Source organism: Dermacentor albipictus, chromosome 2 (genome assembly GCF_038994185.2).
Source record: "Dermacentor albipictus isolate Rhodes 1998 colony chromosome 2, USDA_Dalb.pri_finalv2, whole genome shotgun sequence".
Lineage (NCBI taxonomy): Eukaryota > Metazoa > Arthropoda > Arachnida > Ixodida > Ixodidae > Dermacentor > Dermacentor albipictus.
This window is the reverse complement of record NC_091822.1, coordinates 64,797,867-64,869,955: the sequence shown is the minus strand read 5'-3', so window position 1 is coordinate 64,869,955 and position 72,089 is coordinate 64,797,867. Positions and strand designations below refer to the sequence as shown.

Below are 72,089 nucleotides of genomic sequence, written 5' to 3'. Positions count from 1 at the left end.
CAGAGTATGTGATGCCGTCGTGTCCTGGTGACGAAGATCGCCGGCACCCAGCAAGTGCGGCCTCCAGTTCTTCGATGGAGAAAGCAGCGTCCATACGAGGATCTCGGGAGCAAGGGGGCACTATGGGAATAGGTGCGCAAGGTGAATGCGTGAGCGCCGGACCCGCGATCCTTGCGCAGTAATCTTCGGCTACCTCGACTTCTCGGCGTCCTTGATGTAGGGCTAAAGACTTAAATGGACGATGCTGTTGAGGAGGTGATCGAAGTCCACGGATTGTTCTCCAGACAACCGACAGAGCTTTACGCGGGTCGAGAGACTCACAAAACGATTTCCAGCGTTGATTTTGCAGTGCAGCAAGGCGACGCCGAATTTTCTTTTGAATGCGTCTGGCCTCTCTAAGGTCGTATAATGATTTAGTCCGTCTGTACCGTCGCTCCGCTCGCCGGCGGATTGCACGGAGGCTCTGTATTTCCGAATCAAAATCTGTGTATTTCTCTAATGGCCGATATGAGCGCATAGCATCCTGCATAGCCTTGGCGATCTCAAATTCTAGTGTGGATGAAATGCCTTCGCGGCATGCGTCTTCCATAAGTGATTTAAACACGGGCCAATCTATTGTTTGTATAAAATTTGATGGAACGGATTTGGTGAGGCCTTTTATCTTCAGGTAGGTAGGAATGTGGTCGCTGTCGTGGGTTTCTATATCTGCGAACCAATGGACGCAGCGAGTGAGGCACCGCGAAACAAATGCTAAGTCTAAACAACTACTGTATGTCCGTCCGCGCAGAAACGTGGGACTGCCATCATTTAGACAACAAAGTTCATGGTCGCAAGCAAAGGACACGAGGTTTCTTCCTTTGGAATTGATCTTGTTGCTTCCCCAAAGTGAATGATGCGCGTTGAAGTCCCCAACAACAATCCATGGACCAGGTGTCGTATCTATAATGTCACTCAGTCTCTGCTTATCGAAACGACTTCATGGAGAAAGGTAAGCGCCCACTAAAGTAAACGCAAGTTTTTGTTTTTTCACGGTCAAACACACATACTGATTAGTGTCATGTGGCCGCACTGGATGAACAACATAAGTCAGTTCACACCGTATGTAGATGGTCACTTTGCTAATGTCAGTACAAGTCGATGACACATGAGGTTCGTAGCCTGTGATCCGGACGGGTTTCTGTAGCTTCGGTTCACAGATGACAACGATGGGGAATCGATTGGTGAAAACATAATGGCGAAAATCACTGCGGGATTTCAGGCCGCGGGCATTCCATTGCATAATCGATGCTTCCTTGACTTGTCTGAAGAACGGCTGACGCGGTAGAGCCATTGTACTTGCTACTCGAGGCTCGCAAGAACCGGATCCAGGCCGTCCAGCACTTGTAGTGCACCTCGAGCAGATGGCGTCTGCATGTCGTTTATCAACACGCGAATGACTTTCATTAGAGATTTTATTAAGGCGATAACTTGTTTGTCTTGACCGCGCACGTGATCGGAGCCCTCATTGGTTCGTCGGTAGTCCACCGTCGACCTTTGTTGGGCTGGAGGACTTAATGTCGGAAGTGCAGGCCAGTCGTTTGCAGTAGAGGTATTCACTGCGTCATCAGACACCGTGTTGTTAGTGTGGGTGAGCGCCTTGGGAGCACCAGCCTCAGGAAGTATCGTCTGTCTTGCGACGGTATCAGTATTTCTAGACGAAGATCGTCTACGGCGACGGCGGACACTACGCCGTCGTACTTTGGCGGCGGCCTCTCTGTGAGTTGAGTTGTCTCTCACCATTTGTTTTAGGACTTTCCGCTCTGTCTTGTGTCTCGGGCAGTCTTTCGACGACGCTTCATGGGGACCGGAGCAATTGGCACATTTGAAGTGAGTCGCACGGCAAGCATCTGCGCTGTGCTGCTCAGAGCATCTTGCGCACATGGTCGCATTTTTAATGCGATAGCGTTAAGGAGCTCGTGTCGCAGAAAAGCCGGTGTCGTCGGCGTCGGTGTCGGCGTTGGTGTCGTCGTCGGTGTCGGCGTCGGCGTTTGCGGCGTTGACCGTGAGCGATAAATCACGGCAGGCGCTTCATAAATAAAAAGCAACTTCCAAGATTGGCCCGGTGGGAATCGAACCAGGGTCTCCGGAGTGTGAGACGGAGACGCTACCACTCAGCCACGAGTTCGATGCTTCCAAGCGGTGCAAACGCGCCTCTAGTGAATGCGGTGTTGCCTTCGAAACGAGCCGTGGAAAGTTATACTGCGGTGTATATCGGTAATTATGAACATGTAACGTACAGAAGTCACAATTACGAAGTGCGTTTCCGCTGCATTTCTTCTGCGCTTTCCGCACACGCAGAGCCATCTTGCGGCAAACACAGAAGACCCCCTCCTCTCAATGTACGGCGCTGCCCCGACAGGAGGCGCGCCGCGCGCGCATTGGGACCGCTGCCAGGCGCGTCGCGGGACTCCCTCTCCCCTGACGACGCTTCGCCGTGCTCCCGGTCCTTTCTTTAGATTACTATCTATCTCTCTGCCCGTGCCGATCGCGACGTTTGGCTGGCGTAGATCGTTTCCCCTCCGAGACACCGAGTTCTTTGGTTCGTTCCGTTCGCTCAGGCGCTTGTTTAGTTGCCGCGCCGAACGCTGCGTTGCTCGACGCTCACCGCGTGATAGGTGGGCGCTAAGTCCGATGCGGGGCGCATCGTCAGTGATCGCTGTGCCGTAGCGCATTGTCTTATACCCCTTGGCGGGTCGACGGGAACGCTGTCGCGTCCCACTCTTGAAGGCGAAGCTTAAGCGTCCTCCAATTTTTGCATATGCCGCTGACATGCCCGATCTTCAAACAATTGCGACATTGAAGTGGTCTTGGAACGAACGGTCGCACTGGATGACGAAAAAATCCAACTTTCACATGGGACGGCAAGCTACCTCCCTTGAAAGTTATCCTCACACAGCGTGAATCTCCTAGGCGACGGATTTAAATAATAGGCACATCTGCTGTGGCGGCTTGACCAAAATAGGCAGATCGTTGTCGTCGATTGACTCATCGACATCATAAATCACACCTGATATAGTATTGCTGTCCTGTGGTATTATGGTGCGAACATTTATCTTGCCCAGCATTTTCACTGTATTGAAGATATCCAATGCTGCTCTGTTCTTTACGTCAACCGCGAGAATGTTCTTACGGGTGTTATTTCTCATATCCGTGATCTCATTTGGAACAAGAGCCTCTAGTGTTACAGATACGGCTTGCCTGTTTAGCCGATTCAGGTTGTCGGTCGGCGTCTCGGGTAAGAAGAGGATGGTATGAGCCGCGTCATGGGCGTTGGCTGCCGCCGTCGTCCTTGTTGAAGACGAGGAGGCAGTGACGATTCTCCTCTTTCCTTTTTTCCTGACAACGGTCAAGTAGTCGCCGTCATCCGACAGATCTTCTTCTGAAGCAGAGTAGTACATCAAGGTGTCCTCGCTGCCCGTGTCGGTCATCAGGTGATTGCGCTTCCTCGGAGCGCTCGACGCTGTGACGTCGGTCTCCTCCGGACGTCTAGCTGACTCCGCTTCCATCGCCGAAGGTCGCGGAAGCGGCGCCTCCCGAAAACACGCAAAAATACTCGCAAAATGAGAGCAGTAGAAAACGGGGTTCCACACAAGAGCCACTTCTTCGTCTTCCTCAACTGAAAGAGTAGATGGTGTGAGTGCATTGCGGGTAAGATAAAGTGGTGCCATTAGTGCTTTGTGCAGTGGGCATGCTTAAACTGACCAAACGGCTCCAGTTTCCAGTAAAATATATCTCTCTGCGATCAACTCCACTCTAAGTTCCTTATGCATCTTGCAGAATGTGTTTGATTAATACGTTAACACTTCCACTTCAACATAATTCCGATGTACAGCATATGCGCTCGAACTATATTCCGTAAAGGTGAATGACTGGGCCTGCAATAACAAACGTTGTAGTAGTACCGCAAAACGTTATGTCATGCGTATCTGCCACAACAAAACTGCTGCGTGTCCAACCTATACTTCCTCGGAGGCATTCCTACAAAGGCTCTTCGGGCCCTTCCCATTCTTTATGTAACAATCAGCCCTTCTCTCGACTTCTCTGTAACGTGCGCGACGTGTGTCTGGCAAAGATCGAGGCAACTACACGATGGCAGGAACAAGAAGCAGCGAAGGGTTTATTGGCAGGCACTTAAATAGTCAGACGCACGCGTGATATCAGTGCTGTCCTGATAAGGTAGCGCAGACAGCGCATGCCCGATACATTCTCCACATATGTCACCATCACTCTATCTAACGATCGTCGCATTCTTTGGTTTGTGTCCCGTGTCTGCCCTCCCTGCGGACCTGACATTTTCCGAGTACTCTACGCTTCTATCATTCTGCCACGGCTTGAGTACTGCTCATCAGTATAATCCCTGTACCAAACTCACGTCACTGCAAACTCGAGCGTGCTCAGCGCCTGGGAACACGCACCCTCTACTCCCGTCTTTTCGGTCGTCGCAAGCTCATGCCAGCCTACGAGGATCAGTTGCCTCAAAAATCTCAAGTGGCAAACCCTGCAATACCAGCGCAACATGGCACTAGTATGTGTATTCTGAAAGGTGCTTCGCGGCTCTCTGGACAGCACTCATCTTTCTTCTTCAGTCCGTCTGAACAAGCGGTCAGAATAGACTCAGCCCCATCACGCTTGCACGGCCCGACGCCGCTACTCCATGCTTATATATGGCACACAAAGCTTTCTCTGCACCCTCCTGGCCATTCGCAACCACCTTCTTTGCGACCGCACAGAACTGGCACTCCTGCGTGTTGTGCACACGTCCACTGTGTGCGTGTGTGCCATGCTCTGCAAGTGAGCAAGTATGTGTGTGTGTGTATGTGAAGGGGGGGATCTTCTGCACTCTACAAATAACTAATCTAGACGGCTGGCTATCAGGCGCTCTAGCGCGCAGGCATCGGCCTTTTTTAGTCTTGCGAGCTGTCTAGAGTGCCAAGTTACCACTAAGATTATTATTATTATTATTATTATTATTATTATTATTATTATTATTATTATTATTATTATTATTTGGCGCTAGGTGGCGCCACCCTGCTTAACTGGCCGCATATCGTGCTCCGTATTCCCCTGCCCCTGGCCCGGCCCAGGGCCGTGCCCGCCCCTGGACTTACTCTTCATGTTTTCGCGAAGACTTCCACGACAGGTGGACACCATTCGCATCCCGCTCGGATGCCAGGCTGGTCCTCAAGGCCCCTCCAAAACTCCAAAGCGGCGCGGCGCAGCGCTAACCCTAACACGGCGCGCCTGCACCTCTGAAATGCAGCGTCTCCACAAGAGCATGCAGACGACATCCATCAATGCCCCGCTGGCCTCCTCTTCTACCACCGTGCCTACTGTGTCATCGCTCAACGCTAATAATGATGTGAACAACTCTAAGCCGGCAACCCTGTCTCAACCGGTTGCGTTCTACCGCTCCGCGAACGCCACCGTGCATATTCGAAACACGTTTAATGCTTGAGCAGCGCTGAGGGCTCCGGCTCGAGAGCCTCGTCGCAGTCGGCGTTCGTCGCCGCAATGTCTCCCACTACGAAGCTCCACGCTATAAGCGGCGCCAAGAGCCTCGCACCCACATTGTCGCCTGTTGCAAAGAGCTGCAGCCAGACATCTACATCGCAGCCGACCGCGCTTGTTGCAGCCGCTTTCACCAGATCTACCACTTCTGCTGTGCTGCACATTGGAAACTCTATGCACGCCGACAACACTCCGAATGTTTTGCGCTGTGTTCCTGTCGCCCCTGCCTCCTTGGTCACCGCGTAACCGGCTGACGACTCGTCGGCGGAGATGGATTTCGCGCCGTCCCCGGAAAACTACCATAATATTCCTTCACCGGAAAGCGGCTGCAGCACAGTCAGTACAAGCCGTAAACCTGCCTCCGCCGCCCGCCTTCGCACCGAGCTCAACTCACTCAGAATCCAACTTCCTCCCGGTACCCACATGCACAAGCTTCCTCCCTCCGATTTGCTACCAGTGCAGAGATCACCCTTCAGGCAAAGCCAGCTCAGAGCCTCGTATTTCTTAAAACACACTCCCCTCTCACCACCCACTCCTACTCCCTCACATTTCTAAAGCTCCACGATAAGTCAATCGCCGTCGAAATTTATGCCCCCAATCCTCCCATTTCATACCTCTGCATCATTCATAACGTCGGCGGTTATTGTACTCCTACTTAGCTCATGCGTGACCTTGAATCATTCACGATCGATATTCTCGCTGCTCATATGGTGGGCAGCACTGAATCAGTGCTCATAACGTTCGCTGGTATACCGTCATACCCCACTTCGTACATTTTAAACGCGTTGCTTTCCGACGCCGCCCTCATAAGCCTAAGCCCCCCACATGCACCCGTTGTCTTGCTCTGGGACACCGTGCTCACCAATGCCCTCCGCACAGCATTCCGGCCAAGTGCTGCCGCTGTGCTACTCCTCCACCGGCAGATCCTACCGATGACGTGTGTGCCCAACCCTGGTGCCTTCATTGCCAAGTAAACACTCGTCCCTCTCCCTACCCCACCTGTCCCTTCCTCCTTGCTAAACAACGCGAGTGTGCCAAAGCCACGTTTCTCCGTCGCAAAGCTTAGCGCCGGGCCACGCAACCCACCCCTACCTCCGCCTCTTCTTACGCTAATCATGCATCCCCTTGACCTCCGGCCCCATCACCATCGGGCTCCTACGCCGCTAGAGTGAAAGGGCCCTCGGTGGCAGCGTTCTTTTGTTCCGCTACTATACCTTCGCCATCCCAGATTGACGAGAGCTACTGCTTGGATCTCCGGCTCACTATGCTAGAGCGGCACTAGCGCGAAGAGCGCATCTCCCGTGATTAACAACAGAAAATCCACGCATTGACACAAACCCTCCAGACAACCACCTCCTCTCTTACATCGCAGCTTAGCAAGCTAAATGAGCACCTTGCCACGTTCATCACCCCGACCTCTAACGCCCAGGTCGGCCCCATTGGCTGACCCGCTCGAAACCACCACCACCGCACACCACACTCACACTCACCACACTCACAACGGAGGATAACGCGGACAGCTTCAACAGCTGCTTTGCTGGTGTTTCTCCCACGTTTCCTGACGCCACCGTTTTCCAGCGGGAACAGCGAAACGACTTATGTTTAGACCCCCTGTTCGCCGATGTCTGCAGTCCCAAGGCTTTTGTCGCTTTTGTCTTCGCCAAGGACTGTTCTACAAGACAAATTACTCAGCAAGTGGTGCGTGGTATTTACTGGTTGTTCCCGAAAGCCTGCATTGTGACATTCTCCGTGTCACGGGGGGATGGGCGGGGAGGGTCATGGCGATCCGACGTCAGGCCATCTTGGATTCATTCGTACCTTACATGGAATACAGGAGCGGTTTTACTGGCCTAAGACGCGACATTCTATCATTACATGTCGAGCTGCTACAAGTGCCAGCGTCGCAAGCGATCTACAGGCTCTCAGCAAGGTCTTCTTAGTCCTGTGGCGCCGCCCACTAAACCTTTCGAACAAGTCGGTATTGACCTGCTAGGGCCATTTGCACGGTCGCCGAACAATAATCGCTGGGTCGCCGCTTGCGTCGCTGCCTTTTTGTTACGCTACGTAATTCTTCGCCACGGTCCGCCTCGTGTAATCATCAGCTCCGTGGCCGCCAGGTCCTCGCCGACGCCGTGGAAGAATTGCTTAGACTCTGCGCTTCGCAATTCAGCCAATTAACACCATATCATCCCCGGACGAATGGCCTTGTCGAACATAGAAACCGCACCCTGACCAACATGCTGGCTATGTATGTATCATGCAATCACAAGAACTGGGATGAAATCGTACCGTTTATCGCCGACACCTACAATACAGCGAAACACGTAACCACGGACTTCACACCTTTCAACCTGCTCTACGCTCGGAAACCGTGCAGCTGTCTCGATACTATTTCCCCTTTTACGCTCCATACAGAGGACTCAGTTGCCGGAACTTTGTGCCGTCCTGAAGAAGCCCGACGAATTGCTCGTCTGCGTACATTCGCCTTACAAGATCGCTCCAAAGAGCGGTAGGACCGCCGCCAGAACTCGGTTTCATTCAAAAAAGATAACTTGGTGTGGCTGTGGACCCCTTAGCGCACACGTGGGTTATGCCAAAAGTTCTTGACTCAGTACGCCGGTGCCTTCACTTTCATTGACCGCATTAGTGATTTACGTGGTCGCCCGTGTAATGTCTCCAGGATGCCGCTCTAGCGCTACTCGCGCACGATGGGCGCCTCAAGCGATATCACACTATCACTCAGCCTTAACTGCTATGGTGTGCTTCGTCTGCGAAACGGCAAATTGAACGCCTTCGTTGAGGCGCAAGGAAGAAGAAGAGGACGACGGATCTTTTGGGTGCGGAGCGTGGAACGAAACCGGCGCCGGACTGTTTTTCCTGGACTCATCCATCTCATCCATCATCTCTAAATCAACACGTCTCGTCCGTAACTATATATATATATATATATATATATATATATATATATATATATATATATATATATATATATATATATATATATATATATGTATATATATATATATAGTGAAAGCTCGTTAATTCGAACTTCAATAATTCGAATTTATGGATAATGCGAACTGTACGATTTGGTCCGGCCAAGCTCCACAGTAGTCTATGTATAAAAAAGTCCGTTAATTCGAACGCGAGAAGGTTCCCTCACGGATAATTCGAACTACGCTCGCCTGGCACATAGCCAGAGAAACGCGCCTACTGCCTACACACAAGGCTGTATTGCCTCCGAAACGGAGAGAACGGCGAGGGAAGGCAAAATCGGAAAAAAATCTACCCGACGCGGGGTCAGCCAGAAGGCAGCGGCGGCTGCCGCCTCTCCGTTCTACGTAACCTCCGAGACTTCTTGCCCGTTGCGAATCTCAGAGGCTTTGCAAATCTTGTACAGCTGATAATGTTGTGCGGAGATGGCATGGCAAGCTGCAAAACACAGCGAATCAAGTACGTCGCAGCTGCGCTTGCAATCAAGAGCCAACGAATCAGGGCCTTCGCCACCTTCACATGTTCAGCGTCTTTGTCTCGGCAGTCTTCATCGGTTGTGCACCTCTGTTTTCAGCTTAGGAGGTATCGGCCGTCGCGATTCATTGTGATGGTGTTAAGCCTCGGCTAACGTTCTTTTCGGTGGACATCGGTGGTTTGGCACAGTCGGATCCAGAGCTTCGACTTGAAGAGGGCGTGTGCCCGCGGCACACGCCATCACTTTCTGACACGCCAGATTTCTGACATTCCCTACTGCTTCCAAATCGCAGTGTAGTGTTGCCCTCCTTCACTTTCGTTAGTTCGAACTTTCGTTAATTCGAACTGACGCGGCTTCCCCTTGCGGTTCGAATTAACGAGCTTTTACTGTATATATATATATATATATATATATATATATATATATATATATATATATATATATATATATATAAACGAGAAGAAAGGGGGTTAACCGAGGGACCCGATAATTATTAGTCATATAATGAGAAGCCAACAAACACTGACACCAAGTACAACATAGTGGAAATTGCATGTGCTTAGTAAATGAAATAAAGTAATGATAAATTAATGGAAAATAAAGTGGATGAAGAAACAACTTGCCGCAGGTGGGAGCCGAACCCACAACCTTCGCATGTCGCGTGCGATGCTCTACCGATTGAGCTACCGCGGCGGCGTTTCCCCATCCAATTTCTTAGGTATTTATGTGTACTACTAGAACTCTGGGAGTGTTAGCCAGCGCCCCCACTCACAGACCTTGGCGGCGGACGTGGAACGTCTTTTTTGCCGCAGGCGTCACGAGAACGTGATCTTTTCGGGTGAAGGCAACTGGTCAATAAACCCACATATGCTACCTGAAGGCATCAATGTTGCCGGATTCGAGACCCTCGATATGTAATAAACGAGAAGAAAGGGGGTTAACCGAGGGACCCGATAATTATTAGTCATATAATGAGAAGCCAACAAACACTGACACCAAGTACAACATAGTGGAAATTGCATGTGCTTAGTAAATGAAATAAAGTAATGATAAATTAATGGAAAATAAAGTGGATGAAAATACAACTTGCCGCAGGTGGGAGCCGAACCCACAACCTTCGCATGTCGCGTGCGATGCTCTACCGATTGAGCTACCGCGGCGGCGTTTCCCCATCCACTTTCTTAGGTATTTATGTGTACTACTAGAACTCTGGCAGTGTTAGCCAGCGCCCCCACTCACAGACCTTGGCGGCGGACGTGGAACGTCTTTTTTGCCGCAGGCGTCACGAGAACGTGATCTTTTCGGGTGAAGGCAACTGGTCAATAAACCCACATATGCTACCTGAAGGCATCAATGTTGCCGGATTCGAGACCCTCGAGATGTAATAAACGAGAAGAAAGGGGGTTAACCGAGGGACCCGATAATTATTAGTCATATAATGAGAAGCCAACAAACACTGACACCAAGTACAACATAGTGGAAATTGCATGTGCTTAGTAAATGAAATAAAGTAATGATAAATTAATGGAAAATAAAGTGGATGAAAAAACAACTTGCCGCAGGTGGGAGCCGAGCCCACAACCTTCGCATGTCGCGTGCGATGCTCTACCGATTGAGCTACCGCGGCGGCGTTTCCCCATCCACTTTCTTAGGTATTTATGTGTACTACTAGAACTCTGGGAGTGTTAGCCAGCGCCCCCACTCACAGACCTTGGCGGCGGACGTGGAACGTCTTTTTTGCCGCAGGCGTCACGAGAACGTGATCTTTTCGGGTGAAGGCAACTGGTCAATAAACCCACATATGCTACCTGAAGGCATCAATGTTGCCGGATTCGAGACCCTCGTTATGTAATAAACGAGAAGAAAGGGGGTTAACCGAGGGACCCGATAATTATTAGTCATATAATGAGAAGCCAACAAACACTGACACCAAGTACAACATAGTGGAAATTGCATGTGCTTAGTAAATGAAATAAAGTAATGATAAATTAATGGAAAATAAAGTGGATGAAAAAACAACTTGCCGCAGGTGGGAGCCGAACCCACAACCTTCGCATGTCGCGTGCGATGCTCTACCGATTGAGCTACCGCGGCGGCGTTTCCCCATCCACTTTCTTAGGTATTTATGTGTACTACTAGAACTCTGGGAGGGTCTCGAATCCGGCAACATTGATGCCTTCAGGTAGCATATGTGGGTTTATTGACCAGTTGCCTTCACCCGAAAAGATCACGTTCTCGTGACGCCTGCGGCAAAAAAGACGTTCCACGTCCGCCGCCAAGGTCTGTGAGTGGGGGCGCTGGCTAACACTCCCAGAGTTCTAGTAGTACACATAAATACCTAAGAAAGTGGATGGGGAAACGCCGCCGCGGTAGCTCAATCGGTAGAGCATCGCACGCGACATGCGAAGGTTGTGGGTTCGGCTCCCACCTGCGGCAAGTTGTTTTTTCATCCACTTTATTTTCCATTAATTTATCATTACTTTATTTCATTTACTAAGCACATGCAATTTCCACTATGTTGTACTTGGTGTCAGTGTTTGTTGGCTTCTCATTATATGACTATATATATATATATATATATATATATATATATATATATATATATATATATATATATATATATATATATATATATATTCTGGTGGAGGTACTCTGTATGATTCGAAGCCCCACACACGCCAGGGAAGGTAGGTTGGAGCCAACGGAGTTAACGCCTGTCCACCAACGCGCGAGCCGCCGCATACGAGGCGAGGCCCCTGAGTTTGGTCCTCTCGCCGATTCACCAAGGGCAGCAGCGGCAGTCATAAGAGGTACCATAGCGATGGCTACTCAAGTAACCCCTCCTCACGTCATCGTTGACTCACTTCGGACGTCAGAATCTTTTCACGGAGTCACATTCGAGGATGCCGAGGACTGGCTCAAAAACTTCGAGCATGTCGCCAGGTGTAACGGTTGGGCAGAGACAAAGAAACTCCAGTATGTGTACTTGTATGCGACGTATTTCGTGACTATGAGGGACTTGCAGACGGAAGTATCGGGCTGCTTACTGGAAAAGCAAATATGCGTGGCAAGAGGCCTAGTTCACCTGCGTAATGGATGTGCGGAAGTCCTCTTGACTAACTTTGGCAATGAGGCACAACACGTGGCGAAGGGAACAGCCATAGCGTCTCTTCATATGCACAATTCACGGATGTGTCAACCCTCGATGCAGCATCACCAGCTTCTGTCACTTTAGACAGTGTCCGTACCTCTATCGACATTGACCGAGAGCTGTCATCAATGCAAAGCGATAAGATGTGAACTTGGTCACAGAGTTTGCAGAATGCTTTTCAACTTCATCGAAAGTCCATCGCACTCCCGTCGCAAAACACCGCATTGTGGTCGAAGAACCTGCAAGACCAGTGAGCCAACACCCGTACCGAGTGGCTCCAAGAGAATGAGAAGCGAAGAAGTCAAGTACAGGAAATTCTCAAGGACGATGTAATACAGCCATCCAACAGCCAATGGGCTTCTCCGGTAGTCCTGGTCAAAAGAAGGATAACACCCTACGGTTTTGTGTTGATTACAGGAAACTCAACCTCGTCACGAGGCGAAATGTTTATCTACTCCCACGCATCGATGACACCTTGGACAAACTACGCAACGCTTACTTCTTCTCCTCTCTGGATCTCAAAAGCGAATACCGGCAGATAGAAGTGGACGAGCGAAATCGCGAAAAAACGGCATTTGTGACACCGGATGGTCTGTACGAGTTTAAGGTGCTTCCATTTGGTCTGTGTTCTGCGCCCGCGACATTCCAGCGGGTGACGGACACTGTTCTCTCCGGACTGAAATGGCAGTCGTGCATCGTCTACCTTGATGATGTGGTGGTCTTCTCCACTACAATCGAGCAGCACGTGCAGTGATTGAGAGCACTTCTGGGTGCTATTCGCACGGCAGGATTGACCATAAAACCCGGAAAATTCCACTTCGGCTTTCACGAGCTCCGCTTTCTCGGACACATTGTCAGTGCTGAAGGCGTCCGCCCCGATCCTGAGAAGATCACTACAGTAGAAATGTTTCCGAAGCCAAGAGACAAAAAAGCTCTTAGACGTTTCCTATGAGTGTGTGCCTACTACAGGCGTTTCGTAAAAAAATTTTCTAAAATTCCCGAGCCACTCACGCGACTGATAAAAGAAGATGTCCCTTATGTGTGGGAGAAAGAAGAAGACGCCTTCTCTGAGCTACGATGGCGACTGGAGAGTCCTCCTGTACTTGCCTGTTTTGATGAAAATACCGAAGCAGACATCCACACCGACGCTAGTAACGTTGGTCTCGGTGCCATACTTATTCAGTGGCAGAATGGAGAAGAAAAAGTCATTGCGTACGCAAGCCGTACCTTATCGAAAGCCGATAAAAATTACTCAGCTACAGAAAAGGAATGCCTGGTGGTTATATGGGCCATCAGTAAGTTCCGGTCATACTTATATGACAGACCTTTTCGAGCCATCAGCGACCATCACTCATTGTGCTGGCTGGCGAACCTCAAGCACCATTCTGGAAGACTCGCTAGATGAAGTTTGCGTCTACAGGATTATGACATCACGGTCACTTACAAGTCCGGTCTCAAGCACAATCATGCTGGTTGCTTATCACGCGAACCAATAAAAGCTACGTCACCTGAATACGAACAAGATTTCCCATTTCTGGGGCTGTGAATACGACGGGACTGGCTCATCATCAGCGTACTGATCGGCAATTGCTCCTGCTCATCGAGTACCTGGAGGGTCGACAAGTGAAAGTGCCTCGAGTTTTCGTCCGCGGATTGTGTTCCTATATCCTCCGGAACAACGTCCTCTACAAACGAAACTTCGAGCACAGTGGTGAGACGCTTCTACTTCTTGTACCATCATCGCTGCGAGCTGAGATCTTAGAAGCTTGCCATGCTGACTCTGCAGCTGGCCACTCAGGCGTTAGTAGAACTCTGGCGAGAATCCGCCAGAAATATTACTGGCCGAAGTTGATGAATGCAGTGCAGCACTATATGAAATCGTGCCGAGATTGTCAAAGACGGGAAACACCGTTACTCAAACCAGCAGGTTTTCTGCAACCGATACAGCCACCAACAGCGCCATTAGAAGAAATAGGAGTGCATTTACTTGGACCGTTTGCCGTTTCAACCTCAGGAAAGCGGTAGATTGGGGTAGAAACCGCTTATCTGACCCGGTATGCGAAACATTTATATATATATATATATATATATATATATATATATATATATATATATATATATATATATGCGTGTGTGTGTGTGTTATGCAAATGAGCTGCATCCATACATTTGAATAAGTGCTTCAATAGTACGACTTGGCAAAGGGCAACATAAGACACCATTGAAACCCTCATGTTCGCAAGTTTGTTTTGTCTGACGGTATGTCATTTCATTATTGTCGAGAAAGACACAAGCTTGACATATTGAAGCCAGTTGCAATAGAACAAGGGCTTTACAGAGTGAAAATATTTCTAGCAATGCACTCAATGCCGCTCAATGTGAAGGCCTCCCGATGCGCTGTTGATGCTTCAAAACAACCTAGAAAAATACATGAGGTGCTCCATAGGCAAGATTAGACGGAAACGAGAACTGGGAGGAGACAAGTTACGAATTACGTAAATTTTAGCTGTTCTAGATGTTTTCTTTTTTTTTGCGTGTGAACGCTACAGGTGTTTCAATTCTCGCTGCCTTTCTCTGAACCCACCTTTTCACGTTACTTTAGTACACACCCAAACATAACTATATTGACGCACATACTTTTTTATCCGCATCCGGTGACCGTGTTTTGCCGGCTAACAAATGTTAAACATTATCGCTCGGCGCATGACGCGTCAGCACATGTCGGAAGTTTCGCGAATGTTATCGATGGTTCTATCGGTTGTCTGTTGTCGACGAACTTTGTATAACCTGAGTGCATAATCGACACGAATTGTGTATACTCCGTTCCACATATAGTAGTCGACGCTGTGGAAGCTACGCAGGAAGTTCGGTCAGGATAAGTTATCACTCCGCACGTTCCGTCCATGCTCCGCTGACAGAGTGTGATTGTGAAGAGGCGCTATGCGCCAGCAGCCTTCGCTCGAGGAAGCATGCACGAGAGGATCCTCGCCACGTGTTGCAAATAAAAAAAAACAAAAGAACAACACAAATAAAAGTGATCTAAAACAACGCCAGCTACTGTGTACTATATTGTGTTTGTAGTGTTAAAACTTGTTTCATTCAACCCTAAGCATATATAAAAACAGTTGCGCACAACTGCGGTAAAAAAACAACATCGAACTATATCCAAGTGCCAACGAACCCACTGCAAGAAGACTCTCCAGCTTCCACAGCGCTGACTGCTATGTATGGAACGGAGCGTAATAGTTTGTGGAAGGTGGGCGGGCACCGGCGATAACGCTGGAACTTTAGACCAGTGATGTATGAAAGCCGATGCGCTTGACCCGCTGATCAAATTTTAGAGGATCGACGACTCTGTTCGCCGCTTTCGTTGCGATCGAACGTTACTTGTTTTGCAGGGCATAAGTTCGCCCAATAAAGAGTTAAATTTGTAACTCCAGTTATGACTCTGCATCACACTTCACCATCGCTGCTACGTGATAATATTTTTGGGGGCGAAATGCGAAAACACCCGTGTGCTTAGATTTAGGTGCACGTTAAAGAACCCCAGGTGGTCAAAATTTCCGGAGTCCTCCATTACGGCGTGCCTCATAATCAGAAAGTGATTTTGGCACGTAAAACCCCAAATATTATTATTGATAATATTTCTGATGCAAATGTTTCAATGATACCGCGCAAGCCTAATTCTTAGATACGTTGGCTGCGCAGTGAGCTACCACAAATACAATCGTACGAGAGCTTTTGATATGATATGGCCTGGCAACGCGTTCGCTTGTCGGCGCGTGCCAAAGCGTACCAACGCATGCCAGTGGTTGGGTCTTAAGGCGGGCATTAACACGCCGACCGCGTCTAGAGGACATCTCGCATAACAGTTACTGTTAGGGTGCCGTGCTGAGTGCGCCTTGTGAGCGTGATTGCTAAGCCACAAATGCAAACATGGTATTTTTTTTAATGTGTCCATGTGTTTAAACTTCGTCGCTCAGTTATATATGCGTCCAAGCTCTGGTGCGACAATTTTGCTTTCCTCGTATGTCCTGTCAGTGTCGGAGTTGAACCGCCACTTTTATATGGCCTAAAGGTTTCTGTGTTTCCTGGAATTTTTCTTTAAATTTACCTGCGGCAGACAGCGTAATCGTCGTCCTTGAGCTCGATTATCCGAAGAGGCGGACATAAACTAGTACCAAAAAATGAAAACACATATTCAACTAATTAGGAAAAATTCGCTCTTTAACTTCTTAATTTACTATATTACGGTACATATTCTCATTTGCATATTGTAGCCGGTTATTTCGCGAGATGTATCCAGTTGAAGTAAATCTCCAGGGTTACACGAGTCTCAAGGTAGCATTTCATAATGTGTGGGACGAAATACATGGGCGTTGAAGTTACTTTCATGCTTCAATGCACAAAATAGCGTTTTGTCTAAAAAATGTACAGAAATCGTCGTCTTCACGCACGTCATGTTGACTTGTCTGAAGAGGGATGAGTGGTCAAGGACGACTGCGAGCACGGCAAGTGTCTCGTCGCTTTGATAACGACGCCTGGCCGGAGCCCGTTGCTTCCGCAATTAATCGTAACTCACACACGCTGTGAAAACTTCGGCCGCAGTGACAGGGAATTTCGCAAGAAGCACCTAAAAAACGTCCCCGTCGATACCCTTCATTATGTGCTGACTTTTAGCAGCTTCTTTCATTGAAGCCTCGAAACGCTTCCACAGGTCCAAGACGTCCTCTATATAACTCGCAAATGTCTCACCAGAATGTTGCACCTGAGCGCCTAAACGTTGTTGGGCGCGAAGCTTCCAGACCGCAGTGCGGCCGAAAACGTCCAAGAACGACTCTTTGTAAGCGGACCAAGTCTGAAAGTCCGTTTCATGGTTCTTGTACCACAAGTACACCGAGAAGTCAAAGATGGCGTTGTTCAACTTCCTGGTATCATCCCAACAATTGTGCGTGCTCACTCTCTCGCACCATGTGAGCCATTCCTCGACGTCGTGGCCATCTTTGCCACTGATCACAGCGGGGTCTCTCTGGCGGAGCGCGCCGGAACCGAGCACGGCCGGTGGTGGTGACGCCTGCTGTGCCGCACCGGCTGCATGGTCGACGGCAGCGTGCGGGATGGGACTTTCGGGGTGCAGGCGCTGTGGAGACCCCCGCCCCTCAACCACTTGCAAAGCGGTTTATGGGCCATGGGCCGTGAATCCAGAAACACTATTGCACAGGCTCGGAGTGGCTGTAATAAAAAGCACCGCGCATAGCTTGTGCTTGCACAGAAGTGGTAGTTTACAGTATCCCTTTACCATGCGGGAAATACGTACATTGGACCGACAGGCAGATCATCGCTTACGGAAACATTTCAACGCGAAGAACACTGGTGATTTAATGTTGTCTGTGAAGCACTGTCTTGCGCACTCCATTGGCGATGCTGCTTCCGCTTCCCTCGTTCGCCTTTAATTCATTACAAGGGGAACAGCGCATACTTAGGGCGATCTTGATGGCCAGTATCTCCAAACTCGTGTCGTTCTGGAAATTAATTCCAAGTGGGCACGGTTTGCGAACTCACCGGCTACAATTCATAAATTGCAATATGTGACAAAATTAATTCATTAAGAAGATACGCGAAAGGCAGAGCGGGCGGTTGCAGCTCGCTATGCTCGCTCCGCAGCCGGTCACTCTGCCACCTTGTGAACCACCCGCTAGGCAGAACCCTATCACGTGCACTGGCTCGAACATATTCGCCGTGCGCACTGTCGCCTGTAGCAACGGTGGCGCCATGCTACGGTGGCGCAGTGGTTAGCGCACTCGGCTACGAAGCGTGTGCAGTGGCGGTGATGGAGAGGGACCGAATCCTCACCATGTCCACTTTTTTTAACGCGTAAGCATTCTTTGACGAATACTCAAACAAAATTCGTCTTTCGCGCGAAAACTGTAATGCCTTGTACCTGCAGAAGAATGCGTAAGTTTTGAAGGTACGACATTTAGTCCTTATATTAGTGTAAACGTAGATGATTGGGAGCTGTATATGCGATAAGGAACAACTGAAACTTTGATCAGAGATAATACCCATGTGATCAGATAAAGCATACCTGCAGGGACACACAGGGCTCCAGAGTAAATGCACGGAGAAGCCTATTATAGTGGTAGGCCAAGTAGATATTTCGGGGTGGGCCGACTTAAATTTGGAATTCGGCCTATGTAAATTTGGGGTTGGGCACATTGAAAATTCGGGGTATGATTACACATACTTTGACAAATTCCGCGGAGTTTCTGAATATTTCTATAATTACAAGAAGACATCAAATGTGTGCCGTTTTTATGCAACGGCTTTCCGATATCGGAGGGGTTGCACAATGCTCCAAGTAAAGCTATCGCATTAAAATTGTCGCCCCTCATACGCTGCAAAGCGCGGCGTCAGCCAGTGAAAGCAGTTGACGGTGCGACCGCCGTCTTCAGCTACAGTGTCCTCTCCTGTATCACCGGACGATTGGCTGAGGAGTGAAGCCACCGAAGGTCACTTATGTTCCCTTATGTCAAAGCTTTTAAGTCAATCGACCCTACACAGCAATTCACTGAATCTGGGACACTCCTTTACTAATAAAAGCTGTCGCACAAATCATCGAACGTCATTGCCAAAGTCAGCGGTAGCTTTCTTGTGTAACCTGCTTCCGATGTCCCTGCCATCCATGAATCAGGAAGCCTTATGAGCACATCAGCAGACGCACAAAGTGGCAATCTCGCTGCCAACCACAATGCTGAATGATACCATGACACAGCACATGTTGTTGTAATCACTGCAACCTGTGCTGCAGGGCCGACAGGCAGACAATCCCTTATGGAAACATTTCAACGATGTTGCCAGACTGTTAATGATCGGTCATCGACGCACTGACTGCGTGCTGCGATTATAAGCCTTAGTTCGCAGAGCTAGAGTGCTATCTAAGAACATGCATCAGCTGATTAGAGCATATAGAGTCATTCGGGATAAACAACAGAATCAAAATTTCTGTTAGTTGCCCATCTGTATCGTTCTCAAAAAAAGAGAAATCCCTCGAGTTCATGGGGGGGGAGGCTGATTTGGCTTTTTTGTAATCTAAATTGTGTTAAATGATTTGCTTTTCATGCATCCCCTTGTACAATTGTATATAAGTATTGATCACCTACACCAAATCATCAGTTGCTATTACCTACTCATCTTCGTCTCCTCTGTCATCCAGCGCGCCCAGTTTACGCCATACCTCACACCACGAAAGAAATTAGATCAGATGAGGAGCAACGGCTTAAGTGCGCTTAAGTGCGCGTACGAGTGACTGCTGTCGCTTTATCCGCTGTAGTATCAGGACCGTGCTCCAGCCGAAATGACAGAACAAAGAAAATGCCATCTGAATCGTCCCGCAACCGTGATAACGAATTGATAATGAATGATAACGGTGCCCAGAGCTCAAGTACTGATTGGCAATAAGTGTCGCTCTTGTTCACTGTGACGATTCCAGAAAATAAAAGGTCTTTGTGTCTGAGCGTGTGTATATTCCACCACTTCCTAGCTTGGTCACAGAAGGCCGACGTCAGTCCTTGTAAATATCAAGATGAAGGGACGCGACGTCACCATTTCGGTGCAACTATAGCCGCACGCAGGATCACACTTTTGTCAAGTCAGCTCGGGCTCGGAAATAAAAACCGGGTGAGCAGTCGTTGCAATCTTTGCCATAACACCACAAGTGAGATATTGGATTTTTTTATAGAGATAAGAGAACATTCCGTGGAATTTCGTCAAAATCTATTTATTTATTTTTTTACAGAGCCCCTCTCCCGCTTTTGTCACCGCTTTAACTGCGGACGGTGCCGGCGGCGCGAAACTCAACGAGTGAAGGAAACCTACCACTCTAAAACAACAAGACAACGAAACGTATCGACTTTGACGTAATCTCCTTTCCGCTGAAACTTTCAAGTCAGTGCACGAAAGTAAACACTATTACACTGAAACGCCGTGGCTATAATAAAAATCACCTCAAACAATTTCTGTCGTTCAGGGAAGGAGCGGTTTACTGTATTCTTTTAAAGTACGGGAAATAATATATTGGCCCTCGATGATCACTTACGGGAACATTCAGTAACTCGGCCTAACTATCATACTATCATACTTTCATACTATCTAAGAACACGCATTAGCTGACCCGCCGCTATCGTGTACTATCGTGTACTAGCTGGCATGTACTATCCCGGACTCGGCGGGCGCCATCCGGTGACGGTGAAATAAAAAAAACGGTCACATACCGCGCACTGTATGCCCATTGAATAACCCCAGGTGCACAAAATTAATCACGAGCTCCTCATTACGGCCTGCCTCATACTCAGATCGCGGTTTTAGCACGTAAAACTCGAGAATGTAATAAATCATGCCAGCTAGCTAAGCCGCCTTCCAACTACACAATCCATTTTCCCCACTCTCCATATCGACATCTTAACACCGTCAAAAGCCCCCGACTGCTTGCCGGTACGCTACTAAAGTTATTGTTTCAGCTCATCTTCTTGTTACTCGCACGCTGACCGGCTCTTCTAAAACCACAAACGCACGCCGCCTACGACGCCTCTGGAGGCTCCGTAACTGCTCGCTCTCCTAACGCGCTCCTATGTCCTCTTTTATCGCGATAGCGTTAAGAGCCCCGTCAACCTCCGCAAAGTGAATGCTAGTTTCGGTTTCAAGGAACATACGCGCTCCTAGCGGTTGCCGGGCTTCCTAAGGTCTGGTCGAATGAAGTAAAGTAGATGTAAGGTGCTCGCATCTCTTGTCACTCACAAGTCTTTAGAAATAACGAAATCTGAGTAGGTGGCTAACAACTCTTCTTTCTGTTTGGTCATTTTTATTTCTGTTTTTGTGAATTATAAATCCGCTGTAGCGCGGCAAATGGCTCATTTCGCGCGGCTGTGGCGCTTGCCTCCGCTCAACCTTGTTCCGATCGGCCTGCGGAGGCTGGCCATCTCGACGGCGAAGCGACCACCGAACCCTCCCAGCCCACTGCGGCGACTCGCTTTGTAAGAAAAATACGCCTCGTCAACAGCCCGTTGGCGCCAGCAGGTCTAGACGCGATCGGCGAACCAATATTGTAAGAGGATTCGCCATCGCTGTCACTGTTTGTTTGGAGCGGGGGAACTCCTGGAAGAAGTCATTTCACGGTGCAGTGTCACAGGCCCCAGAAGCCATCACAGTCAATGGACAAACGCGACGGCCACTGACTGCGGGGTCAAGACTGGGCTGAAGAGACGCCTGCTCGGGCAAGACCCCTGTCTGCGAAGACCCTCTGACCTCGGTGCGTTCAGTAAAACCTGCGCGGAAGTGAGTGTGTAAACCCTCGCCCTCAAAGGCGGGTGGGCTACGATGACTTTGGACGCTCCAATTGGTCGAAGGTTGAACGGCCGTTTTCCGTCACCTAGGGATCTAGGGAGGACAAGGTGTTTTTAAAGAGCCGTTGCGCGGCTGCTGAGTGTGCGTTCTCTTTCAGACATGCTAGATTGATGAACTGTAACGTTCTCCACCCTTCATGTAGATATTGTAAATAAATTTCATATTGCTCGTTCTCCATGAGAACAAGTCCGTCCCTTCAACAACGTTCTCCGCGTGGAGGAGCTGGACGACGGCATGGGCCAGCTACCATCTATTTCATGCCCGACTACAATCCTTACAACGGGCTGGCAGCAGTGAGACGGACTTTGTGACGTGGTGCTGTGTCTGCAGTGAGTGCTTGGTCCGTGCTTTGACTCTCTAGGCTTCATGTTGTGGTTGTTCACTTTAGAACAGTAGGGTAGCTGGATTGTTGAGTGTTAGCTAGGTTGTGTTTACCTAGGTATGTTTAGTGAGCAGGACCAAGTCAGTAAAGCAGCAATCATGGAGTTAAGGACACTGCTGAGAGACGAATTGTTGATTCTTGGTGAGGAACTGGGCCTGAAGGTACGCAAGGAAATGCTAAAATCAAAATTCTTGCAGCTGATTTCCTAACAGGCTAGTGAGGAGGACTTTGAAATTGGGTCAGAACGTTTTAGGCAAAGAGAGAAGCGGGACAGAAAGAGAGAGAGAAGAACGGGCCAGAGAGGAACGCGAGAAAGATCGCGTGTTAAGAAAAATTCAACTTGAACTTGAAAGTAGACGTTTGGAGTTGTCTCAAGGAAATGAAGGGGCTCTGGGACGATCAAGTGCGGCAGAATCATACCGCATGCACAGGCTGTTAAAACCATTTGAGGTCGGGAACGACATAGGCTTGTTCCTAGGAAATTTTGAAAGGACTTGCGAGAAGATGAACTTCGGTCCGAGTATATGGCTACAGTGGTTGCTGTCTATGTTGCCGTGTGAGGCTGCGGAAGTAATCGCAAGACTCAGCGCGCTAGATGCATATGATTATGTGAAAGTTAAGGATAGTCTTTTGGAGAAGTACCGCCTTTCAGCCGAAGCTTTTCAGCAAAGGTTTAGAAGCACGGCCAAGAAGAACAGCGAGGGGTATCCGGAGTTTGCATATGGCTTAAAGGCAAACCTAGTCGAGTGGCTGAAAAGCGCAGAAGCGTACGAGCAGAGACATGATTCTTGAATGCATGTGTCTAGAGCAGCTTTACAAAAGCACCCCACAATCTGTGAGGCTGTGGGTGCAAGACAGACTAAATGTAAACACTGTGGAAAAGGCGGCTGAATTAGCCGAAGAGTGCGCAACACGTAGAAAGCTGAGCGCCGAGGACGGGATTGTGACGGTCGAAATGGACCGCGGAAACCATTTCCGTTCAAGAAGCTTTCGCAGACTACACGACTGGAGCTTGTAGACGCAGAGGAAAGGACCTCAGAAAAGAGCGAGGAAAAGTCCAACGATGAAACCATACAAAAAGAGCAGAAAAGAGAATTCGAATATGCTATAAGTGACACACCTCGGGAAGCCTAGCGGGAAGCCTAGAGTAGTTTTCTGCTACGTGGATGAAAAAGATGAGAATATGGAACTTTTGAGCGCATATATTCACGACCTGCCAGTTAATGGCAAACCATGCCGGGTGCTGCGAGGCAGTGCCGCCACTATGGGCATTGTACATCCGTCTTACTTGAAGGTAGATGACTTCGCTGGAGAAGTAGCATGGATCAAGCAGGTTGTAGAAGTACACAGCGTGTACCTGCCCATGGCCAAAGTCAAAATCAATGGATCATTCGGGGAGCTAGTGACCGAGGCTGCAGTTTTCTAATATTTGTCGCTGCACTACGCTTACATTTTTTCGAATCGTTCATATTGGTTACTGCGTGAAAAAGGGCTTAAACTGCGAGAGGGCATAGTACAGCCATTGACCCGAAGCCAAGCTCGTAAAATCGCGTCGTTTTTGGCTTAAAATGCACACGCTGCTCCAGCGGAAGCAGAAAAAGGAATAACTTCAATACCCGAATCCGAGTTGGGCCCGAGGGACAAAAACACAGTTAAGGAGAGCCTGCCAGCTGACCAGCTCAATGAGGGCGTATCACTAGAGTGTCAAAGTTCATGCCTGCAGGAAGAGCCAGCTGAAGCACCCGCAAGTGAGACAGGGTCGTTACTATCACCGGCCTCAAAGAACTTTGATTAGCTCTTAGGTGTGGACAGAGAGTCACTGGCGGCCGAGCAAAAGAATGATGACAGCTTAGCTAAACTACATCACACAGCTAAAGAAGGCATTGCTAGAAGCAAGGTGACGATACAGGAGAGAGGATGATTGTCGTATCGGCACTACCGAGACCGAAATCGTAGGATTCTAGACCAGTTAGTCATGCCTATTAGGAACAGGGAAGACCTTTTGAGTCTCTGTCATGGAAATGGGTGGTCTGGCCACCTAGGTATAAACAAATCAAGGGAAAGATTGCTTATGGAATACTACTGGCCTGGCTGTTTCAAAGACGTAGAAAACTTTGTAAGATCATGCCACGCCTGCCAGTGCTCGGTTAAACCAGGAGAAACATGGAAAGCTCCACTAAAGGTAGTGGAGCTTTCCCCTTAATAATAGAACCTTTCAGACGACTTGTGATAGACACTGCAGGGCCTCTACCAAAAACAAAGTCGGGTTACAGGTACTTGTTTACCATGCTGTGTCTGGCTACAATGTTTCCGGAAGCAATCCTTCTGAAAGAGCTCAGCTCCACTGAAGTAATAGACGCGCTTTTGACAGTATTCGCATGAGTGGGGTTTCCAGCCGAAATTCAGGCGGATCAAGGGTCACTATTCACCAGCTCGCTGACTTCCACATTCGTACAAAAGTGTGGGGTGAAATTGATACACAGTTCCGTCTATCACCCTCAGTCAAACAGCGTAGAGTGGTGGCATTGAGTGCTTAAGCGAGGTTTGAGGGCGCTCTGTTACGAGCACAAGGAGGACTGGGTGAACTGTCTGCCGGCAACTTTGTTTGCTTTGCGAACGGTTCCACACGAAGCGACAGGGTTCTCGCCAGCAGAACTACTGTTTGGGAGGACACTACGTTCTCCACTGAGAATGGTCAGAGAGATGTTGGAGGAAAGAGGAGAGAGTCCAGCAATGGTAGAATATGTGCTAAATCTGCTGGTACGGCTAAGTGCAACCCAAGAACTAGTCGAAACGAACCTGGGAGTAGCTAAAAAAACGCCAAGTTCTATTACGACAAGAGTGCGAGGCTTCGTACGTTTGACGCCGGTGACCAGGTAATGATCCTCAAACCTTCGAAAAAGAACAAGCTTGAAGTTCACTGGGACGGACCCATTAAAGTGTTGCGCAAAGTTTCAGATACTAACTATGCTCTGAAAATGCCCGGTCGCTGGAAGGAGGTGAGGATATACCACTGCAATTTGATGACGCCGTACATAGAGCGAAGCGGAGTCGTTAGCTTTACCATAAAGGAGCAGGACGACACTAGGACCAAGTTTAATGAGTATAAGGCAACCCCCAACTTTGAAATCAGCCTGGAAGAAGTGGTAAAACATTCGGTAAGCTAGCACGCTCTCAGACCCGGGCAGCTAGACCAGCTAAGAGGGTTGTTGAGAGAATATCTCGATAGATTCAGCCATCGGCCAGGTATAACCGAACTAATAACGCATGAAATAGAGCTGACATCAACTGAATCCGCAAGATCACAGCCTTACGGTGTGTCTCCGCGACAGAGAGACATTATGGAGCCAGAGATACAGCGCATGCTAGAGTTGGGAGTTATTGAGCCTGCTGAGAGTGACTACACGTCACAACTACAACTTGTAGAAACCCCTAATAAAGACCCTCGTCCGTGTGTGGACTACAGGAAGTTAAATTCCATCACTAGGGATCAGCTGCACCCGATGCCCAACATTGAGGAACGAATCGCAAGAGTTAGCGCTGCTAAATACATTTCAGCTATGGATCTCGTGCGGGGATACTGGCAAGTTCCCCTTTCAGAAAGTACCAGCCGCTATGCCGCATTTATCTCACTTGTAGGCACTTTTCGCCCTCTCGCCTTCTGCTTCGGGCTAAAGATCATAGCGTTTAGCCTCTCTAAGTTAATGGATATTGTCCTAAAAGACTTGCAGGAGTTCGCCTTGGCATATCTTGATGATGTAGCAATTTTTTTCGGACAGCTGGAAACAGCGCGTATCGCACCTCAAACAGGTGCTCTCACGGTTGAGGGAAGCAGGCATAACGATGAAGGCGCACAAGTGTAGGTTTGGCTGCTTACAGGTTACTTATCTGGGCCATGTTGTCGGTCAGGGCACGAGACGGCCGGCCGACCTGAAAATAGCTACGATCGCAAATTTCTCACAGCCGCACACGAAAACAGACATTCCTTCATATTTGGGACTTGTTGGGTAATATCAACTGTACATTCCGAATTACTCGCAAATAACAAGACCGTTAACGGACGCCCTCCGAAAGGGAGCACCTAAATAGAACGCTTTCCAAGGCTTGAAAACGCTATTGGTTTCTCATCCTGTGCTTCGCGCGCCAAACTACACAAAGGAATTCATAGTTCATTGCGACGCAAGCGACAGCGGCATAGACGTGGTACATAGTCAGGTCAGCGACGATAATGAGCAACATCCTATCCTCTATGCCAGCCGTAAACTAACTGGAAGAGAGGAAGCCTACAGCGCTTCATAGAAGGAATGTGCTTGTTTAGTTTGGGCAGCCCAGAAGTTGTCGTGTTACTTGTACGGAGCGAGGTTTATCGTCGAGACCGACCACTGTCCTCTGACGTGGCTAAATCAAATGTCAAACAAAAATGGCCGCTTGCTCCGATGGAGCTTCACTCTCCAAGTGTACAACGGTTCCATTGGATATAAGAAGGGAAAGTTGCATAGCAATGCGGATAGTTTGAGCAGGCTACTTTGAATTCTGCGTTTAGGGATCCCGCCTAAACTTTGGGGTTGTTATTGTTAGTTTTGAGAAGCCAAGAAGATCCCCTCTCATTTAGCAGGACTGCCTCCATGATTACTCAATTTCTCAGCACGAAATCATTTCAGAAATTGGTGTAGCTAAATGTAGCATTTGTTGTTTGTGCACTTTTATTTGAAGCACAGCGGGACTAAAGTGAGATCCAACATATGTCATCTCGGCTCAGAGCCGTGTTGTGGGGTTCGCTTTGCAGTTGCCTGTCCTTGTTGGATGTTTCTGGGGTGGTGTCCTCATTTCACAACTGGTCCCTGCAAGCCAAGGCATCCCCCCCCCCCTTGCCACTAGCCATTCTCTTCCTGCCCAGCGGTTATCAGCACTGCCCAGTAGAGATTTTCCGGGTCATGGTGGAGCCGTTACGATCGGCCTGCGGGGGCTGGCGATCTACGGAGAAGAGACCCTCCCAGCCCACTGCGGCGACTCGCTTTGTAAGGACAAAAATGCGCCTCGTCAACAGCTTGTCGGCGCCAGCATGTCTAAATGCGGTCGGCGGACCAAGTATTATTAGTGGATTCGTGGTCGCCGTCACAGTTTTTTGGAGCGGAAGAAGTCCTGGAAGAAGACGTTTTGCGGTGCGGTCTCACGGGCCCCAGAAGCCGTCAGAGTCAATGGACAGAGGCGGCGGCCTCTGACTGCGGGGTCAACACTGGGTTTAAGAGGCGCCTGCTCGCGGCAAGACCCCTGTCTGCGAAAGCCCTCTCACCTTGGTGTGTTCAGTGAAACCTGTGCGGAAGTGAGTGCGTAAACCCTCCCTCTCAAAGGCGGGTCGGCTACGATGTCTTTGCATCTTTGCACGCTCCCATTGGTCGAATGTTGAACGGCCGTTTTCCCTCACCTAGGTATCTAGGGAGGACAGACTGTTTTTAAGAAGCCCGTTGTTCGGCAGCTGGGTGTGCATTCTCTTTCAGTCATGCTAGACTGATAAACTGTAACGTTCTCAACCCTTCATGTAGATATTGTAAATAAATCCCATATTTCTCGTTCTCCATGACAACAAGTCATTCCTTTCAACAACATCCTCAGTGTGGATGAGTTGGACGACGGCATCCGCCAGCTATCATCTATTTCATGTCCGACTCCAGTCCTTACACCCTCGCCACTCGCTCAGCAATATCAAAAGTTAGATCGCGCTTGGTTATCAGCTTCAGTTTACGTGGCAAGCATTAAGAGGGGAAAGATAAGAACGATAAGCTTGATCACGCGTGCAAGGACGGGAAGATGCAGGAAACCAGTACTACCAAGCTTTAGACGAAGATGGCAAAATTGGGGCATCATATGTCTAACATATGGATTTGTAGTTCTGCAAAGTTTTTCGTGTTTCTTAATGACAACAGGTAACTACAAGTGTTTCATTCTATTTTCTGATCAGGTACCCATTTTGCAGAGTAAACCACGCTTGAGTGGACTGATCTAAGAGCAGTGTCGCTCGACTCATGCATCTGGACTATCGCCCCTCTGCTGCCGGAGAAACAATTGTAATTAAGGGTTTGAGTGCTTGTTTGTCGGGCTAGGCATTTTGTTCACTCTTTACATACAGCCGTGAGGTTTTATAAATGTTAGTATTTTTAAATTGATAAGTTTTATAATTGACTGCGAAACGAGGGACGGACGTAATTCCTTGTTGCGTTTTGACACGCCACTACTAAGATAAAGCACGGAAGAAGGTTTAAGCTCCCTATTTTCTCTGGACCTTTCTGCAGATTGAAACTTTGCACTGCGTGTAAGCGATTCTTCTTGTAGTTCGAAACGTGTTAATAAAAACACAAACGTTCAGCTTTTACTTATGTTGGGTTTTTGACTGACTGAGAAATCGGCCAGCTTAAGCTGATCCACTTCGCAACACACGAACAAAATTAACGAATGCTGATGCCAGGATGTTATTTCCTTTACGCTAGACCCACTATGTCTGTAGGCTAGTTGAGCTGTAGCCTTAAACTTCACCACAAGTTAGGCATGTCAAAGCGACTATTTTCACGAAATGACGTAGTGTAACATTTTAACTGCGAATATTTATACTTGACGATGATTTGCTTAGATATTTATCAATATAATTGCTTTGCGCTGGTATGTAAAAACGATGTCTCAGTGGTTTAAAATATCAATAGAAGTTTGCAAGATAAACGCGGCATAAAAAAACACTTCCCAAACCTCAACGAGCTTGCCCACGACCGTGCGCGAGAACTCACGCGCCGCGACGGTCTGGAGGCTCCGGAGGGGCAGAAAGGGACTCAGCAGAACGATCCACTCCTCACATTTAATGAAATTACTAAACATTACCAACTTGGTCGGAGAATTTATCCTCTGCCTCACCCTAAGCTCAGTAGAGGCCAGTCAGCTACACTTAGAATGCTGCAGACGGGATCTTTCCCGTCGCGGCGATTCCTCAGTAGGATGTACTCGGATGTGGACCCTAGTTGTCCCGACTGCACTGAAACCTTTTGCTCAATGGCTCACATGCTCTGGCGATGTCCCGCGTTGCCTAACGACTTCCTCTCCAGCGAAGCCGAATGGGAGGAGGCCATCAGAAGCACGGTACTCCGTAAGCAAGCCCAGGCTATCCAGAGGGCCCACGAAAGAGCGGAGCGTCACGGCGTTCTGTCGTTTACATGGGCGCGGCCAGCGGCTACAATGGCCTCCCGTTAGGAGGTCCTGACAGTAGCTCCTCAGGATTAATTAAAGTTCGTTGTCTGTCTGTCTGTCTGTCTGTCTGTCTGTCTGTCTGTCTGTCAAAAACACGGCGCACTTCAGCGGGTTATGCTCCATGATTAGGTCACTGTGGACGCGCGGCCAGCGGACCTGATAGACGAGCACGTCTCGCTTGCATCAGAAGTGGGAAAGGAGGGCTTCCTCGACAACCATCATCCTCCCAGCTGCGCGCCCTCTTGCTCTACCTTCTGACCTCATCAGTGATGTCATGGAGGCATTGTTTTGTTTTTGAAATATTTCCAGTTGGAAACCCGGCAGCCACCAGTGCTGGAAGCGATGCGGCGGCCACGTATTGGCATTTGACCAACTGTCTCAAGGGAGCTAGGTATAGGTAGTTTCCGCACCCTGGCCTGGTGTTGCAGAAAAACAGGCGTCCCGCGTCCATCGTTGACCATCTTGTGAGCGAAATATCATTCAGATACATGCATATCCAACCACGCAGGCCCTCCGTGTAGCGCAGAGATGTTACTAAACTATTGGAATTTCTCAAAGTAAGATGCGTCAGAAAAATCGTAAAGTACGACTTACACGAACCTACAGACATGATAGCGTCGGATTGTCATTTGAATATAAGAGAAGACATGATTCAGTTACGCGGAAACTCAAACACAAACCCTTTTACAGCGTTTCTACCATTACAACAGAGCAGCGCGCCTGCTTCCTCGCAATACCGTCCAGATGGCGCTCGCCTCCGCGCATCCGCGGCCGACGCAAGGGCCCGCGTTTCTACCCGAAAGCTCACCTTCGTGCATAGCATTCGTCACCAGCGTTTCCCGGTAAACATTGCGCTTACATAAGCTTCAGTTGCCGGGAAGGGTGAAGATCTTTAATGGGGAGAGGCGGGCCATTTGCTGGTCGATATCGGAATGCGTTATGTAACCGCGCAACTGACAACGGACGAAGAAGGAAACACACAGGACAAGCGTGCTTGTCCTGTGTGTTTCCTTCTTCGTCCGTTGTCAGTTGCGCGGTTACATAATGGTTTCCAAGCGTGAGGAGCAGTCTGGGATCTTTGAGTGCTATCGCGTTTCACTCTTAGGAGGAAGCTTCAACTCGGGTGCTCCTAACTAAATATCTCTAAAACGAGAATTCGTTTTTCTCAACAACCACTGCACTAAATTTGACGACGTTTGCTGCATTTAAAAGAAAAGCTTAAAAGCTAGTGGCTGTTGGTTTCGAACGTTTTATTTAGGTTGCAATTTTTTTATCAAAACGTGGCAAAAATCAAAAATTTTCAGAAAACGAAACTATCAAGTTTACAACTCTGAACCTCAGCAAGGATAATCGATATCACAATTCTGTGAATTGCATCTGATAGTACATCTAAAGCAGACAACATTGCTATCTTACACAGGAATAAAAAAACTTCACTAATATGGAAATACAGCTTTCGCAGAATCCTTGTACTCAACGTAACAAATTCACATAATATATAAATTGGCACATCGAATTTGTCCGCTTTTAACGATATAATGGATGCCGTTTAAAGAACCTCGACATCTGCTCTTGATGCAGAGCTATTAATTTATAAACTTCATGCGTCTATATTCTTTAGAACTTTCAAATTTTTGAAAAAAATATTTCGCAAATTTCAGGCCCTAAATCGGAATCGCGCTTCCAGAAGTCACTAGAATTCACATTTTTTCTTTCAAATGCAGCAAACTTCATCAAAATCAGTCCAGGGGTTATCTCAGAAAAAAAGTTTTTGTGTTTTGCATGTATTTGAATGGGCCGCGTTGGAGTTGGGTCCGAGTTAATGTTTTCTTTTAAAAACGAAGCTTGAGCGTCCGCCCACTCTAGTGCTCTTGTCTCCTCCTCTTATAAAACACGCCTAAAAGCATCAAATTAAAATCAATCTTTCCCATTAGAACCTGCTGCTATCAACAACCACCGCACGTGATTTAACTGTACTAACCCGTTAAAGCTAGGCTTTCTGAGGGCCCTTATCCCGGTTCATAACCTTTATACCACGAGACGAGAGAGAGAAAGAAGAAGGAAGGGTAGGGAGGTTAACCAGACAGAGTCCAGTTTGCTACCCTATACGTGCGCAGGGGTATCGGGAGTGAACGAGAGAGAAAACATGAGTCCATCGCACTTTTACATGCACTACGTTAGCTGCAGAATGTCTATAGTCGGGCACTCAAGTCTGTTGCCTTAAGGTAGTTAAGTGCTCGAACTGCTTTCTGGGCTAATGAAGTATGAGGCCAGGCTCCCAAGATCTTTGCTTCTATAAATGGCCTATCGTCCAGTCTATTGAAGGTAAACTGGACAGTCTGAAGTTGGTAATCAAACCGAGAACACTGGCACAGAACATGGCTGATGGTCTCTTCACTCTTGCACTTAGCGCACATTGGTGATTCCGCCATTCCAATAAGATAGCTGCAGGAGTTAGTGAAGGCTACTTACTCCTACCTACAGCCGACACAGCAGTGTTGCCTCATGTCATGAAAGGTTTGCTGGTAATGGAAGTTTCACTGAGGGGTTGAAGCTCTATAAGTGACAGTTACAGTTCTGTGGTGTATGCTAGTCACTTAACGTGATAGTACGAGCGAGACTGCGAAGCTCTCTTGCAGCGTCTACTGTCGATAAAGGTACAAGGAGTGTCGAATGCTCCAGCATGGGCACGTCGGGCAGCTTCATCGGCGAGGTGATTATAAACGATGCCACAATGTCCCAGCAGCCACTGAAAGATTATATCATGTCCTCGTTCAGGAGCGCAATTGCAAATTTCGTTGACTTTTAACAGCTGGTTGTTCATAATTAACACGTCGTAAACCTCGCAAGCTCTGGAGGGCCGCTATTGAATCTCAAAATATTGGCCCATTTTCTAAGCGTTTTTTTTTATTTATTCAACAGCTGCGTAAAGAGCGGCCGGTTCGAAACCTGTAGAAGTCGTTACGTGTGAAGTCATAAACTTGATGGCGACCGATTGAGAAGGTATAACAATTGCGACCGTCAAATTTTCCGAGACTGAACCATCCGTGTGAACATGGATTCGGTTAGCGTACGAGCAATGCAAAAGTTCAAAAGTGACCTGCTTGAGAGCCACCGTGGTCAGGCTAGCTTTCTTCACTATTCCTGGAACAGCAAGGTACATAAGAGGCTTTTTCAAGCGCCACAGAGGAGATGGCGTTCTTGTTGCGGGCGAGTGCCTCAATGACAAAGAGTGCTGGCTAGCCGCAAGTGATCTGGAAAACGCTGCCTTGGGTCTTTTCTCAGGCAAGCGAGTGAGCTCGTGGTTAGGAACTCTAGATATATATCGAACATGCGCCCGGAGTGTGTCGATAGCTATATAGGTGATTATTATGTGGTCTCTCGCGGTACCAATTGTTGCTGCGGTTGAAGCACTTCGAGATAGCCCCAAACATGTTCGAAGGGCTTGGCCTTGAATCCTCTTTAGGACATGGATGTTAGTTTTGTTAGCATTGGACAGCACTGGTGTGCTATATCGCAAGTCTCCTAGGAAAATCGTCCTGTATAGTTGAAGCATAGAAGCCACGGATGTACCCCACGTTTTACCGGCAAGAAACCTTATATACGGGCGATAGAGGTAAGCATCTTCTTCAAATATTAGATGTGGGGGCTCCACGAAAGGTCGCTGTCGCTAATAACGCTTAGGAACCGATGAGATTTGACGTATGAAATTGTTTGGTAGTAAACAAAAATGGGGTACCAGGTCATGGGCTTGTGGGTCAAAGCGACTAAGGCGCACTTCTCGGTCGAAATGCTGAGGCCTTGAGCACACAGGTACGATGATGTTAGGGTCACTGCTCTTTGGAGCCTTGCACGCACCTGGAGACGTGTAACTGCCGAGGCGCCCACCAATTCCATTATTTTCCAGGGCATCAAAGAACTTCATGCGTTACATTATCATAGGCGCCTTTCACATCGAGGGAAAGTGCAACCGATATGCGGTTGTGGTGTTTTTCTTGTTGCACAGATGTCACGAGGTCTATCACGTTGTCAGTAGAGGAGCTGCCTCTTTTAAACCCAGCCATGACCTCGGCTTCCTCCGTTCCTGTGAGCATGTTCAATGGATAGGATTGAACATGCTCCCAGGAGCGAAGGAAGCCTAAACGCAGTGAAGAAGAAACTAGGAACTGGCAAGAATCAGATGTATGCGTTGAGACAAATCTGGCAATATCATTACTAATATGGATAAGATAGTTCAAGTGGTTGAGGAATTGTATAGAGATTTATGCAGTACCAGTGGCACCCACGACGATAATGGAAGACATAATAAACTAGAGGAATTTGAAATTCCACCAGTAACGCCGGAAGAAGTGAAGAAAGCCGTGGAAGCTACGCAAACGGGGAAGGCAGCTGAGGAGGATCTGGTAACAGCAGATTTGTTAAAGTATGGTGGGGAGATTTTTCTAGAAAAACTGGCCACCCTGTACACGCAATGCCTCATGACCACGAGCGTACCGGAATCTTGGAAGAACGCTAACATAATCCTAATCTATAAGAAAGGGGACGCCACTGACATGAAAAATTATAGACCGATCATCTTACTGTCCGTTGCCTACAATATATTTACTAAGGTAATCGCAAATAGAATCAGGAACACCTCAGGAGGAACATCAGGAACAGGAACAATCAGGAACACAGAGGCCCTGAGCATCCGCCGCTTTGCTTGCTGACTCGTGACAGCGACGTAGTCGTTGTCGGAGCTGTCGTCGCTCTCGGCCGAGTCCACCAGGTAGCCTCGCTGTCACTCGAGAGGATGTTCCGCTTCCTTGAGGCTGCCCACTCAGGCGCCGCTAAATCAGGTGAGAGTACGGGTGGCTCCACTTCCATTTCCATTGAGCCGGGAACAATGTTCCCTAAAGGAAAGCGAGAATTACCTGAAAATCCTGGTGACGGAAAACAGATACTCAGCAATACAATTACTTCGTCGTCTTCCCCCAACCTTTATACCACAGATCACATAAAAGCATTATAGATAAGCAGCTGAAGCGAAAATTACGTCAGCTGCCCATCTGTTTCCTTGTAAAAAACATCCTGTACCTTTCGCTGTAGCGACTTGTGACATAATTCTGCTGGATTATAATCTGTGTTGTGTAGCGTTTTCCGTCATGTTGTGCAGTGGTACATATGTAGCCAGCACATAAAATGTAGCATCCCTTTTTATTATATTATAGCCACCTCGTCTTCCTCTCCTTTATCGTTATGCAGGGTTTGTTTAGGCCATACCTCACGTAATGAAAGGAACGAGTTCAGATGCTGGGCAACGTCTGATTCATGCTAAAACATTCTTCGCATTGTGTACTTGAGTGACCTCGATGCCTTTGTCTGCTGCGTTATCACGACAACACCGGCGCCAAAACGACACAACAAAGCAAAGATCGTGCGAATCGTTCTGAAACAGTGATAAGGAATTCTAGCTTCCTATGCTCCCAGAAAACTGGTCAAAACTCAAGAACTGATTGGAGATAAGTGTCACAATCGGTCAGTGTGAGGATGCCGGCGAAGAAAACAAACACGCTTTTAGTACGTACGTGTGCGTGCACACCACCATTTCCCAGCTTGACCCCAAGCGGATGACGTCATTCGTTCGAAATGTCAAGTTAGAGTGACTCGATGCCACCAGTGCAGTGCGAGTACAGTCGAGGACGGAAGCAAATTCTTCTCACCAGCGCTCGCGAAGAACAGGTGAGCAGTCGTTGCAAGTTTTAACATGAGACTACCAGGGTGATAGCAGATCTCTTATTGCGGGTGCATATTCTCTGGCGTTATTCCCATATTTGTTTTATCGGGCATTTCTTTCTCCCTTTCTCTGCGTCTAGTTGTTGCTCTAGATTTGTGCTGAAGATCTTCGTTGGGGATTTCTGTGACCTCTTGCTTCTAACATTAATTAATAGTACTTGGCGCTGCAGTTGGTCCTCTGTCGTTGTAGCACAATTTTTTTTTACTTATATGTTACCGTGTTAGCATTCAGAAGGAGCGTGTCCTCTGTAAGCCGAATAATCTTTCCATGTAATAACATGCCCTCCGACAACTCTGCATAAGCACGACTGCGACTTTGATCATCCATTGCTTCATATGTCTAACAAGCACTACCTCTCTTGTTGCCACTTCATTGGATTTATCGCTACATCTAGTAGATATATGACGCGTTTTATGACAACAAGGGCGGTGCAGCGGTGGCGTAGAGGTAGAGCATCCGCCTCGCGTGCAAGAGGACCATGGCTCGAATTCCGGTGCCACGCAATTTCTCCACCGGATTAAAAAAAAAATCCGCGTGTTGATAAAATTGCATAAGCAGGCCTGGAATGCGGCCTGATCCCCTTAACCAGAGCCGGTAACGCACTGCCTCACCAAAGCAAGATTGGCCACCCTCGTGGAGTACTTGGCCACAACCTCCTACATGAATACAACAATCAAACCCCGGCCCTCAGTCCCCAGCAGCTGCGAAGCAACTGACAACGGCGGCGGTCAGACCTGTGACGCAGTAGAGGCTGCTAAGAATACCTGGGTCCAAACAGGCCGCCATTAGAATCTTAACCTGGGAAACTTTAACGCTAGAACGTTATCTAGGAGGCGTGTCTAGCAGTGCTATTGGACGAATTAGAGGACAGCAAATGGGATATAATAGGGCTAAGTGAAGTTGGAGGACAAAAGCAATATATACAGTGCTAAAAAGCGGGCACGTCCTGTGCTACCATGCAGGGCTTGGCGGAGAGACGAGAAATTGGAGTCGGATTCCTGATTAATAAGGATATAGCTTGTAACATACAGGAATTCTATAGCATTAAGGAGAGTGTGGCAGGTCTTGTAAAACTTAAGTAGAAGTACGAATTGAAGGTAATACAGGTCTACGCCCCTGCACCCAGTCATGATGACGAGGAAGTCGAAAGCTTCTATGAAGATGTGGAATCGGCGATGGGTAGAATGAAAATGAAGTACACTATGCTGATGGGCGACTTCAATGCCAAGTCAGTGGGGGAATATGGCCTAGGCACTAGGAATAGCAGTGGAGAGTGATTAGTAGAGTTTGCGGAACAGAATAATATGCGGATAATGAATACCTTCTTCCCCAAGCGGGATAGACGAAAGTGGACATGGAGGAGCCTGAATGTCGAGACTAGAAATGAAATAGACTATACTCTACGCTAACCCTGGCATCATACAAGATGTGGACGTGCTCGACAAGGTGCGCTTCAGTGACCATAGGATGGTAAGAACACGAATTAGCCTAGACTTGAGGAGGGAAAGGAAAAAACTGGTGCATAAGAAACCGGTCAATGAGTTAGCGGTAAGAGGCAAAATAGAGGAATTCCGCATCAAGCTACAGAACAGGTATTCGGCTTTAACTCTGGAAGAACACCTTAGTGTTGAAGCAATGAACGACAATCTTATGGGCATCATTAAGGAGTGTGCAATAGAAGTCGGTGGTAACTCCGTTGGACAGGATACCAGTAAGCTATCGCAGGAGACGAAAGATCTGATCAGGAAACGCTAATGTATGAAAGCCTCTAGCCCTACAGCTAGAATAGACTGGCAGAACTTTCCAAGTTAATTAACAAGCGTAAGACAGCTGACGTAAGGAAGTATAATATGGATAGAATTGAATATGCTCTCAGGAACGGAGGAAGCTTAAAAGCAGTGAAGAAGAGACAAGGAATAGGCAAGAATCAGATGTATGCGTTAAGAGACAAAGCCGGAAATATCATTACTAATATGGATGAGCTAGTTCAAGCGGCAGAGGAGTTCTATAGAGATTTACACAGTACCAGGGCCACCCACGAAGATAATGGAAGAGAGAATAGTCTAAAGGAATTTGAAATCCCACAAGTAACGCTGGAAGAAGTAAAGAAAGCCTTGCGAGCTATGCAAAGGGGGAAGGCAGCTGGGGAGGATCAGGTAACAGCATATTTGTTGAGGGATGGTGCGCAGATTGTTTTAGAAAAACTGGCCATCCTGTATACGCAATGCCTAATGACCTCGGGGGTACCGGAATCTTGGAAGAACGCCAACATAATCTTAATCCATAAAAAAGGGGACGCCAAAGACTTGAAAAATTATAGACCGATGAGCTTACTCTCCGTTGCCTACAAATTATTTAGTAAGGTAATCTGGTCCACAGTTTGCTCCAAGGAAGAAGCGGCTACCGAAATATTACCCGTGGGTGGATTTTTCGGACTTTTCTGAGACTTTTCCGCCGCACGCCACGTTGGCGCGCAGCTACGCCTAACGAGCCAAACCATACGGGGTGGTCGGGTAGGCGTCGAGCCTAGGCCCAATGCGTTGTCGAGCTAGAAAATGGCCTCCAACCCCATACCTCGGTTGTAGAAGGCATGGAAATCAATCCGGAGGAAGCGGAGTGCTCAGGCTCTATGACGACATTTGCCGTACAAACCTGCTGAACCTTGGCGTAGGCGCGCGCGATCGCCTCGAACGGCGAGGCAACCACGAGAATGTTATGGAAGGGGTTCGTGCACAACGTGTCGTCGAACACGTTGTGCATGACAAGTCGTGAGCAAGAAGAAGAAACTTGCCGAGCGGTGTCATCGTAACGTACCCACGTCAGCGAAAAGAAGCGGTAATGGCGGCGCCCGCATTGCCGCACCACAGAAGGTATTGAGACGAGTCGTGGAAGCTTCCAGAATCGCGAACCTTCCTAGGAATCACTTTAAGACCATTATAAGGCCTCGTGGAGGGCTGGATGTTAAGAAGGCGGGCCTTATTATTTTCAAGCGTGCGCTCGCCAAAGCGACTTCCCTAACAGCGGAGCAGGTGTTCGACGACACGTTGTGCACGAACCCCTTCCAGAACATTCTCGTGGTTGCCACGCCATTCGAGGCGAACGCGCGCGCCTACGCCAAGGTTCAGTAGATTTGTGTGGCAAGTGTCGTCATAGATGTGGCGGCCTACGTGGCTGCGTCGGACAGCACATGTAAAGGAGTGATCCTCGGAATCAACGTGGACATCAGTGACGCAGAACTGACGGAGATGATCGTAAACCGGAGAAACCCCGATGCTCTGGGGATTCGAAAAATCAAGAAGAGAACAACAGTGATCGTGTTTTTCGACGGACACAAGGTCCCTCTAAACGTCGTACGTGATGGTGTTCGCTACCTTTGTTCCTTGTATCGCAGGCAAGTAAACATTTGTTATGCGTGTTGAGAATTGGGCCACAGGTCCGACATTTGCCTAAAGGGCGAAGACCAGAAAAAATGCCGCGGATGTGGCATGCTCACACCATCAGAGGATCATCAATGCGATCCGAAGTGCGCCATCTGTGGTGGGGCACACCAAACGGCAGACTGCAAGTGCAAACAGCGCTTCCAGGTGCCATACATCGTGCGCCAAAGACGGCGGCGCAGCAGGCGCGCACAGCACGCGAAGCGGGCGGCAGGACCACGTGGCTTCGACACAGCTAGCGGCGGAGAAGTAATGGCGGGAGAGAAACACTTCCACTCCACTCGCTGAAACATACCGGCATCGAGAGGACGCTCCCGCTCCCGGTCCAGAGGGCGCCCCGGCAGCAGATCAGGCTCTCACTCCAGAGGGTGCGACAATAGCAGCAGACGCTCCTGTTCGAGAGGACGATCGGGTTCCAGGGTCCGAATCCAGGAACCAATGTCCTGGGCGGACAAGGCCAGGATGAACATCCCAAGCGGCAAAAAGGTAACACAGGGCATCTCACCGGAGCATAAAAGAAAGCAATCTGATAGTTGAATGCTTAAGAAGGAGAATGCAGAGCTAAAAGAGGCACTACGAACGCTGAGGTCTGAGTTCGAGCTCTTCCGTAACTCGCGTGAACCCCGCGAAGTAGCCTCACCCATCCCAGGTCAAGCAGAAAGGTCGAATAAGCGCCAAGCTATACACCTCCCCCCCCCCCGTGACCACGGAAAGAGAGCCCATGCAATCTGACGAGTCCCCCGCTCAGGACCCTAAGCCAGAGCCAAACATACTCGCGTTTTTGAAGGTAATTGAGGAATCACTTACGCAGATGAGAGAGGCCTTAGCCATTCAATCTAGCACTGTCGAGCATATGGACAATAACATCTCCCACCTAACACGTAGAGTTGGCATCCTCGAGCCTAAGATGAAAATGATCGACTCTAGTAAAATCAAAAGCATTACCACTGGCACCATTGCAAAAGCTAAGAAAGTACAGCAGGATCTCGATAACACGAGTTCCCTGCAGGCTCTGCTAGGCTCTGCTGCAGGATCTGGCAGTGGAATTGCGCCAGCTTCTTAAGGCGCAAGGCTGCTCTATTGCAGCTCATCAAAGCACAAGCGATAAAGCCGCACGTCCTACTCTTGCAAGAAGCACTTAGTGAGAAGATTAATTTACCGGGCTACCGTTCGGTTAGCCAACAAGGACAACATCGCAGAGGTATCGCCACATTCGTCAGGAAAGACACCTCTTTGCAGGAGCACGAAGTCAAAATTTGTAACTCGGATAAAAAATTTGGTCTCGAGGCACATTTAATTGAAATCATCCCCCACGGAAAAAACCAACGCAACATTTTCATTCTCAATTTCTACAGCTATTCTTCCGCTTATACGCATAATCTCCGGTCACTACTAAGTAGGTCGCAACCGCTGCGAAAGCGCAGACCTTAATAGTCGCAGGAGATTTCAACGCTCCTCACCCGGCTTGGGGTTATGTAACACGAACAAAGAAAGGGCTGCAACGGACCTAGTTGCAGCGAGTACAGACCTAAACCTAACGCTGGTCTCGGACCCACGTTTCCCCACGAGGCTGGAAAACTCGATCGCCAGAGACACGACGCCTGATCTCAGCTTCACTAGAAATGCGGTGGCCACGTGGTCCAGCTTGCAGGAAAATTTGGGGACCGACCACTCCGTAATAAAACTCAGGACGGAAGTAATAGCAGCTCCTCACAAAACCTATACATACACAGACTGGGACCTATTAAGGAAAATAAGAGGTGAAGATGAGGCAGTATACGACACGTTCAGTGAACTGCTTGTACAGATCCAGATGGATGTCCAGAAGGCCAAGGAAATAGTTAGATTTTGATGCCCCAGGGATGGACGCAAGGTGAGCCCACCTCCTGGAAGCCAAACGCTCTCTCCTCGAGAGATGGAAGACACAAAGACTCAATCGTAGGCTACGGAAAAAAGATCGCGGAGCTCAATAAACTCATTGAGGAGCATTGCTGCGAACTTAAAAAAACAGCAATGGAGAGACGCCTCCTCGACAGCGGACGGAAAAATGCGCAATGGAGGCAAATGGACCCTCTTCAAACATATGTTAGACGATGGACAATCCAAATGTAATCAGAGACTAGTCATCGACCGATTAGTTATTAAGGAAAAAATGGAAGGCATCTCAGAGGCCTCCATATTTCGGAAACTAGCGAACAAATACCTTCCAACTGGCCAAAGCTCAGGTTCTCCCCTCCCTCAGTATGAGGGCGCGCCTGCCCCAGATCTGGACGTCCCCTTCTCGGAAGCTGAGATCAGGGAAGTGCTGCACAATTTAAACGGAAGGTCTGCCCCAGGCCCCGACGGAGTTACAAACCGGCTCTTAAGAAATTTGGACGAAAAAGCAATTCAAGCTTTAGTGAAGGAGATAAATGAGGTATAGGAGGAGGGCGTTGTACCGGAGAGTTGGAAGAAGGCCACAGGGGTCCTAATCCCCATACCAGGTAAATCACCCAGCTTGGAGAACCTCCGTCCTAGTAGCGAAAGATGCAGTGCATAACAGGATATCGAGACTTATCGAGCGCAACGAACTATTCCCGTATAATATGGTTGGTTTCAGGCCCTTGCTTTCAACGCAGGATGTCCTGCTCCTGCTCAAAACACAGGTAATCGACTCTCAAAGCAAAAATGCAAAAGGGGTCCTCGCACTGGATCTATCCAAGGCATTCGTTACAATTGCACATGACTATATCCCTCGGGAGATATCGGCCTTGAACTTTGGAGTTAAATTCTTCTCCTTCGTTGCATCCTTCCTCGAGAGCAGGACGGCGGCCATAAAGTTGAGGCAATCACTCTCGGAATATTTCACACTCGGAAAAAGGAGTGCTCCCCAAGGGGCAGTTATCTCACCCCGTCTGTTTAATATAGCAATGCGCAAGTTGTCGGAAAGCCTTGTAGCAATTCCTTACGTAGGTCATGCATTATATACTGACGATATTACAATGTGGTGTCCTGGAGGATCGGAGGCTACGGTCGAACAAGCTCTACAGGAGGCTCTGTATGTTACAGAGTCTTTCTTGGGGGGTACGGGAATGGCACTCTCGCCAGGAAAGTCGAAACTCCTGCTGTACAGACAGGCTAGACGAGGTGCTAGGGGACTCACCCCACTCGATCAGTTGCCTATTAGCGTTCGTACCAGAGATGGGCACACCATCCCGAGAGTAGACTCTATCGAAATACTAGGGCTTTCAATGAACTCAAAGGGATGCAACGCTAAGACTATAGCCCAACTCACCACGAAAACTCAGAACAATATTAGATTAATTATGAGGGTGTCCAACAAGAAAGGCGGCATAGGCGAGGATATACTCCTCAGGGCTCACCATGCTTTCCTCATCAGCCATGTCATTTACATACTCGCGGCCCTCAATTGGACGAAAACGGAAATGGATAAATTAGACACGCTTATGCGCAAAAGCATCAAAAGGGTGATCGACGTTCCAATCACGGCTAGCACAGAGAAACTGATGACATTGGGAGCACACAACACAACTTCGGAAATAATAGAAGCACCAAGTTATTAGATTATCAAACTCCAAAGCAGGCAGAAGACTTCTGCATGCGGCAGGCCTGCGTCCAAGCTTCAATCAGGGAAATACCACGCAACCTAATATTCAAGCTAGGAACTCCTTTATTGTAGACCCTTTTCCAAGAAATGTCCACCCCCAACACAATAAAGATCGGAGGTTGGCGAGGGCTAGAACTTTCTTAAAGAACATATCCGGAACAGCGACCTTTAGTGACGCGGCGCGACACGCCAGTGCCTACAAGTTCTCCGTAGCCATAGTCAATGACAGGGGAGAACTCCTCTCGGCAGCCTCGCTGAAGACCTGCTCGGTCGATGTGGCGGAACAGGCTGCTATAGCTCTCGCATTACTTGACTCAAAACGCACTGCGGTGTACACGGACTCCCGAGCAGCAGTTAGAGCGTTCGCATCGGGATTGATAACCAAAGAAGCAGCCAGGATTCTAAACGGCATTCTCTGACATTGTTCACCACATAGTCTGGTTCCAAGCTCACATGAGACCAGACGTATTACCGGGTCGCTTGAACCCCAATGAGATGGCCTACGACCATGTGCGAGGTTTCGTATGCCGCGACCGGATGATGTCTCGGGTGAGTTCGGGAGAGCTCGTCCACAGTGATCCACTAGTTACTTTTCATGAAATTACATCTCATTACAGAGGGAATAGGCAGTTTTCCTTTCCCCCATCATAGGCCGAACAGGCCACAAGCTAGCACGCTCCGCATGCTCCAGACGGGGTACTACCCCTCTACGGGCTTTCTGAACAAGCTCCACCCGGACATCGATCCACTCTGCCCAGATTGTGGCACTGAATTTAGCTGATTAAATCACATACTCTGGCAGTGCCCTGTGTTACAGGATTTTAACCGAGAAGAAGACTGGACGAAGGCCATCACAGACCCGAAACAAGACGTCCAGCTCCTGGCTGTCCAGAGGGCCCGTGAACGAACGGAGAGGCATGGACTCTTTGTTCCGACATGAAACTAGCGAACGGCTGGATAGGGACCTGCAGGCCGCCGCTTAGCTCCTCAAGACCCCAATAAAGTCGTTTACTACTACTACTACTACTACTACTACTACTACTACTAAGGTCATCGCAATTAGAACCAGGAATACCTTGGACTTCTGTCAACCAAAGGACCAAGCAGGATTCCGTAAAGGTTACACAACAATAGACGATATTCACACTATCAGTCAGGTGATAGAGAAATGTGCGGAATATAACCAACCCTTATATATAGTTTTCATTGATTACGAAAAAGCGTTTGATTCAGTCGAAACCTCAGCAGTCATTGAGGCATTACGGAATGAGGGTGTAGAGGAGCCGTATGTAAAAATACTAATAGATATCTATAGTGGCTCCACAGCCACAGTAGTCCTCCACAAAAAAATCAACAAAATCCCAATAAAGAAAGGCGTCAGGCAGGGAGATACCATCTCTCCAACGCTATTCACAGCGTGTTTACAGGAGGTATTCAGAGACCTGGATTGGGAAGAATTGGGGATAAAAGTTAATGGAGAATACCTTAGTAACTTGCGATTGGCTGATGATATTGCCTTGCTTAGTAACTCAGGGGACCAATTGCAACGCATGCCCACTGACATGGAGATGCAAAGCACAAGAGTAGGTCTAAAAATTAATCTCCAGAAAATTAAAGTAATGTTTAACAGTCTTGGAAGAGAACAGCAATTTGCAATCCGTAGCGAGGCACTGGAAGTGGTAAGGGAATACATCTGCTTTGGGTAGGTAGTGACCGCTCATCCGGATCATGAGACGGAAATAATTAGAAGAATAAGAATGGGCTGGGGTGCGTTTGGCAGGCATTTTCAGATCATGAACAGCAGGTTGCCATTATCCCTGAAAAGAAAAGTGTATAACAGCTGTGTCCTACCAGTACACACCTACGGGGCAGAAAGCTGGAGGCTTACGAAAAGGGTTCTACTTAAATTGAGGACGACGCAACGAGCTATGGAAAAAAAATTAAATTATGGGGTTTTACGTGCCAAAACCACTTTCTGATTATGAGGCACGCCGTAGTGGAGGACTCCGGAAATTTCGACCTCCTGGGGTTCTTTAACGTGCACCTAAATCTAAGCACACGGGTGTTTTCGCATTTCGCCCCCATCGAAATGCGGCCGCCGCGACCTCGTGACCTCGATCCCGCGACCTCGTGCTCAGCAGCCTAACACCATAGCCACTGAGCAACCACGGCGGGTTATGGAAAAAAGAATGATGGGTGTAAAGTTAAGGGATAAGAAAAGAGCAGATTGGTTGAGGGAACAAACGCGAGTTAATGACATCTTAGTTGAAATAAGGAAAAAGAAATTGGCATGGGCAGGACATTTAATGAGGAGGGAAGATAACCTTTTTAATGAGGACTTTAATGAGGGGATAACATTTAATGAGGAGGGAAGATACGGACTGGACTCCAAGAAAAGGGAAGCGTAGCAGGGGGAGGCCGAAAGTTAGGTGGGCGGATGACATTAAAAAGTTTGGAGGGACGACATGGCCACAATTAGTACATGACTGGAGTAGTTGGAGAAGTATGGGAGAGGCCTTTGCCCTGCAGTGGACGTAACAAGACTGATGATGATGATTATGAACCCCGGTCCTTCGTCGGTTGTCTCGCGCAAACGTACCGCCAATGGATAAATATGAGATGTTCACATAACTCTGTCAAACACTTCCGACGTAGGTTGTCTACAAATAACACGCTAAAAATGGATATTGATTGCGTTCCAGACGTAATTACAAGTCACAGACATCTCTATCTGTATACCATGGACACATATTGTGTCCTTAGTGTTCGCAATAGCCTCCGTTCTCGTGAAGCCAGAAGGGTCAGTGCTGTCTCACCATGCCAAAAACGAACTCTTGTGGTACTTTAGCGCTTCAACAATACATGATGAGCCACCATTCATGTTGCGCGACAACGTAAAAATCTACGACGCACCAACTTGAACTCCTAACTAACAGAACTTTTTTATTTACTGTGGACAGCAAATACTGGCATCACTAAGATGTTGTTGTTTCCTATCGATTATGTGAATCCTAGTCAGTATATGGTATTGGCCAAGAAATGGACAAATTATTCCAATTTATAATGAATAAATTTCCGAGTATCTGTGAATTTAAATTGTAGAACGTAAAATTAGTTGTTAAAGTAAAATCAGTAACGTCACATGGAATGGTTAACAGTTATTTTAACATTGCACAAAAGAAACGATAGAATTTAGGACTGCATTCCGTTGGATTTCATAAGAAAATTTTGGACAGCGGAGCAAGCGTTCCTGCGCATGAATCCCAAAATGGAGGCCCCAAACGAAATAATGCTGGGAATAGAATTCCGGGGTGTTACGTGCCAAACCCACGATTTGATTATGAGGCACGCTGTAGCGGGGCACTCCGGCTTATTTTTGACCAAATTCTCGGGACTAGTGCGTCTTGCGTTTCGCCCCCATCGAATTGCGGCCTCCGCGGCCGGGGTCCGATCCCACGACTACGTGCTTAGCGGCGATTTACCATAGCTGCGAAGCCACCACGGCAGGTTAAATAAAGGAATAACAGGTTTTGTTAAGTCGAGTAAGCCTTCGAAGAGTTATTTCCAATTTTTCTACTTTCTTTTGCTTAAGAAAAGCAATGATAATGTAGAAGGAAGTGATGGATTGTTTCTTCCTCAATACAAAAGCAGCAGAGAGGGGAGGGCACCGAACCCGACCTGCGTAAGTAGAACTCCGGGAGAGAAGGCGGCAAAGTAATTTTGTGAGGGAGGGAGACCTGGAGCATCTTTGTGCTCCGAGAATCACTAGGCGAAGGAAATTCTAGGTGCCTCTAATCTCGAAAAGCAGTGAGCAGTGGGTCTCATAAAGCTTTACTAATTCATCACATCCGAAATCTAGCCGCCGTGATCTGTGCCGTCACTGGTAGAGTAGCAAGGACTGGGCGACAAAGTGACGTCTTAGCCAGTGAATCGGCAATTTCATAAAAACAAAGCCCTTATGACTGGGTACCCGAATCAAATGAACAGATTGCAGATGGGGAGGAACTAGCGAGTGAGACTTTTACCACGGGTGAATCACTGGACGCAGTAAGAGAAGAGCACACAGATGAGCCCGTAACAATACCTGCTGTTGTAGCCTTTTGGTTTAATTTACGTAAAGCTAGAATAACTGCTACAAGCTGAAGCCAGAAATATAGGCACAAAATCAGGCAACACTAATGAAAAATAGTGGTCGAGTGCAGAGCGAAATATTCTAATGCCAGCTTTTTTCCTCGCACTGCGATGCATTTGTCATAATGATCACGTTTGTTGCTAATGTGTTCAGATGGTCCTGTAATATGCCGTTACAGATGACGTATGGTAGTACATAAGCATGGTTCGGAAAAACGTAACTGAATGCAATTTACGGTGATTTTAATGCCTATTGCTTGGAAGCATATCGCGAATCTGTACATCTAGTGGCTCAAGTAATGTTTGCACAAATATAATCTGTTGTGTCTTAAATCTGAGGCAGTGAACGGGAAATAAAACATTCTGGACCGGAGATGAAAACCGTTTGAGGACGGCCTAATTGTGATTCATATAGTCTTAAGAAACTCTCAATGGTCAGAAGGTGAAATCGGCACAAATGGGAGGCATTCTTGTTTCCAGGTAATAATACGTCATTTTTAACGTATTTTGGACGTCCTAAGCACAAACGTAGTTCCACTCGTTCTAATAAAAGCAGTGGCCGAAGCGTCTATGATGGCACGCCTCAGCCAAATTCTAATACCGGACGAACGGACATATTATATAACCTCGAAAGTAATTATCTTCGCATACGCTATCTTCGATTGCTCAGCTTGCACAAAATGTGAATTGCACGAAATTCTCTTGCTGAAATATGCTCAATATGGCCGCAAGTTAAAAGGACACTAAAGGTTAATATTACGTCAACGTGGACTGTTGAAATACCATCCCAAGAACCTCGAAACGCTTGTTTCGTGCGAAGACGAGACCTGTTTTAAGAGAAAATGCGTTCTGAAGCGTCCGCGTACCTCTAGCGCAGTTCAAATCACCCACCCTCCGATCGAGGAGTGGTGACGTCATGGTCTCATAGTGACGTTGCGCTGTCGGTGAGTAAAACGGCGCCGGCAGACAGCGCTACGGCTTTTCTGCACAAAACACAAACGCGCGGCCAGAAACAGAGCCAAGACAGAGCCGACAGCAGCGCGAAAGCGGAACTATGGTGGCTAGAGGAAGGGAAAATGCGCGACAATAACCTGGTTCTTTATTTTATGACCCCAATTTCGACGCTCGTTGCAATGAACGACCCTGACAACGACACATTGGCTCGCGATGCTCGGCTCGAGTTCAGCGATTTAGGCACTGATGAACGTGCCTTGCTGCTGAGGGCTCGCGCTGCCGGCGTCGTTGCATACTACTGCGACGGCGGCCTGCTTTGAAAGGCACTCCACGTGACTTCAGTAAATAGGCGTTGAATTTGAAAACCTCTGGATGAAAGTGTAGCGAGCACACTACGTGATTTTTCGTCTCTTTGCCAGCGCGGTGTGGCAGAGGTACGGCACTTACCCACTTCGAACGGCGAGGCTCACTCGTTGGCACACAGTGATCAGTAACGTTGGATTCGCCGCTGCAACTGCCCTTGGCCAAGTTCCGCGGACCATTCGCGCATCCCGCGACATCACATGGACGAGGCATTCTGGCTGCTTGTTCCAAATGCAAGTTTCGTGAGCCAGCAGGACCATCGCAGCACGACGCGATAAAGAAACAACTGAAACTCCAAAGCGCGCGCGGCGCAATGTCGAGCGCGCAGAGTCGAGCGAAAACGAAAAACGAAACTACTCAAGGGTATCGTCAAAATGTTATTTTTTCTTAGAATCGAATAGAAGTAGACAAGTAGCATTTTCTTCCGTCTTATAATCTAATGAAATGATCTTTTTATTACGAGTAGTTGACTACTAGTGACATAAATTGTGATGAGGAGTGCCTTCGTCATCGGGCTAGTACCGGAATGTCGCTGGGAAGTGTCAAATCGTCTCATGCATTTACCTCAATTTCTCGGTTAGTAAAGCTCTGTTCGCGATTATATTGGCGCCTTAGACGTTCTAGAGCATTGATTTATCATTGTAACTTGACTTTATGGTAACCTTTAGTGTCCCTTTAAGAGATCCGTTATAGCTAACTTCAAGGAAAATGAGTGACTCTAGTTGTGGGATATCGTCTAGATTAAAGTTAAGCCACATGTATACTGGGAAGGCTAACTATTCAGCTAGCTTTCCTGCTCCCTTAGATAGGAATGCAAAATTTGGTAAAGGGAGTAAATGGCACTACGCATAGCAAAAAGAAAGCAATGCCATCTGACACCTGGATGAACGGGGATTCTGCTAAGTCAAATATTGCGCTCTGTCGGTGAAAGTACAATTCCTGCGGCACACCTCTTGTTTGCTTGTGTTTTCGAGAAGAAAAGATACGTGGAAAACAATAGAATTCCCTCTCTCTTAAAAAATTAATTCACTGAGGCTACAATACAACCTGGGAAACCGTGGCCCTGTAACCGAGTTATTAAAATGTTGTGTTCAATAATGCCATAGGCTTTAGATATATCTCGGGTAACACGCGCGTGTGCTATTAAATAACCAGATCTAAATACAATTTGACAGGAACTCAACAGCTGATTTTCATTAATAAACTTTATGATATGCCCATAACGCACCCTTTAAGTATCACTATATTTGATCTCAACGCAATCGGTCTGATGTTGTCGATAGCATACCCTGCCACTTGCTTTTTAAGTAACGGAATTATTTTGGCGATCTTCCACTCATGTGGAATCCATGCGTAGTTCTCCCTTGTGATTTTATTTTTCTTTATCTCAATTGAACGCCCTGATTACGTTTCCACGTTAGTGATTTTTATGTGTTTTTGTAGTATATTAGCGTTCCAGCATGTGTACAGCCTATCACACATCATGTGCTGAGCGTACGTCCAACTTCATGTAGCCCTCTTGGTATGTAGCAGTCTTGTGTGCCTTGTTAAATGTTTTCCATACTTCGTTACATATATTGCATTCTTGTTCACTGTGTTTGTTGCCTTTTCTCCTTAGCTGCGATTCTGACGCAGACGTCAATTAAAGCGAACCTCAAGAGAAAAAAATATTGCAGCTGAATTAATAAATTACCCTTCTAAAACACCGCTAAGAACTACTCTTCACGCCACGGGATACGTGGCGAGCTCGAAACAGCGCAAGAACGATTAGCAATGAAGCAATGCTACGATAAAACGTATTCATCATCATCAGCCTGGTTACGCCCACTGCAGGGCAAAGGCCTCTGCCATACCTCTCCAACTATCCCGGTCGTGTGCTAATTGTGGCCATGCCGTGCATGCAAACTTCTTATTCTCATCCGCCCACCTAACTTTCTGCCGCCCCCTGCTACGCTTCCCTTCTTTGGGATCCAGTCCGTAACCTTTAATGACCATCGGTTATCTTCCCTCCTAATTACATGTCCTCCCTATGCCCATTTCGTTTTCGTTTTCTGACTCTGGCAGCCGCAGCGGCGACGTACGCACGTCATTTAATCAACTTGTCTGGATTTTTGCAGAGGCCGGCGCTTCATCTGATACCTGTAGAGGATCCGAACTGGGCCGTGGCTGCCTGTTTGTTTCTCAAGAAAACAGACTACGTGAGCAACTCACCGTTGTTCCATTTGCCTTTACCAGGACCAGGACTGTTCTGCGTGTCCCGCCATCTGCCTGACTATACTGTAACCACGGCCTTCTGTAGCTTCTGTCTTGGGGGCGGTGTTTTCACTGGAAAGCTGGTTTCACTCTGGCAGCGGCAGTGGCGACGTACGCACGTCATTTGACCAACTTGTCTGGATTTTTGCAGGTTGTTGGCATTTCTTATTTTGTGCTGTAGCATAGCTCCTCCACTGTCGTCGCTGTTGCTGCCAGGAGTCTTGTATGCTTTTACCTTGTTGTAACTACTGGTTAGAGTGTCGTATATGCCATATCTGTGCCGCCTTTAGGCTATGGAGGGTTCTGGCTCTGGAAGCCTGCGCGATGTCGCAAAGTCTCTTGCTGATAAGCAGCCAGGTACTATAAAGGAAGTCACAAAAGTGTTAGTTGAACTGACAGCTAAGCTTGAGGCGTTTGCGACGGACATGAGAAATGTCGTCTGTGGTGTTGCTAACTTCAATACAGAGATTCGCTGTGAACTTCGAGCCATACGCGACTCCATCGGCTTTATGAACGATGGTTTCGAACAATTCAAGAAGGATGTTGACGCGTTTCGTCGCGAGCTGACTGCAGTGACGGCTGAAAATCAGCGATGTAAAAGGGAAAATGAGCAACTAAGTAAAGAACTAAAAGAAGCAAAGAGAGAATGAGTTGAGCTGAAACAATACAGCAGGAACATGAACCTTGAGGTTAAAGGACTACCGTTAGTTGCAAACGAAGATCTGAGAAGAAGTATTGGACAAATTATCACGTGTATAGGCACAAGTGTCACGGACAACGACATTGATGTTGTACATCGTTTCCCTTCTAAAGATAAAAAATAAACCAAACGTGATCATAAAGTTTTCGACTAGGTCTGCACGAGACAGAGTACTCTCTGCTGCGCGAACCGCTAAGTTAAGCACTGGGACCCTGGGCTTTGCAGACAGTAATCCTGTATATATCAATGAGCATCTGTGCGTTGAAAACAAGCGTCTATTGGGTAGAGCTAGACAATTGAGGCGAGAAAAAGAATGGAAGTTTGTGTGGGTGTCACAGGGAAAGATCCTGATGCGGAAGTCTGAAAATTCGCCTGTCCTACATGTTACCTGTGACTCGGACCTAGACAAGGTGCGTTAGGTTACCCGCTATTGCATACTCAACGCCATTTATGTCATGGTGCCAACAGATAGAATGGCTCAAGAACAATCTAGGAACCTATGGTTCTTCTTGCTTTTCTCGATATTTCTGAAAACAGTTAATGGAGCGATTCTTCAGACACCCACGCACATTTTCCGAATCTATGTGGTTTCGTACCTAGCAAATGCGCCTGATAGTGTCCTTATGTATGTGAGCTCTAAACTACTGTCGGAAACAGCCCTTTTTATGAACGTTAACCTTTTGACCAATATTGTACACCTTAGAGTCTATAGTACATCAGTGTTGCACTCATTTGTTCTTGCTTGCTACAGTGTTGCAATTGAGGGCGTCACCCACGTAAAAATGAAATTCCCCTTAATATTCTCTTCAGCAGTTGGTGTTGCATATATAGCGTCTTATTCGTCTATGCCAACGGCACTGTTTCTACATTGCAATGTCTGTCTTTTTTTCCTGAGAATTAAGTTTCAAAATGGCTCTGAAATGTACTAGTCCCTCTGAATTAAGCACGATTGTTGCGCATCAGCGCCTATCGACTCTGAGTTTCCTGCATATGAACATACAGTCAGCCCGTTCTAAAGAAGACGAATTGTGGAATTTTCTAGATGAATTTACATTTAAATTTTCTGTCATTATGGACGGCTGCCCTGACAGTGCGCCTGACAATGGCGAGGTGGAGGAAGCCATGATTGTGGCCACCTTGCGTTCTTCCTGCCATTTGGGGCAAGCAGGAGTGTCCACCCTGTGGGAGCGCCCGCAGTTCCTGCAGCGTACGGCCTGGCAGGAGACGTTCGCCGCGTGGCTTTTGCCACAGGAGATGCAGTCGGTCGGCCACTGACAGGACTCCAGGACGTGCCCGAAGCGGTCGCACTGTCGACACTGCACTGGGCGGGGCCTGGCTGGCCTCACCCTGAAGCCCAGCTTGAAGAGGCGTACGTGCTCCGGAGGGACCGGTCCCGCGAAACGGATGGTGACGGTGCTCCCGTCCATCGTTGCCGACAACACAGGGATGCAGGGCTCGATGGCTCCCAGTAGGTCCGTGTCTGCAGGCTGCCCGCTCACACCGTGTCGGAAGCCGGTGCTCTTGCCGCGCTCGGCCGGTAGTCGGGCAGTCACAGGGATCGCGAGCAACCCCTCCAGGCATTCTTGGGTGGTGGTGTCGGCGGCCACGATGTTGCACCTGTGGTTGACGCGAACCGCTGATACACCGGGCCGCGAAGAGAGGGCCGCGGCAAGTGCGAGGCTCGATGATCCTCGGAAAGCTCCACCAGGCGCCGAGGAACGGAAGAACATTGTGCCGACGACCGCAGGGTCCACCGGGAGCGCAGCATTCTCCAGGGCCCGTGCACGCCGCCTGTCCCCCTTCGACTGCACCAGAGTGAAGCCGTCTGACGTTGGCTCACGGGCAGGTGGTGTCCACCTCTGTACTGCCGCTGCAGGCACGCTAGGGCGACCGGGGTAGCAGGTTAGCGCCGCGAGTCGTCCGTTGCTTCGGTTGGAGAAGGTGAGACATAGGCAGGCTCCTTTCTCTGCTTCTGCTTCTTCCTCTTCCCTTCTGGCTACGGCCGCGGAGCAGTCTGGCATGGGGAGTCCTTCAGGAACCACGCCGCGGGGTGGACGGGGCCCTGCGGTGACAAAACGTTGGCTGTCTCCTCTGCCAGCTCCATCACGTCGGTAGCGTTGTCGTGTGCAACCTGACCGCTGGCAGACGACTCTGCAGGGGGAGCGCCGTCATCGGGAGCAGACGGCGCGTCGGGGGTGGTGCCAGGCACGTCCTCACTCGGAGGAGGCGCGAAGGAGGTGGCTGTCGCCCTTTCCGGAAGGCCTTGCTCCAGGTGGTCGCTGGTTGCCGCGTGCTGCTCCCAACTAAGGGCAGTGCTCGACGGCTGCTTGCGACGCACGGCCGCCTCCTCGTCATCGCTCTGTTTCGTGAGCGCGTTTTCTGGAACTGGACAGGTCCATGTCGTCGTCGTCCGAGGGAGGGAGCGGGATTGAAGCATGGGGCTCCTCGTGTGCTGGGGAACCATCCTCGGGGGGGCTCCGAGGCTACCTCGGGGGCTGCCGGCTTCGTGGTGTCTCCGAGGTATCCGCAGGCTGGGGCGGGACCACAGGCAGATCGACGGAGGTGGCCCGTTGACTGAGCCACTCTCCCAGCATACGAGTGGCACGGAGTTCCAGGTCCTCCCTTGCCCGGAGTTCGTCGAGGGACGCGAGGCCGAGTGTCACCAGGCTCAAACTGGCGTAGCGACGGTGGCGAACGCGCGGCGGGCGCTCTCCGGGCGCGGCGAAAGCCATCTTGTGCTGCGAGAGCCTCTTCTCGCGCACGGGTACAAGGCCAAGGAGCAGCGAAAAGAAGCGATGATCGCCCGAGTCGAATGACAGCATGCTCTGCGTTCTTGTCTTGTCTTGTGTCCCAGACAGTGGCGCATACCCACTATGAGGGATTGGCCAAGAAGCAGGCGGTTTTTCGTATGCTTAGTAGTAAAGCCGAACTAGATTTCAATTGTGGAGCGTGAGACTAGAACTGTAATTTAGACGTATGATGAAAATATTGTGAAGAATTTCGATAAAATAAGTTATACAGGAGACTGAGCGTCGATCTTCTTCTTTATCGGCCGGATTGAAAAAGACCACCAACAACACGCAGAAGCCAGAGTATCCTCTCCTTCTTTGTCCTCTTCTTCTTTTATCCTTCCGTAACAATACCATAGCCGCTAAGCCACCACGGCAGGTTAAATAAAAGAATAACAGGTTCTGGTAAGTCGAGGAAGTCTTCGAAGAGGTATTTCCATCTTTCTTCATTTTGTTTGCTTAAGAAAAACAATGATAATATAGAAAGAAGTGATGGACTGTTTCTTCCTCAATAGAAGAGGAGCAGAGAGGGGAGGGCACCAAAGCCGACCTCTGTAAGTAAAGTTCAGGGAGGGAAGGCGGCAAAGTAATCTTGTAAGGGAGGGAGACCTGCAGCATCTTCGTGCTAGAGAATCACTAGGCCAGGGAAATGCTAGGTGCCTCTATTCTTGAGAAGCAGTGAGTACTGCGTCTAATAAGGCTTTCATAATTCATCGTGTCCGAAATCTAGCCGCCCTGATCTGTGCCGTCACTGGTAGAGTAGCAAGGACTGGGCGACAAAGTGACGTCTTAGCCAGTGAATCGGCAATTTCATAAAAAAAGGCTTTATGACCGGGTACCCGAAACAAATGAACACATTGCAGATGGGCAGGAACTAGCGAGAGAAAGTTTTAGCATGGGTGAATCACTAGACGCGGTAAGACTAGAGGACACAGTAACAGCAGCAGCTTTTGTAGTCTTTTGGTCTAATTTTCGTAAAGTTAGAATAACTGCTACAAGCTCAGCCAACAAAATAGGTACGAAATCAGGCAACCTAATTTCGTGCCGTCGGGTGCACGGCAAAATATTCCAATGCCAGCCTTTTCCTCGCCCTGCGATGCATCTGTCGCAATGATCACGTTTGTTGCTATTGTGTTGAGATGGTCCTGTAATATGCCGTTACAGATGATGTATGGTAATAGATACGCATGGTTTCGACGAATGTAATGGAATGCAATTTACGGGGATTTGAATGCCTATTGCTTGGAAGCATATCTCGAATCTGTACATCTTGTGGCTCAAGTAATGGTTGCACAAATATAGTCTGTGGTCTCTTAAACCTGGGCTAATGAACGGGAAATAAAACATTCTGGACCGGAGATGAAAATTATTTAAGGACGGCCTAATTGTGATTTATATTGTCTTAAGAAAGTATGAACGCTCAGACGCCGAAACTGGTACAAATGGGAAGCATTCTCGTTTCCAGGTATGCGTCATTTTTAACGTATTTTGGACATAATAAGCACAAACGTAGTGCCTCTTGTTTGAATAAAAGCAGTGGCCAAAACGTCCATGGTGGCACATCTGAGCCAAATTCTATACCGGACGAACGGACATTTTATATAACTTCGAGAGTGATTATATTCGCATACGCTATTTTTGATTGCTCAGCATGCGCAAAATTTAAATTGAGTGCCTCTAGGTGTGGGACATCTTCTAGATTAAAGTTAAGCGACGTCTCTTGGGTCCAGTCAAGCTGCTCATGGCAGCTTTTAGCCAAGGAGGACTTTTCTAGTGTATACTAGAAGAATCAATAGAGTTGAAGTTGATATGTGTACTGGGAAGGCTAGTTATCCAGCTAGCCTACCAGCTCCCTTAGATACGACTGCAAAGTTTGCGCAATGCACGTGCCACATTGAATAACCAGAACTAAATACAATATCAGAGGACCTCAACAGCATATTTTCATTAGTAAACTCTATTATATGCCCATTAGGCAACCTTCAAGTAAGTATCACTATATTTGACCTTAACGCAATCGGTCTTATGTTGTCGACCGCATACCCTGCCACTTTCATTTCAAGTAACGGAATAATTATGGCGTTCTTTTATTCGCGTGAAATCCATGCGTAGTTCTCTCTTGTGATTTTCCTTTTCTTTATCTTAATTGCAGGCCCTGATTACTTTTCCACGCTAGTGATTTTACGTGTGTTTGTCGTAACTTACCGTTCCAGCATGTGTACAGCATATCCCACGTCAAGTGTACTGGGAAGGCTAGTTATCTAGCTAGCCTACCAGCTCCCTTAGATACGACTGCAAAATTTGGTAAAGGGAGTAAATGTCACTAGGCATAGCAAAAAAAGCAATGTCGTCTGACACCTGAGTGAACGGCGATTTTGCTCAATGAAATATTCAGATATATTGGTGAAAGTACCGATGCCTGAGGGGCACCTCTTGTTTGCTTGTCTTTACGAGGAGAAAAGCCACTTGGGAAACAATACAATTCCCTCTCTCTAAAAAATTCATTCAAACATGCTACAATATAACCTGGAAAGCCGTGGCCCTGTAACCGAATTATAATGTTTTAGGTTCAATAATATCATAGGCTTTAGATATATCTAAGGTAACTAAAGCCGCAAACTGGTTTTTATGCCAGGCGATGTTAATGCGACGTTGAAGGTCTACATGCGCGTGGCATATTAAATAAACATATCTAAGTACAATTTCAGAGGACCTCAACAGCTTATATTCATTAATAAACTATTATATCCCCATTAAGCACCCTTTAGGTAAGTATCACTATATTTAACCTTAACGCAATCGTTCTTATGTTGTCGACCGCATACCCTGCCACTTTCATTTCAAGTAACGGAATAATTATGGCGTTCTTTTATTCGCGTGAAATCCATGCGTAGTTCTCTCTTGTGATTTTCCTTTTCTTTATCTTAATTGCAGGCCCTGATTACTTTTCCACGCTAGTGATTTTACGTTTGTTTGTCGTAACTTACCGTTCCAGCATGTGTACAGCATATCCCACGTCATGTGCTGAGGGTACAATGGACATGATAAGTATAAATTTGGAACTTTATGTGACGCTCTTAGTACCTACGAAGGCTGAGTGCCTTGTGAAATATTTTCAATACACACACACACACATTATATATATATATATATATATATATATATATATATATATATATATATATATATATATTGACACGTGTACTTATCTTTATCGGGCGACCACGTTTCGCCACTTGACAACTGTAATCGCACAGCGAGGGACGCGCCTGAATGTACCCGATGTTTCTGGAAAGTTATCGATGCTTCTACCTGGCTGTCTGTTGTCGCCGAACCTTGTGTTATCTGATTTCATCGCGTAACGCGAATGGTGTAGAACTTTGTGGAAGGCACACGGGTCCGAATGATTAATCTGGAACATTCGACGACTGCTCTATAAAAGCCGACGCGCTTGACCCGCTGATCAGGTTTTCGACGATCGCCGACTGTGTTCGCCGCTATCATTGTGCTTTAAGTGTAGCCTGTTTTGTGGGCACAGGTTCGCCCAATAAAAGCTAGTTTTGTCTTTCACAGTACTGCTACTGTGTTCTCTCTTCACCGTCACTACCACGTGACATCTGGTGGAGGTGCTAGTGCGTTCATGTACCGAACGCCCCCGCAAAGCCGCGATCCAAGCCCGAAGCCCGAGGACCAAACTAACATCGCTGAAGACCAGCGTGCTAGCCGCAGACTGCAAGGACTGCCCCCAGAGCACGGACTTCTACCTGAGTCGACCAAGAAGATCGTGGTCAAAACAACTCCAATGGCTGCCCCAGCGTCCCCCGTTATCCTACAACAACCTCGGGACCCACCGACCTTCCATGGAGCAGCAACTGAAGACCCAGAATCCTGGCTGGAGACCTACGAACGAATCGCGACTTTTAACAACTGGGACTCCGACGAAAAGCTGCGGCATGTGTACTTTGCCTTAGAAGATGCCGCCAGAACGTGGTTTGAGAACCGGGAGTCGACCTTGACGACATGGGACCTCTTCCGTACCGGCTTCCTGCGCACCTTTACGAGTGTCGTGCGCAAGGAAAAGGCCGAAGCCATGCTCGACGCCCGAGTGCAGCTACCTAACGAGAATGTTGCTATCTTCACGGAAGAAATGAAACGTCTGTTCCGCCATGCCGACCCGGATATGCCCGAGGAGAAGAAAGTCCGCCTTCTCATGCGTGGTGTGAAGGAAGAACTTTTCGGCGCAATGATACGAAGCCCACCGAAGACCGTAGAAGAGTTCCTTCGCGAGGCCGCCAGCATCGAGAAGACACTCGAAATGCGGAACCGGCAATTCAACCGCCGTACAAGCTCTACCCACTACGGAGGAATTCAATCACTGGCCGCCGACGACCTACGCGAGACTATCCGAGCTGTCGTGCGGGAGGAGCTACAAAAGCTGTTCCCATCATCACAGCCTCAAGTGGCTTCGATTGCCGACGCCGTGCGTGAGGAACTCCAACAACAACTTGGAGTAGCCCCTGAATCGCCGCATCGTGAGCCGCAAGCGATGACCTACGCCGCCGTCGCACGCCGTCAAGGACCCCCTCCGCGACCGCGCCAGGGCCCTGTCACGCCACAGTTTCGTCGTCCGCCGCCGCCGCCGCCAGCACGACCACCCGTCGCCCAGCGCACCTGTGCGAGGAAGACGGACATCTGGCGTGCTCCTGACCACCGCCCGCTCTGCTACCACTGCGGAGAAGCGGGTCACGTCTACCGACGATGTCCGTACCGGGAGATGGGACTGCGAGGTTTCGCCGTCAACGCGCCGCGTCCACAGCTTGGCGAGCGCCCACGTGACATCGCCGATTACCTCGCCGCTACTCAGTGGAGCCCTCGACGGCCGTCCCGTTCGCCATCACCAGGCCGCTACCTGTCGCCACAGCGCCGACCATACACTGGCCCAGCCCGGGGCCGGTCAGCGAGCCCATATCCGGAAAACTGAAAGCAGCAACCGATGGAGGTGCGGTTGCTGTTCGTCGAACTGACGAAGATCCTCCGCCGCCGACGAAGACGACGACGAAACGATCTCGACGACATAACAACGACACGCCGCCGTCCCGACGAAGTCAGGAAGGCAAGACTACACCGACGAACGACGACTTGACGACGCGACGTTCCAACTTCAGTTCAACACGACGCAGCCGTGATCCGACGCCACGACCTAACTGCAACGCCAGACAAAGAACCACCGACCTCGACGTGCTTCTCGACGGCCACGCAGTCACTGCCTTCGTCGACACAGGGGCTGATTACTCCGTCATGAGTGGACACATCGCCGCCCAGTTGAAGAAAGTTAAGACTACGTGGGAAGGCCCTCAAATTCGAACCGCTGGAGGACACCTCATCACGCCGTCTGGAGTCTGCACTGCAAGAATTACCATTCATGACCGGACTTACCCTGCCACCTTCGTTATCCTCCAACAGTGTTCTCGAGACGTCATTCTCGGTATGGACTTCCTGAACCACCACGCCGCAGTCATCGACCTGAAGTCGAAGTCAATAACGCTGTCGGAAGATAAAGCGATACCGCCAGAGAGCCCTCGTAGTCACCACGCCTTGAGTGTGCTCGAAGACCAAGTGAGCATCCCGCCCCGCTCCAGCATTGTTATTTCGGTAGGCACCGGAATACCGGCTGACGTAGAAGGTGTCATCGAAGGCGACCAACGTCTCCTGCTAGACCGTGAAATTTGCATCGCAAGAGGGATCGCTCGACTGCATGGAGGGAAAACTGAAGTGTTGCTGACAAACTTCAGCCCGGAGTTCAAGCACATCAACAAGGGCACGACGATCGCGTACATCGAGGAAATTCTGGAAACCGGTAATGCGTTTGTCCTCTCGGATTCCGCCGCATCTACCCCGACGACCATGGTTCCCGAACCAGACTACGACATTAATCCAAGTCTCCCAGTGATTAAGCAACAGCAACTCAGAAGTCTGCTTCGACGCTACAAAGACTGCTTTTCGACGTCATCGAGGATTCGACAAACCCCAGTCGCAAAGCATCGCATAATAACCGAAGAGTGCGCTCGACCACTCCGCCAGAGCCCTTACCGAGTTTCGACGCGAGAACGCGAAGCTATAAGACACCAAGTCGACGAAATGCTGCGCGACGACATCATCCAGCCGTCGAAAAGCCCGTGGGCGTCTCCAGTTGTTTTAGTGAAGAAAAAGCACGGAACCCTACGTTTCTGCGTCGATTATCGTCGATTCAACAAAATCACGAAGAAAGACGTATACCCCCTCCCACGGATAGACGACGCATTGGATCGGCTCTGCAATGCTAAATACTTCTCATCGATGGACCTCAAGTCTGGCTACTGGCAAATAGAAGTCGACGAAAGGGATCGCGAAAAGATCGCCTTCATCACGCCAGACGGCCTCTACGAGTTCAAGGTTATGCCATTCGGACTGTGTTCGGCGCCTGCAACGTTCCAGCGCGTCATGGACACAGTATTAGCAGGACTGAAGTGGCAGACCTGTCTCGTTTACTTGGATGACGTCGTCGTCTTCGCCGCAAATTTCGACGATCACCTTAGGCGGCTTGCCACAGTACTAGAGGCCATCAAGTCATCAGGGCTCACTCTGAAGCCAGAAAAATGCCGCTTCGCTTACGACGAGCTTCTGTTCCTAGGCCACGTCATCAGTAAATCCGGAGTACGCACCGACCCGCAGAAAACAGCTGCCATCGCAAAGTTCCCGCAGCCCACCGACAAGAAGGCAGTGCGTAGATTCCTTGGCATGTGTGCCTACTACAGGCGCTTTGTCAAGGACTTTTCACGCATCGCCGAGCCGTTGACACGTCTAACTAAATGTGATGTTGAGTTCAAGTGGGAAACGCCGCAGGCCGACGCATTTGAAGAACTCAAACGACGCATGCAGTCGCCGCCGGTACTTGCGCACTTCGACGAGTACGCCGATACAGAAATCCATACTGACGCCAGTAGCCTAGGCCTCGGTGCCGTTCTAGTCCAGAGGAAAAACGGAGTCGAACAGGTGATATCTTACGCTAGCCGGTCGCTGTCAAAAGCGGAAGGCAACTATTCTACGACCGAAAAGGAATGCCTCGCCATCGTTTGGGCTACAGCTAAATTTCGCCCTTATCTTTATGGCAGGCCATTCAAAGTCGTCAGTGACCATCACGCTTTGTGTTGGCTAGCGAGTATAAAGGATCCTTCAGGACCCCCGCAGGGGCGTCTGCGTCAGCAGGCGTTTGGTGTGTTGCGACACCACGGACCCGAGCACACGAGGGTTGGAACCTCCCGCGTGTAGCCGTGCGCGGCTTAGCCGTGTCCAGGGAAAGGGGGATCCTGGAGGTTGAGCCGATGCCGGGTGTTCGGACCTTTAAGGCCCCCCGACGGAGGCAATACACCTCTTTGGCCTCTGCTTCACGTAGACGGCACCCCCGGACTGACCCACCCGGGGGAAATCGGTAGTCACCTTTTCCTATCTCTCTCTTCGCACATCTTCATCTTTCCCTCTCCCTTTTAGTCTTTCCTGTCTTCTTTTTCTTCTGATAACTTCCAACATTCCTGGCGGCGAGGGTTAACCTGGTGTGCTATGACCTACCTTGGTTATAACATATGTGGTTATAGCGACGACATACAGTTGGCATGACAGGGCTTGTTTCACCACATACCTTGCCTTGTCCCCTTGTTGGGCTCGGTGGTGGGTGACTGGCGTCGTCGCTGAATACTCAACATATCTCATGGGAACTTCCAACCCTTTTTCAACCGATCGTCCCACTAAAAGGGGGCGCACCGATGCTACATTTCAATTTTCTCTCAAAGCCACCCAGACTTTCCCCAAATTTCACGTTGTTCACAGTGAAAAACCTGACAAGAAGGCAAGAACGATTTCACCATTCGTAGTGACGAAGTATCTCACAGAGACCATTGGAGGCGGTTATAAAATCACCAAGCTGGCCAGTGGCGACTTATTACTCGAATTGAAAGACAAAACACAACACGACAAGCTAACGAACCTTGTAGAACTTGGAAACATCCCCGTCAGTGTAACAGCACACCGAACCATGAATTCGTCCAAAGGCGTAATTTCTGACATTGACCTAATGGACTTGACCGAAGAAGAACTCCTGGAAGGATGGAAGGATGAAAACGTCATAAACGTACAAAGAATAAAGATCAGACGGGACAACAAAGAGCTGCCAACTAAGCACCTGATAGTTACCTTTGGCTCTAGCACATTACCAGAGACATTAGAAACTGGATATATCAAAATCAGAGTACGACCGTACATCCCCAACCCGCGACGTTGTTTTAAATGCCAGAGGTTTGGCCACGCTTCCCAGAGCTGCCGAGGGCGGCTAACATGTGCGAAATGCGGCATCAACGATCATTCTGCAGATGACTGTAAGGCTGAGCCCCGTTGTAGCAATTGTAATGGTGGCCACCCTGCATACTCTCGATCATGCGAAGTTTGGAAAAAAGAAAAAGAAATAATTGCGATAAAGGTCAAAGAAAACATAACTTTCAGAGAAGCAAGACAACGCATCTCATCAACATTTACACAGACCGCATCTTTCGCCGAAGTGGTACGTCGGGGGGCAGCACCACAACGGCACTTGGCGGACGCCAGCACCACGCATAGCGAGCGTGCGGCAACGCCACCCGCCCCCACGGTGGGAGCAGCGAAGGCTGCCCTACCTCTCCCGAATTTGACCACAGTGGAGGCCTCTGCTAGTGCTGGCACCAGTCAGCCCAGCTCCGAGGTCAAGAAAAACCCACCAACCACAAGGATGGTGGGCTCCAAGGCCTTGTCTTCTGAGACAAGGCTTTCACGGAAAACACACCGCTCGCACGAGCGGCTGTCCAGTGCCTCTCAAGAGGCCATGGACACAACACCGAGTCAGAAGGCGCAGTTGACGCCTAAGGAGCGGCGCGAGTTTGCCGATCGCTCCAAAAAAGACAAAACTCCAATTACAGGGCCCCAAAAGGGCAACATAAGCTAAACCAAGTTCATTCTCTTTGACACATAGCACAACATTTATTTTAATATGGATACACTGATTATTCAGTGGAATATCAGAGGCCTCCTTTGCAACCTCGATGATATCCAAGAACTCCTTAATGAACTAACTCCTAAAGTGCTGTGTGTCCAAGAGACTCATCTGAAATCTAAACACAAACACTTCCTACGTCAGTATGTTATTTTTCGGAAGGATCGCGATGATGCCCTCGCATCATCCGGCGGCGTAGCAATCATAGCTGACAAATCTATAGCCTGTCAACACTTACAGCTACAAACACCCCTTGAGGCAGTGGCCATTCGAGCTGCACTGTTAAATAAACTTATAACCATCTGCTCCCTATATATACCGCCGCATTTTCAGCTCCACAAACAAGAATTGCAAACACTAATAGATCAGTTGCCTGAACCATATCTTGTGCTTGGAGATTTAAATGCGCACAGCAACCTATGGGGCGACTCGCGCTGCGACGCGAGAGGTCGCTTGATTGAACAGTTCCTTTTTTCTTCAGGTGCATGTCTTTTGAATGGGAAGGAGCCCACGTATTATAACATGGCAAACAAAACATACTCCTCAATAGATCTTAGCATAGCATCTCCTACTCTTCTACCTTACTTTAAATGGAAAGTTATTAAAAACCCATACGGGAGTGATCATTTTCCTGTAGTTCTGAGCACACCAATGGCTAATGAACGCCTTCCACAATTACCTCGCTGGAGAACTGACTCGGCTGACTGGGAAACGTTCAAGAAGCTTGCTTGTTTATCCTGGGACGACATGTGTGCTTTAAGCATAGACGCTGCGGTTGAATATTTTACGGTCTTTCTCCTTGACACCTCCTCCAAATGTATCCCTGTAACAAGTGGATTGTCCACAAAACGCCGTCTTCCGTGGTGGAACGATGAGTGTCGAAAAGCGCGAAAGAAGCAAAACAAGGCATGGGGTTTACTTCGGGATTCTCCGACAGCAGAAAATCTAGTCAATTTCAAACAGGTTAAATCCCAAGGTCGAAGAACGCGGCGACAAGCTAGAAGAGAGAGTTGGAGAAAGTATATATCAGGCATTAACTCTTACACTGATGAAACAAAGGTTTGGAATAGAGTTAATAGAATAAAGGGTCGACAGTCTTACTCTCTGCCTTTAGTGAATACTCAAGGCGACAGCATGGAAGATCAGGCCAACTTTCTTGGCGCACATTTCGAACAGATATCCAGCTCGTCGCACTACTCCGAAACATTCCAAAGGTACAAAAGGCAAATAGAAGGACAACCATTAGAACGGAAAAGCACAAAATACGAGGCATACAATAGACCCTTTTGCATGGCAGAACTTCAGGCAGCGCTAAACAGCTGCAACCAATCTGCCCCCGGATCTGACCGCATCCTATATGAAATGCTTAAACACCTGCCGCCTGAAACACAAAAAACCCTTCTTTGTCTCTACAATTCTATATGGTCGTCCGGCCGCATTCCCTCTGCTTGGAAAGAGGCCATCATAATTCCTATTTTGAAACAGGGTAAGGACCCTTCCTTGGCAAATAGTTATAGGCCCATAGCATTGACGAGCTGCTTATGCAAAGTTTTTGAAAAGATGGTAAACAGTCGCCTGGTCCACTATCTAGAAATAAACAAGAAATTAGGCCCATATCAATGTGGTTTCAGAGAGGGCAGATCGACTGGTGCGCATGGAAATGTACATCAGGGATGCCTTTGTCCACAAACAACTTGTATTATCAGTATTTCTTGATATGGAGAAGGCGTATGATACTACGTGGCGCTTCGGGATCCTTCGGGATCTTTCTGCAATGGGCATTCGCGGCAACCTGCTGAGAATAATTGAAAGCTATCTCTCTAACAGGACATTTCGTGTTAGAGTTGGCAACGTACAGTCTCGACCATTTTTACAGGAGACAGGTGTACCGCAGGGTGGAGTACTGAGTTGTACGTTATTTATTGTTAAAATGAACTCCCTCCACACCGTATTGCCTCGCACACTCTTCTACTCCGTCTATGTGGACGATGTACAGATAGGGTTCAGGTCATGCAACGCTAGCATTTGCGAGAGGCAGCTACAACTTGGCTTGAATAGACTCTCAAGGTGGGCGGACGAGAATGGTTTTAAATTGAACCCCCAAAAAAGCACATGTGTCTTATTTTCAAACAGGAGAGGTGTACTGCCACACCCAGACATGAATATTAATGGAGAAAGACTAACTGTTAGTCATGAACACAAATTCTTAGGTATTATCCTGGACACAAAGCTTAACTTCATTCCCCACTTAAAATATCTTAAAGAAAAATGCCTGAAAACCATGAACCTCCACAAGCTGCTCTCTCGAACAACTTGGGGCAGTGACAGGAAGTGTCTCCTTAGCCTGTACAAGAGTCTCATACAATCACGCCTCGACTACGGAGCCGTGGTGTACCACTCCGCAACAGAGACTGCGCTAAAGATTCTCGACCCAGTCCACAACCTCGGTATACGACTGGCAACAGGCGCCTTCAGAACGAGCCCTGTTGAAAGTCTCTACGTTGAGTCCAACGAATGGTCCTTACATCTGCGAAGAATATTCTTAAGTTTATCATACTATTCTAAGGTAAAAGCAGACACCGAACATCCATGCCATTCCATCGTTAGCGACCTGCGCGCTGCCAGACTTTACAGTAACCGTCCACGTATTAGAATCCCTTTGAGCCTACGCTTGGAAGCAATGGTAGACGAAACAGACATCCATCTCCCAGAAAATATCCTGCCTCCCACTCGCCTTCCACCGCCTTGGGAATGGCAGACCATGGAGTGCGATATCTCGTTTGTCGAAATAACAAAACATGCACCTGAGGCACACATACGATCACACTTCCTCGAACTCGAAGCGAAGTACTGCTGTGCCGAATATTATACAGATGCTTCCAGATCATCTGCTGGTGTCGCGTATGCAGCTCTTGGGCCATCTTTTTCCACCTCGGATTCTCTAAATCCCAACACAAGTATTTTCACGGCTGAGGCGTACGCGATACTCTCTGCTGTAAAACATATCAGACAAACAAATCTCAATAAGGCCATCATTTTCAGCGACTCATTAAGCGTAATAAGGGCCTTAATGAGTTTTCGAAAACATAGGAATCCTGTTTTTAATAAACTATACATAGAACTATGCTTAGCTTTAATATACAACCAACACATCGTCCTATGTTGGGTACCTGGCCATAGGGGCATAAAAGGCAATGTAGCTGCTGACGAAAGTGCAGCGTCAGTTGTCTTTAATGAAACGGATGTTAATAGACCCATAGCAGCAACAGAACTTAAGCCCTTCTTACGCCATAAACTTAGGAAGTACTGGCAACATCAATGGGATAATGCAGTACAGAATAAGCTACACGTTATCAAACCAAAATTAGGGAACTGGATAACTGAAAGAACATCAAGGCATAAGGAAGTACTTCTGTGTAGATTAAGAATAGGACATACGTACGCCACTCACTCTTACCTTTTGACGGGAAGCGAACCTCCTACATGTCCCAAATGTGGCAACAGGCTTACAGTTATTCATGTTCTTATCCAATGCACTGAAATAGAGGCAGAAAGGAAAAAGTACTTCGCCTCCGCTTATCGCCAACACATACCATTACACCCAGCATTCTTTCTCAGCAACGAACCCCTTTTTACTTTTGGAACAGTATTAAACTTTTTAACTGAAACTGACACCCTAAATGTAATTTGGCCAGGCTACTTGTAGCACGGCCTCCACCTGGAGGTCGTAGCTGCAATGTACCATTTTCTAGAGCACGTGCCTCCCTGCCCTTGCTTTCAAGGCCTTGCTGAGGCACTAGTGCTACAGCCATTTGTTCTTTTACTGTTCATCCATATCTCATGAAACATCTATTTTCATCGCAGACACCATCAATCACTGTCATGTTTTTAGACTTGTATTTTACGCACTCCAGAGCGAATGAATTTTAGGCCTTTTTACAGCCACATTACATCACATGTATATTTCCCACCTTTTAGCGAATATTTTAGGCCACTATGCAGCCATGTATCATATACTCCCCACAATCAACACCCACTTATCATTGACAAGCACATATCATCGACTTGGCGCTCTTTGGCCACATCTGGCCCTTGTGCCAATAAACTCTACAAATCAAAAATCATCAATCAGGATCCTTCAGGACGACTGGCGCGGTGGAGCCTCAGACTACAAGAATACGACATCACTGTAACCTACAAGTCCGGACGAAAACACTCCGATGCCGATTGCCTATCGCGCGCCCCCATTGACCCGCCGCCGCAAGATGACGAAGATGACGATGCCTTCCTTGGCATGATAAGCGCGGAAGACTTCGCTGAACAGCAACGGGCAGACCCGGAGCTAAAAGGCCTGGTGGAATATTTGGAAGGGCACACCGACGTTGTCCCCAGGGCATTTAAGCGCGGACTATCTTCCTTCACGCTTCAAAACAGTCTCCTCATGAAGAAGAACTTTTCACCAGTCCGCGCCAACTACCTTCTTGTTGTCCCGTCAGGACTTCGTCCAGAACTATTGCACGCCCTACATGACGATCCTACCGCTGGACACCTCGGTTTTTCCCGGATACTCTCGAGGATACAACAAAAGTATTATTGGCCGCGCCTGACCGCCGACGTCGCCCATTATGTCAGAACATGCCGAGGCTGTCAGCGACGTAAGACACCGCCGACAAGGCCAGCCGGATTACTACAGCCAATCGAGCCTCCTTGCCGACCATTCCAGCAGATCGGGATGGACTTGCTGGGACCCTTTCCGACGTCAACAACCGGAAATAAGTGGATCGTCGTGGCGACAGACTACCTCACCCGCTTCGCTGAAACGAAAGCACTGCCGAAAGGTAGCGCAGCCGAAGTGGCGAAATTTTTTGTCGAAAACATCCTGCTTCGACATGGCGCCCCAGAAGTCGTCATCACCGACAGAGGAACGGCCTTTACAGCGGAGCTCACCCAAGCCATTCTGAAATACAGTCAGACAAGGCACAGGAGGACCACGGCCTACCACCCGCAGACGAATGGTCTTACGGAGCGGCTGAATAAGACCCTCGCCGACATGCTAGCGATGTACGTCGACGTCGAACACAAGATCTGGGATGCCGTCCTGCCGTTCGTGGCATTTGCTTACAACACGGCGGTGCAAGAAACAACACAGATCACGCCGTTTAAGCTGGTTTACGGCAGGAACCCGACGACGACGCTCGACGCCATGCTGCCCCACGTCACTGACGAAGAGAATGTTGACGTCGCTAGCTACCTCCAGCGCGCCGAAGAAGCCCGACAGCTCGCCCGCCTACGGATCAAGAACCAACAGAGGACCGACAGCCGACACTACAACCTCCGACGACGCTTTGCTGAGTACCAGCCCGGCGACCGTGTTTGGGTTTGGACACCGATACGCCGACGAGGACTCAGTGAGAAACTACTCCGACTCTATTTCGGACCCTACAAGGTCATCCGACGTATTGGCGCTCTGGACTATGAGGTCGTGCCAGACGGCATTTCGCATTCACAGCGGCGCCGCGCACGATCTGAAGTGGTCCACGTGGTGCGCCTTAAATCCTTTTACGGACGCTGATGAAATTCTTTATTTTTTGTTGTTTTCTTTGCTACGGGTGTTTTTATTTTGCTTGTACGTAGCATCGGGTCGATGCTTCTTAAGAGGGGGGGTATTGACACGTGTACTTATCTTTATCGGGCGACCACGTTTCGCCACTTGACAACTGTAATCGCACAGCGAGGGACGCGCCTGAATGTACCCGATGTTTCTGGAAAGTTATCGATGCTTCTACCTGGCTGTCTGTTGTCGCCGAACCTTGTGTTATCTGATTTCATCGCGTAACGCGAATGGTGTAGAACTTTGTGGAAGGCACACGGGTCCGAATGATTAATCTGGAACATTCGACGACTGCTCTATAAAAGCCGACGCGCTTGACCCGCTGATCAGGTTTTCGACGATCGCCGACTGTGTTCGCCGCTATCGTTGTGCTTTAAGTGTAGCCTGTTTTGTGGGCACAGGTTCGCCCAATAAAAGTTAGTTTTGTCTTTCACAGTACTGCTACTGTGTTCTCTCTTCACCGTCACTACCACGTGACAATATATATATATATATATATATATATATATATATATATATATATATATATATATATATATATATATATATTGTACTCAAGTTCAGTGTGTTTTGTTTGTTGTCTTTTCTTTCGGGGACAGACGTCAGTTAAAGGTAACCTGTAAACAAAAAGTATTGCCGCTGTATTAGTAAATTGCCATTCTACAACACCGCTAAAAACAACTCTTCACGCCACAAGCTGCAGGGTGAGCTCGAAGCAGCGCAAGAACGATTAGCAACGAAGCAGTGCTACGATGCGACGTATTACCACCCCCGAAACGCGTCTTCCATGAGGCGTCTACTGCAGCGGGGCTCCTCTCTCGCACTCCCCTCTGGCCGCACTGCGCCGTCTAGCGGCGTTGGCAAAAAGTTCGCGCGTGGTCTCCGAGATGCGTCGTAGTTCCCTCGCTGGCCGCACACCCAGCGACCAAAGTTGGCTTGAAAGAGCTTCATCGAAGGATGGCACATATCCACTTCAATCATGTCGCAACTCCCTAAAGCGTTGGAGTCAAAGACGTTGTTGTTGTCCTGAGTGGCCGTGGCACATACCCACAGTGGTGGATTGGCTATGAATCGGGTGGTTGATTAGCTGCATAAAAATAATAATAATAATAACAAGGGAGTTAACAATTTGAGCGTTGGAGTTTAAAAGTAAACGTTTTGTGTTTGAAGAAAAAAATAATCAGATTAAAACCGGGTATAAAGTAAAAGTTCATTAGCTAGTGGCAGATTCCCAATGCTTTCGTGGCGCAGCTTGCTAGTGCATTGGGCTGCTTTGCTATAGTAACCCGTGTGACGTTAGTTCGATTCTAGCCCACTCAGGAGAAATTCTAATGGCTTCATTCTTTATTGACGATCTCGGGAAAAACAAGTAGATAAGCATATTGCGGGGCATCAAACACTGCGTGAAATAGCCCGAAAATGCTAATTTCATTACAAACCCTTTGAAGTTTGTAAATTTGTGTGGCGTGCCACTGCTGTGACATCAGCACTAAATTCGAGTAAGGGAACTTTCCCTCGTCTTTCGCGCCATTTATCTACGTATATCGGCGAAATTGCGGAAAATCGAGCTTTGAAAGAGTTCTTAGCAGTCTACCAAGATTTGGTGTTTCTCTTTACGGTCTATTAAAAAAGTTAAAAGTGTCCAAAAAAAGTTATTGACGAGACGCTGATAACGTTCTACTGCTGCTTTCAGAGGCACCTGCCGACGATGCAACGGCGAAGGCCAGCCCACCAAATAATCGACGGAGTTCCGAGATGTAATAACGTCAATCCAGACAAGCTAAGAGAAAATCTCAAGTTCCGAGCGCAGAACGGAGACGTCGTGCAAATAACGTTCCCGAAGAGTGGAACGCATTGGTTGATGTACATCACGCACCTCATACTCAGGGAGGGACAACCGATCACCTCGTACGAGGAGTTCGCCAAAGAATGGCGCTTCCTGGACTACATGGACACCAAGGACTGGACCTCGTCTCTGCCACTGAGAACCTTCGCTACACACCTACCGTTGGACAAGCGTACAATGACCGGAGAAGGCAAGTACGTCTACATCGCCCGCAATCCATGGGATGTCTGCGTCTCGTTCTACAACATGGCGATCAACATTAGCTCCTTCGACTTCCAAGACGGAACGTTTGAAGACCTAGTCGACACTTTCGTAAGTGGCAACTTCGGCTACGGCGACTATTTCGAGCACGTAGCAGCGGGATACGCTCTTAGGGAACAGCCAAACGTGTTCTTCGCGACTTACGAGGAACTCAAAAAGAACACACGCGAGGTCGTGATTAGGCTGGCCTATTTCCTGGGAGAGCAGTATGGCCGAGCTCTGGAAGAGGACGAAGTGTCGCTGGAAAAAGTGCTTGAAAGATCACAGCCGGATTATATGCGTCGCGTTTTGGTGATTGACTTGAGCGGAAAGGCTAACCCCCAGTGGTACGAGGTGCTCTCACGGAAGAAGATCACCTGCAACGAAGGCTACGAAGGAGACGAGAACAAGTACTCGTACGTGAGGAGTGGCAAGGTAGGAGGCTGGAAGGATTACTTCACACCCGATCTGCTCCGCATGATGGAAAATCGGATTCTGGAGGCTGAGAAGGAGTCTTCTTTCATGGACCTATGGAAGGACATTCGAGCTGAAGCGATCAAAACCATGCAGAATTCCGAATAAATGGTTGCACTCACATTCTGCTGCTCAGAGCATGGTATTGTGTTTAAAAATTCTCACGTGGCAGAATTATTTTGCTAAAAGCGGCAGCCAGCAAGAATGGATCGAATAAACTTTATCGTAAACGACCATGCTTGTGTTGCCCTAGGTGAGTGGCCTCCTTAATTCAGGAAATCGTGGCTTTCTGTCAGCAGTCTGGCCCAATTTCCAGCAGCCGAAGCAGGCCCTGAGGGTTGTGGCAAGTCAGCAGAGCCTCCCGCTGGCCTTTTGATGGCTGCTGTACTTGTGATCTCTTGGGTTGTTTGCGCACCCCTATGCCATGTGGTAAAGGGAAAAGAAAAATATAGTTTCACTCATAATTATCGAGGCATTCACGTGATATGTGGATTAAGCATCGCACATTTACTTGTAGTGTCGATTGGAGTGAACAATCGTAGAAAGGGAGGGAATTGTAAAAAAGAAATAAGATACAGTTAGTTTACCAGTACGTCCCAAATAAACAGTCACTGAGACATCCTTGACAACAATCACAATGTGGAGACTAAATCTGTGCCGTCATGGATTGTAAAAGTAGCAATTTCCAATTATTGATGACAACAACCATTAGTACTGTCGCAGCTACTGTCTCAGGAAGATGAGCCAAGAGCTGTGTAGACTTGATATTTGTAATAAAACAATTTATTTCAATGTGACACGTCCGCGTCGTTTTTATGCGAAGCATACTAGCCGCAAAACCACGCTCTTCCTTGCTGCGCCGCGCTCGGCCGCGTAGCTACCATATGACGTCATAACCGCTGCAAAAGCGAAGGCTCAACTCGTGCGCTCGCTTGCGTCCGCGTAGCTACATAGCCGGGTCTCAGCTCGTGCGCTCGCCTGCATGAGTTGTTTCTTCGTCTATAGCCGAACCAAATATAGCCAAGCAACAGCAGTTCACCAGGCTAAACAATGGTTCAACAACTAAAATAAAGGCTAGTATGCTTGGCATCCTGGGCTTAACCTTAGCTAAGCCACAGCGATTTTTTGCTGCGCAATATCATTTGAGTAATGCATTGCCAACTTGCCCGGAATACTGCTCTCATTACGTCCACTAGGATGTATCGGTATTGGTACAATATCCTTCTTTCTCGCGTATTTATCCCTGATTCTGATCAGCTCCGTCTTCTCAGGTGAACATGTCATCCCTGCTCCGTCCGTGAAAGCCAGTATCTTCTCCACTGCTTTTTCGAGTGTGCCCTATTTTTCCGCATACGACCCTCCTCGCGTCCAAAGGGTTATGTCACCCGCGTGAATAGCGACGCCTAAATCTGGCTCCTGCTGTATTTCAATGGTGAGCTTACGCATGCCTACATTGAAGAGGTCAGGAGAAAGTATAGCTCCTTGCGGGGTGCCTCTGTTCGCAAGGTCGAAAGGGTCGGACTTAGTCGATCCCAAATCTGTTGTCGCAGTTCGGTGCGTCAGGAAGGACCTAACGTACGTGTATATGCGGAGGTCACAGTTTATGAACTCCAGGCCTTCCATGAACGAGTCAGCGAGTCACCAGAGGTTCTATCAAAAGCTTTCTTGATATCGA

General features: G+C 48.4%; 1 protein-coding gene and 1 pseudogene across 1 annotated transcript; both read left to right on the top strand.

Moving 5' to 3' along the window:
* Positions 1 to 23,212: 23,212 nt before the first annotated feature.
* LOC135903193 (uncharacterized) lies at positions 23,213 to 24,151 on the top strand (annotated as a pseudogene).
* Positions 24,152 to 34,735: 10,584 nt separating this feature from the next.
* LOC135903275 (3-beta-hydroxysteroid sulfotransferase-like) lies at positions 34,736 to 70,641 on the top strand. The gene is made up of 2 exons (XM_065433689.2): positions 34,736 to 34,899; positions 69,548 to 70,641. Exons 1-2 carry the CDS (start codon positions 34,828 to 34,830, stop codon positions 70,520 to 70,522), a joined length of 1,047 nt encoding a protein of 348 aa, XP_065289761.1. The 5' UTR covers positions 34,736 to 34,827; the 3' UTR covers positions 70,523 to 70,641.
* Positions 70,642 to 72,089: the final 1,448 nt, after the last annotated feature.

What these genes read in the sequence shown, in the direction of transcription:
- LOC135903275 (XM_065433689.2), top strand. Translation starts at nt 34,828, where the DNA reads ATGCCACCAGTGCAGTGCGAGTACAGTCGAGGACGGAAGCAAATTCTT. An exon ending in CCAGCGCTCGCGAAGAACAG is followed by an intron (nt 34,900 to 69,547) that starts GTGAGCAGTCGT and finishes TGCTGCTTTCAG; the next exon opens with AGGCACCTGCCGACGATGCA.